The sequence below is a fragment of the Pinus tabuliformis genome, chromosome 7, assembly GCF_031772625.1.
Source record: "Pinus tabuliformis cultivar Carrire ecotype Pingquan chromosome 7, CPIR1, whole genome shotgun sequence".
Classification (NCBI taxonomy): Eukaryota; Viridiplantae; Streptophyta; class Pinopsida; order Pinales; family Pinaceae; genus Pinus; species Pinus tabuliformis.
In genome coordinates this window covers 1,408,357,374-1,408,429,462 of record NC_142293.1, presented here as the reverse complement: position 1 = coordinate 1,408,429,462, position 72,089 = coordinate 1,408,357,374, and the positions used below count along the sequence as shown (strand labels likewise).

The window sequence follows — 72,089 nt, the reverse complement described above, 5'->3', positions numbered from 1 at the left end:
AATAGAAAAAATACATGTCCATCAAAGCTATCATCATCATGATATCAATAGAGATCATACATATCCTTTACTACCATCATCATCATAAATTCAATAGAGACCAAACATAACCATTTATGCTACAATCATCATAATATCAATAGAGAACATGCATAACCATTAATGATACAATCATCATAATACCAATAGATAACATACATAACCATTAATGTTATCTTCATCATAATATCAATGGAGAACATACATAAACATCACAAACACTAATATCAAAACCACTAATAATAGAGTCACATGTCTAGATCCTCAACCTGAGGCCCTCAAAGAATAGAGTGTGGGCCTTAGGGCTAAATAAATGTTAAAGTCATATCATTGTAAGTCAACTAGAGCGGGGAACTACATCTAATATTAGCATATATAGGGAAAGGCGCATATAATGCAGGTGGAACAACAATCCACTTTGAATTGTTAATTCCTTTTAACAAGTCTCAATTCTTTCCACTCAACAAACAAGTATTAGACAACTTATCAAAGTTTTATCAAGAAATGTGGTTAGATTTTATAGATGAAGCCTCAATTATCGGTAGTCGGTTCTTATATTCTATTGAAAATAGACTTGGAAACATAAAACATGTACAAACCAAATACTTTGGAAACATTGACATGATATTTTGTGTTGATTTATACCAAGTGCAACCTATTCAATACTCTCTAATTTTTGAACAACCAAGAAACAACAATCAAACAATAATACATGATTCTTGGAAAGATAATGCAAAGTGCTTCCATTACATATGACTATGTGACAAACAGGCAACAAATTCATATCAATTTTAAACAGAATGAGAACAAATAGTTAAACATTTGATGATATAACATATATTAATACAACTTGCATGCGCCCTGTACCAAATAATCCAACATTTATCTATTTATTTTACAAATAAAATGATGTTTCAATGCATAACAAGAAAATGTTAGTGCTCATCCATGGAAATAAAATTTTAATCTATGTAATTTACGAAGATGAAGAGAATAATGGAAATCTTCCAAGGCATCAACATACAACTAATTTTCCTTCACCAATTGTGATAAAGTTGAACATGTTAGTTGAAGTGTATGCTTTCAATTATGATGCATGGACTAGTAAACAATGCAGATGGAATAGTTAAATCATATACCCATACATATAAGGTTGATGTTCTATGGGTTAAGTTCCATGACCCTCATATGGGTCATCGACCATCTAGAAAACTAGCTCATTTGTATACTTCAGACATAGCATATGATTGGACACCAATACTATGAATATCAAGAGAAATGCTTATGATGCCAAATATGGATCATCTGAAGATATGGAAACAATTCCCAAGTAAACTTGCATGTGTGCACATGATACATAGGTCACATGGTTTACCCTTGGATCGACTTGCATTTAACCCTACTAGAATATAAGTGCATGACTTAGTATACACAACTATATCATGTCTGAGAAATGTAGTCATTGTATTTGTTGAATGCTCTCATAAACAATAATTTAAAGGTTAAGCAAAAATTAAATTTTGAAATGCAATGTTTGCAAAGCACTTCAAAATGGAAATTAGAATATGAATACTCATCAATACAATAATTGTAATCTGTCTCCGTTCCTTCTCCAAACACTTGTAAATTGTGCACATATTAGTGACATATTAGCGATTGTGACACAATGTGATATGACATTATGCTTATAGGAAACATATATTTCATTGTGTATGAAAAATGAGTACTTCACAAATTTCAACTGCATCTCAAGTTGCATTAATCATGGACTGATGATACTCATTAAAAAACATATAACAATGCTTGAACACATCCATTTTTAAGAGAAACTTGTAGAAGCATTGTTGGCAAAAATAATTGTTCATGGACCACAAGTTGAAATACTCAATATATATGCATCACCAAATGCAAAAGAACATATAACTATGCTTGAACACATGCATTTTGAAGAGCGACTTATAGAAGCATTGTTGGCAAAAATAATAGTTCACGGATCACAAATTGAAATACTCAATATATAGGCATCACGACATGCAAATTTAAACAATATTTTATATGTCATTGCAAAACATTTTTTCCATCTAGATTTAAAAGATATCCTAATTATATTGGGATACTTCAATATTGATATGTTACAAAGAAATCATAAAACAAAAGAACTAGAAAGCTACGTGAACAACTACAATCTCCATTTTCTCATCAACAAAAATAGTAGCTTGTATAAATCATTTATTGACCATGTGTGGTCAAATGTAACTAATGTACAATACAAAATATTGTTATTAGACACATATTGGTTTGATCATGACACAATATCTCTTGCCCTTTGGCTATGATATACATATGAAACACATTATGTAATTACAAATTTTGATACCATTTGAAATATGTAGAGTTTGTTTTTTCCATTTTTAGTTAACTAAAGCATGCTAGCATATTCCTATTTGTAATAAACCAAATAATGCGACCATATATATTATGCATCTTAGTATACAGTTACATATATGACTTCATATATCCTTGAATGTAGATTCTACCAATAAAACCATTTTCAATTAAATGAAAATAGAAAATAAAAAAGAACGGCGACATGGAATACGAAACAAGAAGGTATCTAATTTTTCCTTTTCTTGTATATGTTTTTTATATTCTGGTTTCCCATTATTCTTTACATCTATAAAGTAGTTATAATAAAAGGATTCTAGATAGGTATTTAGAATGTGTGTTTTACCAAATATTTTGAATAGGCATAATATATATACATACATTTTTTAAATTGAACTAAATATTTGATGCTATTCTACAACTACAATAGGGTATCCACTGAAGAAGAAAAAGAACAAATAGGTCAAACAACTGAAGAAAAAGAAAAAGTGATTGGCCACACCAAAGAACATGCTCAACAACAAGCTACCAAACAATGTGCCCATAATCATCTCCATCGTTTCTTTTACTTCAATTTTTCTTGTCAAAAATTACTTACATTCATGCAGTTAAAATATTTTGTATAACTAATTAGAATACAATGTGACAAATAATTTTTAAACATGACATGTATTTTCACATTTAGAAAATCAAACTAAAAATATGTTACTATTGTGTAATTACAACATAGTAACAACTAATGAAAAAGTAGAATAGACGATGCAAGCCAACCATAAGCTCTAAAAAGTTATGTTTATGAAAACTATACATATATGCTCATTTGTATTTACAATATTAATTTCCACTATATATGAATTCTCTTTCTACAATCAATTCATACAGACCAAAAAATGTTGGAGAAGTGAGAAAAGCACTAGTAGTTAGTCCTCCTAGACAACACAACTACAATATATGTATAGTTTAGTTATTATAAAATCTTCATTCATTGCTTATGAAAATACATGTGATAATATCCAAATCATATTGAAATATGAAATTATTATTTTTAGTGCAAATGAAATAGAAGAAGAAAGAAACGAATCAAGCATTTTACGGAGTGATGCATTAAAAAGGTATGCATATGCAATGCGACAATGTAATTTATTTATACTTCTACATTTATGGAAAAAAACATATCATTATAGAAATGTTCATAGAAATATATAAATAAGCAATTTATACAGGAAGAAATGATGCATTAGAAAGGTATGCTTATGCAATGCGAAAATGTAATTTATTTATACATCTACATTTTTTTGAAAAAACATAGCATTATAGAAATATTTATAGAAGTATATAAATAAGCAATTTATGAAGGAAAAAACAAATACCCCCTCTAAAAGTATCAATAGAAGACTTGAACAATCACAGAATTGGAAAATTGTTTGTTGGAGACATAATGGTTGTTTATAGCACATAAATCGACAAATAAAACAAAGCATGTCAAATATTACATGCTGATTTGACAAATGATAAAGGAATGATGACTATGACATTAACTATACTGCACACTTAATTGAGCAACATGATTTTTTTTTTTCACAAAGGAGCACTATATCAATTAGAAATTTCATAATACTGCCTAAACTTGTTTATGATCATGGTGAATGTGATAAAATAATTTCCCTCGATGAATCAAGCATCATAGAAACCGTGCATGAAGTTTGAAAAGTATATTGTTTCATTACAGATACAACCATTAAGCATTTTATAGACAAGAACATAATTATCCAACTGGTACAATCGGTGCAATTGTTACACTGGCCAAAAGGGCTAGATGGCAATACATATTCCATATCAAGGATGGAGATTCTAAGTATGTATATGAAATAGTATGTATTTACATACCACTTATTCTTAATTTTTAATAGATAATGTGCATTAATTCACTATATAAATATCGTAATTTGTCTCTGCGGTTGCAATTGTTTAATGCATATGAAAAATACTTTATTTCAAAGGAGCAACAATTGTAGAAATGAGAGTTTCCCCTTATTGTTTTCAAGAATATAACAAAAATGAAAGATGTCAAAGAAAAAATATTTCGAACAAAAAAAAAACCTTCATAAATGATATTAACAAAAATGTAGTAAAGAATCTCAGGAAACTAACTATATCTACTAATGTTGTAAGTATAACAATAATGTTCTTCTTGTTGATTTTGTATTTTATATATAATATTGTACATTAACATTTGAATATCTTATAAACAGGTTGAAGGTATGATGATGGCATCAAATTCATATTGAACTCCATTTGAACCTATTTGTGCTATTTGTACTTCACTATTAGTTCATCCACACTGATCAACAATGGAACAATTCATTGTCCAAAATGCAACAACACTTTCCCTTTCATATACAAACATTGTATACATGCTACAACACAATCTATTACAAACAACATTGTGCATTGCACCATCAGGGAGCCTTTACTACATGATTTACATCTTGATTTAAAGTGCATGCCATATGAAGCATATCTGCAACAAAAAGCTACCACTATTTACATTTTACGTGATATCAAAATTCATAGCAGGTGTTATGCTCCTATACCAATAGGTGTCATATTTCATGATTGACTAGTGAAATCGCAAATATGTTCATCCTTTCCATGCTGCAAAGGTTCCATATTTTGAAAAAATAAAAAAAAATAAAAAATGAAAAGAGGGTATGCCCTAAAAGAAAGATCAAAGGGCAAAAAGAATGAAATGGTCAAAAAGAAAAGAAATGAACCCCAATAAAGGAGACCAGGAAAGAGTGCTAGTCCAAAATGCCACTACTGTGCTATTTTTGCAAAGAATCTCATGCTGCACAGATAGTTGACTCTTGCCATAGTTGATGGATGGCCAAACAGCCTAATCTTGGCCAGTTCATGTTTAAATTTCTTGTTTTAGAGATAGAGAACAAAATCTATCCAAACAATTCAAGCTTGGCAGATAAATAGTTAGATAGAGAAGTAAAGGAGCTCAACAGCTAAACTTGAGCCCCTAGAAGAAATAAGGGCAGACTTATAGGATGGCAGTTAAAAGAAAAGAAGAGAGTAAGGGTTTGCTAGTTTAAATGCACCCAAGGAAAAAGGAAGAAAAAATGTTAGGTATAATAGGCTGGTTAGGAAGTTTTGATGTTGCAAAAGCAGGCTTATGAGTAATTTTGTCTTTCAAAGGTGATTCATCTTATTACTATCATAAGTACCATGGCAACTATGTGGTGACAGATCAAATGAAGCATGTCTAACTTCCCTTCACACTTTTTCCTAAAAACACTTACTAACCTCCCCCTAAAGATATTGGGATCTGCTCAATACTCTTAAATCACTCCATTTCATGAAGAAGCCTAAGTAAAACTCTACCTTGCTAAGGCAAAAAAGCCACATTTCTTGTGTAAAAATCCATGTTTTCTCCTAAGCCTAATTGGTTAAAACATTATAACTTAGCGCTTATCCTTTTACATATATCAATTTTCATATTAACCTTAACTTTATTATATAAATCCTATATAATTTGTCTCCCCCCCCCCTGTACTATGTAAAGATATCAAAAAACCCCAAAAACGTTTAATAATCCCGCCCCCGGTCGATTACGGCCATACTTTTATTTTACAAAGGGAATTAATGGTTCATCCGGAACCATATAAAAACCCTCCCCGCGCTCAAAAAATTTACGGTTAATTAACACCTGGTTAGTTAACAAGTCAAACCCGCCCCGATGTATTAAAGTCCATGTTTATGTATGTGGGTCGTCCCCCTTGCAACCCTCCGCCATATTCCATCAACTGCCAACCGTTGGATCCGGGCCTGTTGATCAGATGGCTTGCAATCATATCGCTGCACCCTCTGCGTATGAAGATTAACGCCCGGGGAATGGTGGTATTCCCGCCATACGTGGGACATGCGGTGCCCTCCCGATATGCTCGTGGCCCTCCCACCTGATACAACCTTGGCCCATAAGTGGTGCGGGCTGATACCAATTACTGCCCCTGCTGACCCCCCCGCTGACATCATCACCACATCATCCGCTGATGTCACCTTCGCGTCATCGCCACGTTAGCCTCCGTACCCTGCTATGCAACAAAACATCACGTCATGCTGACGTCATCTGAAAAAAGCGCCAAAAGCCTGCGAAGTCGAAATTTTGTTAAAAAAACCCGTGAAAGTGTCATTTTCGCTCATTTCTATTTGTTGTTTTTACAAAACTGTTGCATACAAACTACGCCCAAGCAGCTGCGCGAACTACAGTCTGCCACCCCGACCAGCAAAGACCAGTCTCCTACTGCTGTTCGTCAAGTTAACCTGCAAATTACTCTTGTACGCATCCAAAAACATAGGTATTTACCCATTTCACCTCCCGAACCTGTGTTTTTAGTTTTCCTCTGTAAAATTATACCTGTGAGACCCAAATTCAAGAACATAACAGTTTGTTAGCCCACCGTAATTCACCAAAACTCCCATTTGGCCTGTTTCTCCCACATAAACTTGACCCCCAGCTTAAAAAACACAGAGAATTGAATAATGGAAGCTCCCGTGGCCCTTAATGTTGCGCCTCTCAATGCTCCTCATACTGACCAGCATCATTTGCCCTTAGCTGACAGAGATTTCCAGATAGAGGACCCAATTAGCTGCCAAAATCGTCTTCGTACCTTCTGCCTAGTCAGAAACAGTCATTTGAACAACTCTGATATCTATGGAATATGGGAATCCAATCTCCCCAGATATTACCTTCCCTCAGTCAATATATTCCCAGATATAATTCGCCACTACTGTGCAAATTATGACCCTGTCACTAAGGCAGTCCTCTCTCCATCACAAGATGTCCTTTTCTACATAACTGTTGATTCTATCAATGAAATGCTACAATTCCATCCAATTCAGCCTCTTGCTCCTCTGTCCATGGGATTTTTACTTGAGCAAGGCTCTCAACTATCCACTGCAGAAATAGGCCGGATTGCTAAGTTATTCATGGAACCAAATTGCCAGCCCCAGGGGCCACCTCCTTATTTACATGTCTGGTTTAATGAGACTGGGAGAATTATTCTTGACATGATCTCAACAATCTTGGGATTTAGGTCCAGTGAGTATGTGGATGAGATGGTCTTGGTTCTGTTATCCACCTTTATTCCAGGACAGTCCCCTACTATTAAGTATGATTATGCCTCCTTCATTGCTGGCAAAATCCATGCTCAATTCATGAACTTGGAAAGAGAAGGAGTGTTTAAATACACAACTTACATATACCACCTGCTGTTATATTATCATCCAGACATTTTTGTATTTCCCATCAGGAAATTGGATTCCAAAGGAGAGAGGAGGCCTATAATCTTTTGGACCTTTGTTTTCCACAGAATTGATGAGACTCCTTATACCTACTATGAGTTTATTGACATGTTTATACATCTTGCTTCCTCTCTATTAATAGGAAATTCTCCTCCTAGGCTCTCTGGTGACATGAGGAAGATTTTACAGCTCTCCAAAAGCTACAGAATAGGTGACTGGTACTTCTACCAGGATCACACTGAAATCAGGATATATGGCTGCGAGTTGTGCCCTTATAAGCTGCCCAAGTATGTGCCTATGAGACTGTTTGCATTAGAATATTTTAGGCAACTAATAAATTCAGATCTAACTCACTTCTACAATGCAAAGAAAAAGGCCCAGTTGAAAATAAAAAAATAGCTAGGCCCTTTTATCCTTAACAAAAGGGAAGCATGGGAAGATGATGATAAAATGTTGGGGGAACAACTCAAATTAAAGAAGAGCTTTTGGTGGGTACCCTATGACCCAAACGGCTTTATCAGTGAAAGAAAAGTAAAAAACGGGCTATCAGCCTATCAACATTGTAGGATCCCTGAAATAGAGCAATTTGATAATCAAGATGAGTGGGTGGAGGGCACATTGATAGAAGAGCTTACTGAGCAAGAGAAAATGGAACAAGCTATGAAAAATCTAGAAAAGACTCTTGACCTGGACTCTTTTGGACAGTTATTTTTCAAGCTGCCTCAGCAAACCGGAGTCGGTACATCATCTGCTGGAACTTCACAGCAACTTGCCCAAGAAAGCACTACACCAGCTACAGGGACATCAAAGGGCAAAGAAGTGCTAGATACAGAGCAGCACATAATGACAGATCAGCCAACAACATCAAAGGGCAAAGAAGTGCTAGATACAGAGCAGCACATAATGATAGATCAGCCAACAACATCAAAGGAACGGGGCCAAAGACAAACTCCTCCTGTCCAAACCAAAGCACCAAAGATACCATCATTACAGACTCCTCTAAATGAGGAAAGGGGCAGGAAAAGAGACAGAGAAGAGGCCACACCTGTAAGTGAACCAGCAGAGAAACCCGGAGCAAAAAGGAAAAGAATAAATCCTCTATCTGAAGAGGAAATTATTGAGGAAACCATAGAAAGCCTAAGAGGTGAGAGGGAAACCAGCCCACAGATCTCCCCGGTAATAGAAACATCCACCAGCTCTCATAGGCAGGACCCAGAAAGGCAGCACAGTGTGGAAGTTTCATCCACAAGACCACAAAGCAAGCAGGGCTCTGAGATAAAAAAGACATTCACAGAGATAAAAGCTCGGAATGACCCACTGAGGCTGCAACTTTATAATCAGCTTCTCAAGATGACCCCCGCCAACCAGCAAAGGTTGATGTCTGCATATGATATTAAAGAATGAAAAATGATCTTGAGCCACTTTAAGCCTAAAGTGCAGTAGCCACAGTCAGCAGCTGACTACATTAGAACAAATCCGGAGGTCCTTGCCAAAGACATTCATCCTATGTACCAAATTGAGCTACATAAGAAAATTGGAGAGATGGTCTACTCTACATTGGCAGATAAGGCAATGTTGGCTTATAAATTGCAGAACTCATTGAACAACACATATGTCCAACTAGATTTGGAGAAGGCATCTTCTTTAGCCAAAGACAACAGAATAAGGTCCTTGGAAGATATTATCATCGAGCTGGGACATGATCCCAAGGATGCCAAAGGAATAAAAGAATTGATAAAAAAGGACATTGCTGCCCTCAGGAAACAATTAAAGCTGCCTACTACTATGCATCCACAAACTACAAAGGTTGTGCAGCAAAAAGAAGAGGAGGACATGATGGACCTGCTTATGAAAATGAATGAGAGACTAAGTGAGACAGAGCAGGCATTGGAGAAAGCAATAAGAGAGAAGCAGGGAGAGTCGACCTCCCAGCCACCTGAAGTAGCTCCAACAGTCACAACTGCCCCTCCAACATCAGCAACAGCAGCAGGTACTTCAGCAACAACAACAACAGAAGGTACTTCAACAACAACAACAGCAACAGGCAGCAGCACTACCATGACCACAAAGGAGTTAATAAAATCCATGGAGGAATTAAAACTCCAAGTATCAGAATTGAAAAAAGCCAAAGAGAAATTGGAAAAATTAGAAGTGAGTTATGACAAATCCAAAATGACTGTGGCAAAAAAGACAAGAGAGGTGAAAGCATTAGAGAACAGGGTAAAAGCATTGGAAAAGGACCTCTCTTTAGATAAGCCTCTGGGAGAAATCAAAGGCATTTTGTGGGCTAACATCAATCAATCAATTAGTAATGCATGGAAATCTATTCAAACTATTTATGAGCAGATTGACTTGATAGCAGTAACCCAAGTGGAAATTCAAAAGGCCAGAACTCTATTGGGACATAAGCTCGAACAGGCCAATAGGCTAATCCATTTTTTGAACACTAAGACCAGTGAAGAACTAGCAGCACTGGACATCAGAGATAGAATGGGCACCATCTTAACAATCAAAAGAGTTCTGACCAAGAGAACCCTGATACAGAATCTGGAATGGAGGTGCCAGGATATGCAAGTGGAGATAGATTCTTTTATATAAAGATTTGCAGTTTTGCATGAAAGGGGCTTGCCAAGTCTGTTGGGAAGCAATGAACGTCTGTTGAGACAAGTTGAGTACACACACAAGTTGGAAAAACATGCAGCTGATCAAGTAAATGCATCATCAAGTACTCCAGCAGAGAAGGCCCTTCCATCTGGCCAAACTCTCTACAACAACTTGGAAAATCTATTTTATATTGAGCATGAAGTGAAACATATTTTTATAGTCCAGCCCAACTTCTTCAGGTACACAGACACTGATGAGACTTTGAGAAAGCTACAAAGACATAATTTACCAGAAGAGAAGTGGTGGCAAAGCATGTTGGAAATCCTATAGGCATGTTTCAACTTTTTTTTTACCCAGGATATAACAGATACCATAAAGCGGAGGATAGGAACGCATAAGAGTCATGTGGGGCAAAAATCTATCAAATCAAAATTAAATACACCCAAGAAAGCTGAGGCAATAGCGCAGAATACCAGTGGAAACAACCACCAACCGACTCACCAAGCTTACAGTCAACACATCTCACCAACTGAGTAGCCAACACATCAACATTTACTTCTTCATTTATTTCTCCCTGTTTTCAAGATCATTTACTTCTCCTGTAAAGTAGGTAGAATGAGTTATTACTAGATATTATCTCTTTGAGATATTTTGTAAACACTTTTGTATAAATACCTCCCCAAGCGAAGTATTTGGGGTTGGTGATACATTTCTTAGACTGCACTGTAACTCTGAAAACCTTCTAAATACAAAAGCTGCTGGAATCCATTGTTGCTAGACTCTTTGGATGTGGAATTGATAGCGGAGGACCATGTTACAGAATTCTTGAATCATCTTATGGATCAATAAGTCTCTTTTACTTGTGTTTTCAGTTTCTGTGTTTACTATGTCATATATGTTTCATGATCTGAATAATAGAGAAAAAGAATAACTCAGAATTTGTTTGTTTGCACTCTGTGTTCAATCTTTGTTATTATTAATGTTTTCTTCAGAATTAGCATAAGCAGGAATTCTTAACTGCTCCTGTTTCCCCTGGTTCTTACATCTTGAATATTAGCTAAGGAATTCTTAACTGCTCCCTAGCAATAATCATCCACTTTCCCTCTGTCTGCATGATGAAGGATTCTTAATTTCCCTTCACCCACTGACTCCATCCCATCTGATTCCAGCTTATAAATTGTTCCATGATTGATTACCTTGCTCTGTAGTACCACCCTCTGTCAAAGAAACCATATCCAGCAGTTCATCCTCATGGACTCCATTAGCCCAATGGACTGAACTTCTCAGATTTACACCCCTGTTCTATTGAATATCACCATCCAAAAATCAAACAAACCCTTGTACTTCACAACTAGCCTAACATACCTTAAAACAAAGCTAAATTATAAAGAGAGAGCCCTCTCTGGATGCAGATTGGCTAGAACCTGCATCTAAAAGATTGGTCTGTGGTTACCTCGGCCGTATTCCCTTTCTTACAAATTTTGGGAACAACCTAAGTGATAACAGCAGGTTCATACAAAATGAAGATAATGTATGGTTACATATCGGATGACAAATGAAAGGTGCATTAACATATAACATCTTTCCTTTCGAAGATTTCCCCTGTTTAATTGATAATGTTATGATTTTTTTAAAATAATTCTTTGTTAGACAGATAAAAAAAACCAACGACATGGAAACTAGTGGAATCCAATAGCTTGTTGTTCAATGTGATTGATTTCCTTCACTTAGACATCCAACAAATGAAAAAGTCATATAAATATGTTTATTTATATTATGGTTATATTCTAATAGAATTGTTTAACTTGCAATTTCCACACATTTACCAAGCAAGTGTACTTATGATACAATACTCTTGTATAATATTTTCTTATTGTTGTAATCATGCATAATATTTTTTATCATAATCGTCCATAATCTATGTTCATTATCATTATGCTCGATGAAGTGGATTAAGGAAAAAATTTCTATTTTCTTGTCTAAACTCAATTCATGTTTCCTCCTTTTCTTTAATATTTGAAAGTTGGATTTAATCATGAACTTATACTTTATCACCAGTATTCCTGAATTACTTGCAGATGAGTTTGATCTCTAACAGTACTCTGAAATGACAATTTTTCCCATATGTTAATAGAATTGTTATATTTGTATACGAATTTTACCCATGTAGTTTATAAATTTAATGCTTTTTAATATTTTGGCAAAAGAAAAAAAATTGACTAGAACTTTTTATACATCTATAGTTTTAACTTTTTTATTAAAATTCCATAGTTGAGTTGTTTTAGACCTATTTTGATTTCCAATGTCATATAATTGTTTTGGCTTGAAATCCAATTACTATTTATGTAATTTTTACAATTGCTTCTCTAAAATTATGAAATTTATTAGTCTAGTTTTGAGCATTCCCTCCTCCTTTTAAGAGATAGTAAAAAATGCTCACCTTAAAGAATTGAGAGTGAGAGAGCTTGGTTTTGGCAACTTTGTTACAGTGTATCATGGAATATAAAAATATGCAGGATGCTACTTTTTATGCTTCCCAGTATGCAATAAGTGGATATCATATAGGCTATGAATACTTCTCTTTTATTTCCAAGGATGGTAGGGTACCTCACTCATGGTGCAATGCCAATGTATTTTGATAATACTATGATTGCAAGCATGAATGCACGGGGAGATGCTATAACATAGCATGGTGGAACCCTTATTTGCAATGGTCAAATGTGTAGGCTTTAGCCATAGTAAGTTCCATGGACATGAATTTGTCTACTTACTGTGTTAAATTTCATTTTTGAATATTTTCAATCATGAATAATCATGATGCTCTAACGAAAGTTGCAATTGATTTTTCCATAGAATATCTTGTTTTAAATTCCAATAGTTTATATGTTACACATGCCTCATTATATCATAACTATCAGATGTATTTAGTACTTACTCTCCCATTTGGTTTTCCAATTATTAATTGCCTGAATTCTCATTTAGTGACCTTGCATACAAAGTGTTACATTGGTACATGTGCAGAATGGAATGTTGGTTTGTCACAGACATTCATAGCATATATGCAAGATGTTTAACTAAGGTGAGAGGCCACTTTGTAATGCAATTTTCCATGTTATATTATTTCTTGAAAATGTATTGAGGATCTTGTCAAACTATACTGCAGAAGAGCAAGAAGACATGCTTGGTACGAGGGGAGGAGGGGGACTTATGGTGTGAGGGCACTCCCCTGTTATAGAGGTTCTTTTTGGAGGTATGGACATCCTTGTTAATCACAAGTATATTTCATTTTATGATGAAGACCTTGAATGTCATGTAGTTTTTAATCAAGGGAAAATTGGTAATTCGAAGGTTTGACAGTAGTTTCTTTTGCAAGGACGCAAAATTTATGAAGTGATATCGTGTTGTCAATGTTGTGACACATAATGGAAACATATTTTTCACTGATGTTGTCATCATTTGTCTTCCTCTTGGTGTGCTAAAAGAAAAATTCTTAAAATTCAAACCATTTTTGCAAGAGTGGAAAGTAGCAGCAATTGCAGATTTAGGGATTGGAGATACGAAAATGGTCACTTTATTATTTGATAATGTATATAGGATGAATGTTGAATTCTTGGGGATTTTTGGGAAATGGTTTTACCAATTGATACCAAAACTGGTGTTGTAAATCCACGATATTATGGGAGCCATTCTAGTATGGCCCTTGTGATGCAATATCCTAGTTCACCACTCACTAATCTAGTAATACTAGGGTCTCCAATAATGGAAACAAGTCTTCCTCGAAGACCAAATGAGAAAAATTCCCACTTTCCATTAGGGTCGAACAGTATAATATCAATGGATGCTTATTACGGTTGGTTATCACACGGAAGAAATGAAAAGGCCGATGATATGAGATGCCCTTCTTTCCTCCAGGAACTAAAGTATAATAAAACTAGAAAATTTGAATTATCTTAGATTGTGAGACATGTGGCTAAGTTGAGGTAAACATTTTCAATTTATTTAAATAATTTTGTTTCTAAATTTGATGTGACTTTTTGACCTGTGAAATAATTTTTCTTCAAATTAATTAATCATATCATATATTTTTTTTCTGGTTTTGTATCACTACTAATCAACATGAAAACATGTTCATGCTATAGAAGTTGGAAACAACTAGAAATGAAGAGAAACCATTGGTTTTCCAAAAAGTTTTATCCCAACTCTCAACATTTATGGCGAACATGTTTGCTAACTATTTTATACAAAAGGTGATAATAGAGCTGAGAAAACGTTTTGCGGTTTATAGTCTCCATGGTACTGCTTGATCTACATAAAGTTTATAATGCTTGAATCTTCTATTGAATTTTTTATATTTTTAACTTCCAACAGTAGAGGGTAGTTCTGCATATTTCAATCTTTTGGCTATTAGATGCATTGTTGGTTGGATTTCAACTGTAATTAAAAAAAAAATCAGTGTTTGACCTTATAACTATTCATATGGTGAAGTTTGTGTCACTACTTATGTGAGTGCTTGAGGAAGGATGAAATTCCTGAAATACGTGACTACTCGCTAATGAGCTTTGTGCTAAGGGTTGATGAGATTTGAAGATATTTGCAACAAGGTGAGCTAGCATGAATACTCAGTGAGTACTCAACAATTTTGAGTTAAGCCCCTCTATTTGTGCTTCCTTATTGTTTTAGTATCCTTTTTTAATTATTTACTTCCTTATTTTGAAGTATTGAAACTTGAAATAGACATTTGAAATTATTCATGTAGGCTAGTAGATGAAACTGATTTCATCTCAATACACCCCCATGGTTGTTGTGTCAGGTATGAGGTTCAATTAAGACTATATTTTGTATTTTTCTGAAGTATCTAATTTACTTTTGAAATGTTGTATGAGTGTTGAGCTAAATTCTACAATCAACTTACAATATTTCTCAAGATCAATAGGCATTTCCATTTCAATGGTCTATTAATTATTTTAATAGTCTCACTCATATTGATGTCTTTATAAAATCACAGGGTTTGCAGTTCATACTTGTTATCGTATTAAATTTTTTATAGGAGTGCCATAAGAATTGACAATGCATTTTCTACGTACAAACTCAACTCATTCCCTATACTCATTCTGAGCATGTACCTTTTATTTTGAAAACCCCATGTGCCTCTTTTTTCAATCACTAGGACAGGTTTTATGCAAGGAACCCATCATTCCATTCTTTATACCGTTTCCTACCACGTACCTTGTATTTTACAACCCTGTAGTTACTCTTTTTTAGTTCCAAGTTTACATCAAAACAAACTTTATCAAATAAATTCCATACTTGGCTATATGAAGATATAATTTATTAAATTCCTGAAAGATATGTTATTTCATGAACATTCATTATATTGGTCATGAATCTAACCCAAATCAGATTGAAAATTCAACTTTTAAATTAGTGGATAAGTGATATCAAAATTGAAAAATCACCAATATCCTCCAAAGAATCTTAAAAAAAGAAATAATGAGAATAAGTAATCTGTAAAGGTGACTGAGCAAAGGGGATGAAATGACCTTTGAACCTTCTTAGTCTTGAGAAATCAATTCCTATCAAAGATCACAAGAAACATATCATCTAGACCTTGATTAGATGTTTACGCGACTTTCTTCTTTGGAGCAAGGGAGACATTGTGGCAGCATGTTACTTATTTATAGGATGCCTTACACTAAAATAGGTATGTTGGAAAACAGGGAAAAAAGCTACAACCTTACACTTGAATCTCGCTTTATCCAATTAACCTTGTTAAACTAGATAGACACTCAGAACCTTACCCCCTTGAGCTTGGCTTCCCTACCTAACTACTATATTCTTTCGCTTGAAGTGCTTGCTTGGCAAAAGAAAGCTTCCCTCCCATTATTAGTTGTGCATTAGGAAGGTCTTTCTCTATTTCTTTTCTATTTATCTATAGCTCATCATGCCTTTCTCCAGCTAAACCGTTTTACATTAGTTGGCTATTTATAGCCCGACTATTTTCAACTAATTTTTTCTTGGTTATAGCCAATTATTCCCTAAAACCCTTGTTTTACATTGCAATAGAAGTGTAATTAACATACCATGGGAACATTGAAGACATCGATCGGTACATATATTGGTAAGCCATCGATACGTACATCGATCAGAAGGACCGTTTGTGGGATGGTCATATGCACGATTGGAGAGAGAAGACATAACTCCATTTAGGAAAATGAATTCATTCTTTAGAATTTTCATAGAATCTTCATAGTAATGCACAAAATAGGATACAACTAAAGTAATTTGAAGGTAATGTATATCCAAACCAATGTTGACAAGATTTACTTGGAAGTGAGAATTGGGTTGGATTCTACATTTGAATTCCATAAAAGATATATAGAGGCAACATAAGCAAGATACTTCAATACCATTCAAATTATTAAGAGGAAACCTAACCATGATATGTATATTTAGTTTAGCACATGAATGTTTCTCCGACTAGCATAGTTTAGTCATTATTATCACCAATCCAACTTTCTTTTAAGAATAACAACACATCATATTGCATGTTTTATTTCTGCAGTGCAACGATAGGACGCATAAGTAGATAGTAGACTAACCTAAAATTTAGTATTTACTTACATAGGTGATGCCTATAGGAATTACATCATGATTGTGCCATCACTAATAAACCCCACAACAACATAACCCATCCTTAAAATGATGGAAGTGAATTGTTGATAAGCCAAAAAGAAATAACCAGCTTCTCACTGTCTTGAAAGAGAAACTCTTCCTTCTGCACCTCTTCCACATTATGGAAAACAAAGCTTATATTTAGAAAATACCCTTCCTCTTTTATTTTACTAGTAAATTCCTCTAGTTTTGAGTATATCTCCTCAGTTTATGAGTGTGATCTATCTCCAACAACAAATGTATGGACCCTGTTCGAAGTTGGGACTTCCTAGTATGAATTAAAAGTTGCAAATTCTCTAATCCATATCAGTTTATGAATAGATCCTTCTGATTGATATAAGCATAGTGTCAAACTGAATATCACTTCTGATCAATAGAGTGACAAGCTATATTCCTTAAATGCTTGTTGCGGATGTATTTTAAATTTCAACATTAGCCACATCATTATTTAGTGACATGGAATCCATTAACATGACCGAACTTACTCAACTGGCGAGGTTGATTGTTGTATCACTCGTTCTCATGACTCTTATTATTATGGACATCCTAAAAGCAGAAGCACATAGGAAATCGAGAAGCAGCCACCAACAATAGGGTCTCGAGTGGATTTATTAGGACGAAAGGAAGGGACACAAAGGAATAGAATTTAGTGGATCTCTTCACCCATTCCAGGTAATAGAAATCCTTAAAAATAAAGGAGGTAGATTAGTTATGATGCATTGCACATGGGGGTCAAACTTCCATAAAATCATGTAGAATTAGCTAAGGAATGTTTTGGTTGGGGTGTTATTAGTGTTGGATTTGGTGTAGTTTATGCTCGTGAAATTTTTTCATTACTATAATGAATGTTGCCTTGAAGGTTGTTAAGCAATATAGTGGATATCCAACTCTTTATCATCCCATGTTGTTGAATGCAACTACTGATTGATCATATGTCACAGGTGAATTAACAATTGGAATGTCGAAAGAATCCCAGAGGTGGTTGTTGCATCTTACATTCTTCAATAGCTTGTGCATGATGTTGTTTACTAGGACCCAACCAAGAAGTTTGAGCTTATTGGGCTCGACCCTTAGAACTCATAGGTGATGTCCCTCATTGGAGGTGGCACATCATGAGAATTCAATTTTTCCCAAAGAGTTAATTGGGTGGGTGGGAGTTGGTGGAGGTGGCTGTAACTTTGAAGGAACATCTCATCTAGTGATTTATGATTGGTAGCCAATGGAGCTGGGAATATAAATGGAGGATTTTATTCAGGATTTGCTTGTGGTGTCATATAGATCATCCCTGTAGCGATCACGATCAGTTTACATCCCAGGTCCTATTTATGGTTATATCCTGACATTTCCATCTGTCGATTTCTAAGACAGAAGGACACCTTATCGAGGACCCCATATTTGACAACTGTTCCAGTTGGTGCATGTATCTAGGTATTTTCCAGGACGACTATAGAGATGCCCTCATTGTTGGGGTCTGAGGTGCCTCAAAACATTTCTCAAGATCAATATGGAAACAATGTGGCACATGTATTTATAAATATGGTTTGTTAGGTCAGAAGTTGCAACTGTTGTGGTTCCTTATTGTTTAAGTATAATTTATTTACTATTTACTTCCTTATTCTGAAATATTGAAACTTGAATCAGACACGAAGTTGTTGATGTAGAACAACATATGTTGATCACTTCAAAACTTGCAGGAAAGTCAATGTAATTTATCTTTATTGACTTTTAGTACACTTAGAATCTATTCAGAACTTTATATGAGCTTCTAATGCAATGAAAACTCCATGCATTCCTTGTCAAATAATATATGGTTGTATCTCATTCTTTTGTGGTACTATACTTGTTCCTCACATTGAATTTCACATGTTTAGATGCTTGAAATCATAACTCCCTTTCTTCAGGATTATCGCAATCTTACCATAGCACAATTTCATTAAACGTAGACTTATACTCTATCTTCTAAGTTAACGATGTTTTTGGATGTATACATTTTCTTAGGATTTTCTTAATTGAAACTAAAACGTTCCATTTTTGATGTGTTTTGGTTGTTGGGAAAGCACTGAAAGAAATTGAAAGGGGACCCTTCAATTAGCTGCATCCATTGGGAGTTTGCATGCCCCAGTTAATACTCATTTTTTTATCTAGAGAACATTGATAACCTACTTCTAGTTGAGGTCAATGAACAACTCCTGAGTAATTTGTTGTAAGCACTCCTACTTCAGTGCTTTGGGGTTACTTTGCATCCATGGCAATAGAAAAATTTCCTCGTAATCAATTTTGGGAAAGGATACTACTACTCCTAAATGGGAGCTTATGTAATGTACAATTTCAATTTTAAACATATACATTTGGTCTTTCAAACCATCTAGATCATATTTCTTTTCTCCTTTGGAGTTTCTTATTTCCAAGTAATAGGTTATTGTGCAGTACATGAAAAAACCCAACAATAGGTGGACATAATTTTTATGGTTGTTTTTACTGTGACTATCTAGACTGTGGTAAGATAAAAAAAAATAGGGTGGGAGAAAATGGGTAGCTATAGTTGTCCTATGTCACAACTACGTATATAGTCGTCTTGCTACAATATTAATTTCTGGTAAAATTTTAGTTCTACAAATGAAAATATTAACCATTCCTTTTCATATTAAACATGGATCATAATATTTTCATGATATAATAAATTTTTCATTTTGGTAGGGCACACAATTTACTTTGTTATCCATGTCACTTGTCAAGCAACACCAAAATATGAAGAGTAAGCCTATTCAAGAAAAACCCAATCAAGATATTTTGAAACAGCTTTTGCGGTTGTACTCTAGGTTGGTGTGAAAAAAATTAGATCTTGTGATCCAATATTATTTGTATCATTGATTAGAAATGATTTTGTTTATTTCCATGTTCAATAGTTCAAGAATTGTTTTTGTCTACTCCCAAACTGGATCAAGAAGTGTGGGAACTTCCAAATGTACTATTAGTGTCTCTTTTAATCACTCATAAATGAACACTACTTGGAGGCCACTTGATTCTTGAGGTCTTCTATCACTTTTAAATTTGAAAATTATAAATGTTTGCCTTTCCTTATAAATTTGAAAACTGTAGATGCTTTGTGTGTGTAGTTGAAATTTTGTAAAATGTTATTCACTGTTATGTTCACTACCACAAGTTAAATGATCATTATTGACAATTATTGGTGTTTTTAAATATTTGAATGTTGTTGTGTCAAATCATTTGATATTGTTGGGGCTGAAATATAGTAAATTGACAGTGCTCAATTTAATTTCCAACCAAATTAGTTGTATTTAGTTGAAGTGTCCTGAAATTGAAAATTGGCAGGGACTACCGTTACAGCAGTCACCCTTGTTTATTCATTATTTATTCCTGGCCTTTCTTCGCTGGTCCTATAAGATAATTTTATGCAAACAACTAGCAAGAGAGCCCATCACTCAAGTTATATTCTTATTTTCAAGAAAGGCCATCACTTATTTTATATTCAATAAAATCCATCACTCTATTATATTAACTAAAATTTATAATAGAGAACAATGAATATAAAATATTTGCAAACAACTAGCAAGAAATACCATCACTCAAGTTATATTGATTAGACCTTATTATAGATAACAATGAAACTAAAATTTTAATTTTAAAATTATTGATACATTAATTATTCACAAGTACATAAGGAAGCTCATGATTCAATATAGGTTTCTTACTTTAACCAAACTTCACAAGTACATAACAAGCTCATGACCTGATATAGGTTTCTTACTTTAACCAAAATCCTTTGTCTCCACCAATAAATAATTAAACAAGGTCAAGAATGGTGTGAATGGTGGTGTTGTAGTGTTGCGGGATCACAATCAATAATTGGAGAACTGCCCTAAAGCCTATAAACTATATACGTTGAGGACACCATGATCATTGGTACTGCTTTAGGTTGTGGTTATGTGAACTGACAAGTTTTGGCTAATTGAGCATATCATGCATAGATTTTCATCACATTGAAATCATTTATCTTTAACTAATATCTCAACTTATTCTCCCACATGAAGCCAAAAACCACTTTCATTTAAAATACATAAACGAGAGTTCTTTTAAATAAATATAATAATGTAACATGTGAAATTTAAGATATATACCATTATTTTATTGTCTTGCCTAATTAGATCATTAAACAAGGGAAGCAAAATTCTCATTCCTTCTAGTCCTTTATATGAAGGAATAATATTTGTAAAATATGTTCAAATAAATAAATAAATAAATGTGAAATTTATTTAATTAAACAAAAAATAGTAAATATAATAAAATTTTTAATATTATAGTATATTATAAGTTTTATGGAATTCAAATATTGGTATTAATAGAGAATATGTATATAGAATTGTAGTGTAAAATGTTTTCAGAATGTCTTGAACATGTGATACATGGGATGCAAAATTATACATCATTATTTGTACAAGATGGCATTTGTAAGATCTAGTGTGAAAGTGAACCTGAGATACATGGGATGCAAAAATTGTACATTATTCTTTGTAAAAGATGGCATTTTCATGATCCAATGTGAAATTGTATTTTATATGGAAGTTACATAGATTATAGATAACATCAAACATGTCTTCCAAATACTTTTCATATGTCATATTTGTTAAGGATGGAAAAAGTTGTAATAACAACTTTCCTTTTAAAATGCATTCGTTTTGAACATCTATTGTTGTTTGAATGATGCAACAGGGTTTGACGGGATAGTTGATTTTATTGCATAAGAAATCACCCAATGTATAATTACTTTTGTCAGAGTCAATAACAAGAACTCTGCCTTGGCTACGCAGATGCAAGAAGAAGCTAGAAAAATTGAAAAGGAGATATTTAATAAAAATGTAAAAGTGGAAATTATTGTTTCTCCTGACAAAGATTACATTAAAACTAAGGTGAACAAATTTGTTGAATAAATAATAAATATGCAAGACATTTAATAGAAGCACAACCACAGTGGACACTTTTGCATACTGTAAGTGTTTGCAAATTATTCAACATTCGATTTTCTGTTAACTAATATTAGATCATTTAGTTTTGTTGATTATGTTATGATGACCTTAGCTAATTACTGTATACAAATTCTTGTTTTTCGTTGTAGATGCATTTTTTCGTATTACAATAGGAACAAACACCTTTACTTTTATATTTTTTTATCAAGATTTTCAACTCTGAGTGCTACAATTCTAACTTTGTTAAACAATTTTGCTTTTTATGACTATGTTTTGAATATGATCTCGTATATATCTCAATTATGGATATGGTCATTGACATTTAAATTTGGATATAGTTGTTACTGAATCTCATCCTGTATCAATTTTATGATAATGTTTTCTATAATTTTTCAAACATATGATTTGAAATTTTGTATTATATCGAATGTTGTCTTATTGGTTAAAAATAAATTGAAGGTTTGATAATAGTTTTAGATCTTAAGCATACATATCTGAATAGTAGAATGCTAGCACTATGTATTTACAACTGAATAAATTTCGTTCTTTGGAATACAAAAGTTCAAAGAAATTTTTCATTGTAGTTCCTCTGAACACCCACATTCAACATAATGGAAACTCACTTTAGTTGTGCATATGCATATTAATTAATTAATTATGTTTCCCACACATAGTTTGTGTACAATGAAATAACTCTTGGTATTACAATTATGATTATGGCGAGCCAGTTTGTTTTTTATGCCTAATCTTTGAATGAGGTCTCATATATATTTGAATTACAGTTATGTTAATTTCCATTTGAATATGGATACAATTATCATTATTGAATCCAAGTATGTATCGATTTTATGATAACGTCTTCTATATATTTTCTAACATATGATTTGAGACTTTGTTTTATATCTAATGTTGTGTTATTTATTAAAACAAAAATGAACTTTTGACAATAGTTTTGGATCTCAAGCATAAATCTTTGAAGAATACAATTGCTAATGGTAAGTCTTTAGAATTGAATAAATTTAATTATGCAGAATATGGAAGTACAAAGAAAACTTATATTGTGTTTCATCCACACTCCCACATTCCACACAATCAAGACTAGCTACTCTATACCTAAGGCTAATTTGAAATATTGTAAAAAGTGAGAATAGAGGAAAAATAACACAACATGGTATTGAACTAGTTAACAAAGAGCGACAACCATAAGCATTATACTATTTACAATTGTTTCAAATAAAAAATCATTTCAATTAAGCCAATTATAGATAATGATAACTTTGCTAAGAGGTGTTTTTTATGTACTCTTTAATTTTCAATATTGTATATAAGAAGCGTAAAAGAAAACACTTCACAACCTAAAATAAATCCAACACAATTTATACAAATGTGACATAGGCATCAACTCTTCGAATCCATTTATTTTCACACTCATAAATAATGTTCTCCTTTCTTCTCATTCTTTGAAAATTGCTTTGAAGTTGTGATCTATATGTGTATCCTCCTCCGCAATCCCTTGTCTTTGCACATACGCTTTCACTCACAGGTCCTTCACTCTACACTACTAGTGCATCTATCTATAACTAGTGCCAAATTCTGAACCATGATACAATATGATGTCCCTCCTTTGTATATGATATATCCAACTCCTTTGCATATATGAAATGAAAGAGGCAATTGTACTAAAGATCCATATAATCTTTAAGAACTTTGTACAATGTATCAACGTTACTTGTTCTGCACCTTAATATAAGCACACGTATATAAGTCATAGTATGATCTTAAATTGTGATATAAATCATAATATAATCTCTTACAATGGTAAATTAGCTTTATGCGAAATGTTCAGTAAGAGAATATCATGATTAAGAATTCTAGTTATCGTTTACTAATTTTGCTATTAATGCATCTACATTGCCATTTCACACGAAGTTCATGGTGAAATATTTAGACTAGGGAGCAATGGGCAATTATCGTTTAACAAATTGCACTTGTAATAGTGATTCGATAGTCATGTTATCTGTTCATGGAATGAAAACCAATGATTTTTTTGTTCAAAGGCCCTCTCATGTGGGTTCTCCATTAGAGACCCTAAATAACACATTGAATGTTGAAATGGAGATAATGATGTTTGTCGATACAGGTTTAATGCTCCTTAATCCTTTAATCCTTGTTATGATCCTATAAGGAAGGATGGCTCACCTAAAGCAACTATTTACCCACCCACGCCAATCCATTTTTTATATGGATGAAGCATGATCATTGAATCATTACTGAGAAATCATTAAACAAGATGTAGAATTAGCTCTCATCATGTGAAGTTTTCTCTCCACTCTACACAACCTTTCATCAATTACTTAGCTTCATCAGCTAATTTTGTGTTGTGCGAAGATATTTTACTATACAAAGAGTTTTCACTATGCAGAGAGCTTTGTGTGGAGAGATTTTATTATGCGGTGAGTTATGTGTAAATATATTTTACTATGTGAGAAGATTTCACTATGCAAAGAGCTTTAAGTGTGTGGAGAGATTTCATTGTGAAAAAAAAATCATTAAGTGGAGTACACAACTTCTAATCAATTAATTAGTAGTAGATCTTTTTGAGAATAGATTTCATTGTGTAGAGAGTTTTGAGTGGAGAGATTTCATAAACAATAAATCAAGATTCTGCCACACTTATTGCTTTCCTCATATCCCTTTACTCAACCATAACAAAATATGCATTATTTATTATTAAAATGTTACCAATACTATAAATAACATGTGAAAATGTGGAACATGGCACCACACTATTGTGTGGAGTGCAGAACCTATGTGGAATTAAAACTATTTCACATCTACATTTCCATTTCACTGGAAGTTCGTGAAATATATATGATAAGAGCAATGGGAAATTATTGTTTAGTAAATGGTGCATATAATATTGTAGATGTACAGTGCATGATCATTGAATCATTACTGAGAAATCGTTACATAGTATGAGGAATTGGATCTCCTCCAAGCTCTAGTCTCCATTCATGGTGAAATATTTAGATTGGATATTGATGGGTAACTATCATTTCCAAAATTACATGTGGAATATTATGGATGGATGCAACTCTAGCTGAGAAAATGGAATTGATTGTTGAAAGTTTTTCTAACCAAGATATTGGAACAACATGTAAATCATGGAGTGCCACCTCGGATGAGATTTCATTGTGCTGAGTTTGTTTGCACCAAGCACAAGCTTTAATCAATTGATAAGCTTCATTGGTTAATTATATGTTGTGGGAAGAGCTTTCACTATATTGAGAGCTTTGAGTGTGCAAAGAGCTTTATGTGGAGAATTTTCATTGTGTGGAGCATTTTGTGTGAAGATATGTCACTATGTGAAGAGATTTCATTACCTTGAGAGATTTCGCTATGCAATGAGCTTTCATTATGTAGAAATTTTTGTGCAAAAAGCTTTCATTGTACAAATTGCATAATGTTTAATCAATTAATTAGTGATAGATCTTTGTATGGAGAGCTTTCATTGTACGAATAGTTCTATCTCAGAAATTTCAGTGTACTGAGAGCTTTCATTGTGTGGAGAGTTTTGTATTAAGAGCTTTCACTACGCAAGGAATTTTGTACATAGTTTTCTACTCCACACAATATTTAATCAATTAATTTGCAATAGAGGCACGGACTATGTTGCATTGCACCTATTACCCTTCTTACTAAATAAACCAAACATCTTGATTGATGGTTGAACCACTTAGGTTGTGTTTCTTAAGAATATATATAGAACTAATAGCTATGGAGCTTGTTAAAATTTGGAAAAAGATTGTTACAACATGAAATATAAAAAATATAACATTGTATAATTATTTTTTAAAGGTAAAAATTACACTAATTTAATATGAAGAGCATTGTTAGTCAACATTAATTTAAAATAAAAAGAAGAGTTTACCATTGCAATTATCACATTGATTAGAGATCAAATGTATCCCCCACATATTTTGAGATACCACTTATACATAAAGTCTTTTCTGGAGAGCTTTTCTTCTTTTTTTTTGAAATATTTAGTTTATTTTATGATTAAAAGAAACATATATTTATTTTTAAGCAATATGGTTTTCTAATAATATAGATTTGTGAATAATATTATATTTTAAATACATATTTTATTTTTCATTTACAATAAAACATAAATATGGAAAATTTCAAAAATGAATTTTTTTTGAAATATAAAAAAAAGAATTTTATAAGTCTTTAATATGTAAATTATTTTATTTTAAATATTTATTATTTATTTTGTAGTTTTTATAAATATTTGGAAAATTTTAAGGTATATTTATCATATATAAAATTTGGGTAAATGGATTTTATAAAAATTAAAATTAATAAATTCTTTTTGAAAATGATGGAAAATTAATTTCCTTAACAAATTTAATTCCCACATATTTTATTCAATATAAAACTCTAAAGTTGACTTTGATATTTAGATAATTTTGTGTCTAAGTTGATATAGATATTTATGTTACTTTTGTGTCCGGATAAAGAGAACATAAATAATAAATAAAAAGTAACCATCATAAATACCTTTATTTATTTAATTTTTTTACCTGATTTAAGCATTAGGTAATTTTGGTCCCTATCTAATTAATTTTGGTCATTATCTAGTTAATTCTACTCCAAATTCAGTAGAAATTTCTTGGAGTTACAGATTTGAGTTTATGGTTTACACAATATTTTTAAGATTTCTAATTTATCTATGCATTTAATACTATAATATAATATGTTAAAAAATATGTTCTCCTAAAAATTGCATGTAAGATTATTATGTTTAATTTAACTTAAAATCATTTGATGAGACCCTTAAATTTTACTTGATTTATAATTTATAGGAATTTGGGAAAGTTAAAAGAAATGGATAATGAAGAGAACTAGAAATATGAAATAGATATATATTGGAAAACAAATATTTTAATAGTATCCAAAAATAAATATTTATTTATATGAAATAGATATATATTGGAAAACAAATATTTTAATAGTATCCAAAAATAAATATTTATTTATATGAAATAGATATGTATTGAAAAAAAATATATTAATAATATTGAAAAATAAATATTTATTTATATGAAATAGATATGTATTGAAAAACAATTATTTTAATAATATTGAAAAATCAAAGCTAAATATTATATCTTGTATTAGTGAATATTACAATAATAGGGTTAATAGGAACATGTAGTTTTGCTATGGGTTAATAGGAACCTATAGTCTTGCTATGGTAGAGAGTAATAAATTGTTATATAGAGTGGAGAAATTAATAACCTACTAACCACATGCAAAGCATAAATTTTGGTGGATAGTAACCATTAGCAACTATGAAGTTTTACATTTTTACTATTACTTATTAAAGGGTTAGAAAATACATATCTAATGGTGGACAACTCCCACTAAGTATATATATTTACATCCTATTTTTATCCATTTGTTGTGCAAAGACTTTATACTTATTCATTTGTTATGCAAAGAGTTACTTATGGCTAACAATAATTAATGATAAATATGTTATTTACCTAAATATATAATATACTTTCAAAAAATTTAATATATCTTAAAATCATGACATGAATATTTCAAAACTTTTAAGTTGGAGCTTAATTAAATATTTAAAAATAATTTTTCTTGAAAATTAAAAATTAAAAAATATTACTTACATTGTTAAACTAATAATAATCAATTAGCCAATTGACCAAGTGGGTTTAATAGTGAAGAGCATGTGTTTCCTCCTAAGAAGTCACAGGATCAAAACTAGAGGGGGTAGAGTATGTATGCCTTCTTAGACTTAGCAGTCCGTGGGCGGAGGTGGGTCCCTTGTCCCACAAACAAGGGGGTCTCATACACAAATTTGGTGTTAGGGATTATAATCTCCCAAAAAAAAATATCCCCATATTTAAAAAAACCAAAATAAATAATACACTTTGATAAATTTTATAAACAGTTTATAAACATAGAAATAGAACCCAAAAATAGATTATATACATATCATGCTTCCACCAAGTCACAACTCAGCTGCTCCATGCAATTCGTATAATCCAATCTGTCACTTGTCCCACAAACAAAGGGGTCTCATACACAAATTTGGTGTCTAACTTGACAATGACCTTAACAATGCATATTATTATTATTAGAGTCATATCAAGTAGAGAAATTATATAGTCAGATCTAGATAAAGATTATAATCTCCCAAAAGAATATCCCCATATTCTTAAAAACCAAAATAAATAATACTTATAAACATAGAAATAAAACCCAAAAATAGATTATATACCAAAGTTTATATATCATGGTTCCACCAACTCACAACTCAGCTGCTCCATGCAATTCGTATAATCCAATCTGTATTTTGCAAGTTCCGAGCAGTGAGTACACTATCATGATGAAGTTTATGACGAACGGTTAATGTTTGCCATTAAGACGGACAATATGGTTTTCAAAGGGAAGGAAAATGATAAAAAACAAACTTATTCAACCCAAATCTTTTTGTAAAGGGTTCGCTGATAGCCAAATATTGTAACAGAGGATCTTCTTGTTATCCAAGTTAATAGACGTGTCGAATCATGTATAAAAAATTATACGTGTCATTACTGTAGAAATGTAAATTCGCATGCAAGCAATGTGTCAAACTGTTCAGCGTGCTAGCTGCGAAAACATGCAGAGGGGCTCCTGGGGTTTCAATTTAACTCTCCATTTAAATCCCACGTCATTATCTGGTGCGTTTTGGAATTTGAATTTGTGAAGGCTATAACTGTTTGCATTATTTTCTTCCGAACTCCATGGCGGTTTGAACCAGGGAATGCCGAAGTTATTAGCAGAACAAATTGGTTTTCTCCATGCTCAGAATCATTTTAGTTTCTTTACAGTGGGTAAAGGACTGGTGGGTCCTTTAGCTTTAGAATGAACTCTTTCATAAACGAGATGAACCTCAATGGAGTGAGACTTTCCAGTTTAAAAGACAAGTTGGTTTGGAGCTGGGATGTGAAATCCGGTAAGGTAACCAGTCGCCTTGCTGATGAAGTGATTTCTTTCTCAGATATCATTCAGGGGCCAGATGGTGGAACATCACATGGAAGTGGCACATCCTAAAAAATTAAGGTTTTAGCTTGGTTGATCCTAAATAATAAAATTTTAACGTGGAATAGCCTAGTAAAAAGGGGCTTCATGGGACCAAATGGCTATAGCCTTTGCAAGAAAAGCTAATGAGTAGATCTTTTTGTAAACTGTACTGTTGCTGGGAAACTCTGTCATTGGTCCTCCAAACCATGAACATCAGAAAAAACTCCATGGTGAACTCATTTGAGGATATGCTCTTTTTCTGGGTGAAGAAATTCCAATATATCCAGGCTCTCCCTATTTTTGTGGCTTGAAGTATCTGGTTGCTCAGAAATAGATCTATTTTCAGGTTTTTTTTCAAATTGTGGCTTGACGTATCTGGTTGCTCAGAAATAGATCTATTTTCAGAAATAGATCTATTTTCAGAAATGCTAGTGTCTCCACCGTTTTCCATGTCTCTCTAAAATCATCTCCTTTTAGGTACTATCTACCTCTACAAAAAACAAACTGTCTCCACCATTCTCCAAGTCTCTCTACAAAAAACAAACTGTCTCCACCATTCTCCAAGTCTCTCTAAAATCATCCCTCTTTCTAGGTACTATCAACCTCTACAAAAAACAAACTCCCCGAGACCTCCTTTCCCTCAAATATCAAAAGATCTTCCAGTAGGATTCTTTGATTGAGTTTTTCAACACAAATTCTGTGGAGTAGGATTCTTTGATGGAGTTTCTCAAGACAACTTCTGTGGAGGTGGAGGGATAATAAAGGGACAGTAAAGCAGTCCAAGCACAACTGGATGTCCTCAAATATCAAACGATCTTCCAGTAGGATTCTTTCGTTGAGTTTCTCAAGACAAATTTTATGGAGGAGTAGGATTCTTTGATGGAGTTTCTCAAGACAACTTCTGAGGCGGAGGGATAATAAAGACAACTTCTGTGGAGGTGGAGGGATAATAAAGGGACAATAAAGCAGAGTTTCTCAAGACAACTTCTGTGGAGGTGGAGGGAGGTGGAGGGATAATAAAGGGACAATAAATCAAGACAACTTCTGTGGAGGTGGAGGGAGGTGGAGGGATAATAAAGGGACAATAAAGCAGGCCAAGCACAAATGGATGTCCTAAATTTATCAACTCGGAAAAACAAAATTTTAGAATTGAGAGAGCACTTTCAGGTCATCTCTTTCAGGCAGATCTAAATTTATCAACTTGGAAAAACAAAATTTTAGAATTGAGAGAGCACTTTCAGGTCATCTCCTTCAGGCACATCTATAGGAAATTTAACAATGTGGTAAATAATTTATCAAAGAGAGCTTTATCTCTTGAACTTGGTCACATATTATTAGAGAAATGGGGGAAACTTTATTATTGAAACTCGCTCTCTTCAATTAGCACAATTTCTCTAAGCTATTGTTCTCTTACATGTATAATGCTATTCTCTCAGAGCATCAAACATATTTATGGTCAGTGCTTCAAGTCAGTTTAGTTCTTGACAAATATATCATTCTCTATAATTCCTTCAAACTTTCATATTTTTAGGTCCTTATCAGTCCTGGTTGTATAATTGTTTTAATTTTCTCCTTCTAACTTTCATATTTTCAGGTCATTATCAGTCCTGGTTGTATAATCGTTTTAATTTTCTCTGAGATGAAATTTTTGATGATTTTTCAGAGTTCTCTATAATTCCTTCTAACTAACTTTCATAGTTTTAGGTCATTGTCAGTCCAGGTTGTATAATTGTTTTAATTTTCCCTGAGATGAAATTTTTGAAGATTTTTCAGAAATCTGCTCTTAACGCAAGCAAATGTGAATTATATAAGCAAGGCAGCAAGTTGTTTTTGTATATAAGTCAGAGTCTCAGCAAAAAATAATGTTGTTATACTGTAAATAAGGTTGTTATAATCCTGTAAGTCGGTGTCATACAACAAAAATGAATGTTGTTATATTGCTACAAAATTTCAATGTTGTTACAGGGTATCTGTACTTTTTGTTATTCTATGAGAATAATAAAGAAGTACCATGTACTTTTTGTTATTCTATGAGAATAATAAAGAAGTACCATTCTGACCGGGAAAAAAAAATACTCCCATTGCATGTTACAGATTTCATTAATGTCACAGATGGCTTTGTAAGTTGGCCATATCTAGAAACGGCCTTCTTGTCTGTTGACATAATCTGTGGATTGGCCATATCTAGAAAGCCCCTTCCTCTTTGTTGATTTTGTGTGGGGGGGGGTTGTTAGGGCATTTTGTTGGTTTTGGGGGTTTAGAGCGTTTTGTTGATTTTGGCTGCTTGTTTGAGTAATTTGTCAAAGGGAGTTGTCCAAATTTTCACCGCCAAGTTGCAGTCATCTACTCAGAATATTCCCACAGCAAGGAATTGACCATAAATTCATTTCATAATATTCATAGCATTTGATCCCCAATACACTCGATTAAATCGCCCTTTGAGGGTTTTTAATGGTCATGTAGGTTTTTAATGGTCATGAATTTCTGCTGCTATGGTCTTTTTGCTAGAAGTTCAACCACACATTAAGACGGATACTTATATTCCAAATCAAGATTTCCCACAAGCCTGGAATCATACTACCAGAATCCCCCCACAAGCCTGGAATCATACTACCAGAATCGTACCTGGCTCATTTGTGGCTATTCTAGTCACAAGGTGTGCAGTTATGCTAGTTACCTAATATGTCTGTCTCTAGGTGTTATATTCAGGTTTTTAAATTAATTTTATTAAAATTATTATATGACATCTATTTAGGCTTTTAAATTTTATTAAATTTAAAATTATTTTATTAGAATTACTAAATGGAGGTTTTTAAATTAATTTTATTAAAATTATTATATGACATCTATTTAAGTTTTTAAATTTTATTAAATTTAAAATTATTTTATTAGAATTATTAAATTGATTGTAAGGATAAATCAACGCCAGTTATAACCTTTTTCAACAGCGATTCCAATGCAACTGCTGTATGCATATGCATTAAAAGAATTAATTAGCTTGATCGATTTTGGTAATAATTGGATTTGGTTTTCTTGCCCTAAACTTCATAAAATTAATCTGCCCATTGCACAGCCACAGTACAAAACACTAACGTAAGGATTGACGTTTGCTGTTCCCCTGATTCAGTGGAAGGGAAGTTATATCGATTTGCCTTCCTGTAAAGCGTTTCAGCATCTTCATACTGCTCTATATACTACCAGCTGTGCTCCCATTCATTCATCTGATTTCTGAAATATAAGTCCAAGCACCTTAATACAGTGTTTTGCAACTCTATGAATTATTCCAAAGGAGCTTGAAAAAAAGACCTTATTTTGTCATATCACATCCCAGGACTACCACTTTTACCCATATATCTTCTCTTTGTCTGTTTTGCATCAGAGTTTTATTGAATGGCACTGTGCAGGAAGAAGGAAGATGAACAGCTTATCCTGGTAAGACTTTTATTTCTGGAAAGATTGTGACTTAATAATAGGATTAAATTATGAATCTGTGAGTAGTAAGTTGAAGTTCTTTTGATTTCAATTTTAAGAATATTTTGAAATTTGATTTCAATTTTAAGAATATTTAGAAATTTGATGAATAGAAATGAAGAAATTTCACATATTCCCAAATTCCGGGTTCAATTAAGCTTACCCGGCAATATAGAAGTATGCAGATAGGATTGTGAGTTATTAATAATAGGATTAAATTATGAATCTGTTGGTAAGTCGAAATCATTTTAAAAATATTTTGAAATTTGATTTCTATTTCAAGAATATTTTGAAATTTAATAAATAGAAGTGAAATTTTTCCACATATTCCCATATTCCCAATCGAATTATTCCAAAATTCCTATTCGAATAAGTTCAGCAGGCAATCTAGAAGTATGCAGATAGGTCCATTGTCAATTTGACATTTGGCTGGAGCTTTCATCTACCTTAAATTATATTGTTATTAATAATAAAGTCACGAGGTTCACAATTTCTATCCTGCTGTAGACTTCTCAGGAGGAGGACAAACACGTCTCACAAGGAGGTAGGCTAAGCGTTTAAGTTTTTTTCAATTAATTAAATTAAGGCATTCTGAGTATCTTTTTAAAAACTAGAAGACTGTGCTGCAGTGCATAATATGGATGATCAGGGCCCGATGCTAGAAGAAAATAGTAAAGCCCTTTTGGAGTCACCTCCTGACAATGAAGACCCTCTTGTTCCAAAGAATGTTTCTAACAGTGAGAATCAGTCTAATGTGGATGACCAGGGGCCGTTGCGAGAAGAAAATAGTGAAGCCCTTTTGAACTCACCTCCTGATAATGAAGTCCCTGTTGATCCAAAGAACGTTTCTAAAAGTGAGAATCAGCCTGTTGGTGTTAATTACTGTAATAATTGTGGCAAGGATCTCCATCCAATAGCTAAGTGTCTCCCAGTGAAGCAAGGTCAAGGGTTCAGGAGCTCTCATTCTGTTGCAGAAGCAGAAAATGTTAATGAGCAAGCTGGTGCAGAGAACGACAAAGAGGTTGGGGGAAACCCTCAGGTATCTTTCCGAACCTATATATTTGATAGTGGAGAGACCCTAGCTTCTTAAAGTGCAGTGACTGAGTATTTTTTTTTTTGTTAATCCAGGAGGATTTAGATAATTTGGAATTGATCAAAGAAATTGGCAGAATGGCCATTGAAGAAAGATTATCAAAAAATGAGCAGAGCGGTAGTGGTGCAGATCAAACTAAACCCGGGAAAGTAGAAATTGAGATATCCTGTCCCTCCGAAACCAATGTAATATATATCTGTATATGCTTCCTACTATTTAGAGTCAAATTAATTCTAAAATTGTTTAGAGTCAAATTAATCCTAAAATTGAATATCTTAGTTTGTTTCTGCAAGCCTGGTTCATTGTAATATGTATGTGTTTGATTGAATTTTCCTTAGGGTTTGATATAACAATTTAAAATCAAATCCTCCTAAAATCTTAATATTTCAGGCTGTAGAAAGAATTAAACCTAATTGGATCAGTGCCAATGAACATTTCAGGCTTTAGAAAGAATTAAACCTAATTGGATCAGTGCCAATGAACAGGACGCGAGTTTCCATACCCAGCAGATGCCCATAGGGACTGATGAATGCTTCCCCGATACACTACTCGAGTACGTGGAAGATATTTTGGATAATTATCTAAAACTTGAATGCAAGGTGTGTTAAGAATATAAAACCCCCATCCTTCCATTATTGTTGTGCTTAAGAGTTTTTTCTGTGTTCTTTTGAATCCATGGTTACAAATTTTCTGCAGATCCCAATGTACATACAACCATCTTACTTAACTACTGTACAACTTGATCTGATATCTACCGAAATGAGACAAGATGCTGTGGACTGGATAATAATGGTATGTGCCTAGAAATGAGGGTTTTTATGGTTTTTGTTTATTGCGAGGAACTAAACTCAATTTTGTTTTCAGATACATCAATATTATGTGTTAACGCAAGAGACTCTCTATCTCTCTGTTAACGCCATGGATATATATCTTACACATGAACGGATCGAGAGACACAATTTAAAGCTAGTGGCTCTGTGTGCACTCGTCATGGCTGGAAAGTATGAGGAAATGTTCTTTCCATCAGTAAGTACATCCAGATATAAGTTTATAACATTATAGTATCAAATAGTTTTGCTAATAACATTAGCTAACATAAGTAACTGGCCTCCAGCAGATTGACGAAGTTGCCACTCTCACTAGGGAGAAATATAAAGCAAATCAGATAATATCCATGGTATGAATTACTTTACTTTTCTTAGGTTATGGAATGTTATATTTGAATTTCAGTTTTATTGAGCTGATGGTTGTACAATTGCAGGAAGCTACAATGTCAGATGTTGTGCAACATACTTTTGGGTTGCCAACTCAATTTAAGTTTTTAAATTTGTTTCTAAAGGTGTCTGGTGCAGAAACATTGGTAATAATATGCACACTTAATGTTCTGATCTGCTATTCAATTTGATTAAACTTTGAGATTCTTGTTCTCATTTCTTATCAGACAGCACTTTTCTTGTGAAAAACTGAGAGGAAATAACTAAATTAAAACTTTGTGAAGAACTGTGAGAAAATAACTAAATTAAAACTTTTTGGTTGATTAGATAAGACATATGGCATACTTCTTAAGCCAATTATGCCTGACTCAATACGAAATGCTCAAGTATCCACCATCTAAGTTGGCTTCTGCTGCGATCTACTGCTCTCAATGTGCAATCTATAAAAATCCACAATGGAACAAAGATCTTCAGTTTCATACAGGTTACAATGAAGAGCAACTCAAGTAAGTAATTTCATTCATATGATGATGCATTTCTTTGAAAATAGGGCAATCTGTGTTTATCACTTACCTATGTTTTCAATTTTCAGGGAATGTGCCAATTTGATGGCCAAATTTCACAAAAATTCACGAAGCACATTACCAAGTCTTTATGCTAAATTTTCAAGCAGAAGATTTAGTTGTGTAGCGATTAAGCCACCTGCCACCATACCTGAGTGATTACAGATTAGCGCTTTTAATTACAGGAGTCGTCTGAGTACGGTTAAAGAAGCTTTTTGTTCATAAACTCAATAATTCGTTGTATTGGAGATTTCCCTAGCGTTATTCGCGGGAAAATATAATACTTTAAATGTTCCGAGGAATTTTTATTTAATGTTTTTTATTATTATTAAAAATATTTCCATGTTTTTTGTTATTATTAAAAGTATTTCCAAACATGTTCAGTGGAGATGATATTGATTAGTTTGTAAATTTTATTATTGTAATTAAAAATAATTTGATTTTAACTTTTATATTTTTTTTTAGATTATCAATATAAATTTTGAAGCCTAAATATAGATTTTGAATACTGCGAAATAATATAGTATTATTATTAATTTGATGTTTTTTTTGGGCAGAGGTATTATAATTTAATTATGAATTTATATTTTGAATATTGGAAATAATATAGTATTATTGGGTTTATAATTTAATTATGAATTTTTTTTATGGTTAGATTTTAGGTTTTTGTGATGCATAATAGAGTAAGCATGTTTTTCAGATTCGTCATATTTTTTTTTTTAATTTCTAATTAAAAAAATAAATATGGAATATTTTTAAAATAATAAATTTAATTTTAAAATTTTCCATAGAAAAAGACCATTTAATATCTTCACATATGAATGTACATTAGAATGAAATTATTTTTATAAATCTAAACATAGTTTGCATCTACTTCATTCAAATATCCTTCATTGAATCTTTCATTTTATTTATCTCATTGGTTTTGTTTTGATGATTAATTATCATTTTAATTGAAGAATTTCTTACATTTTAAAACTAAATTTAACTCATAGCTAACTCATATACTAATTTGGTATATAACATCCAATTTAACTCATAGCTAACTCATATGAGTTATACTAATTTGGTATATAAGATCCCTAATTTGGTATATGAGATCCCTTCTTTTGCGGAGGGACTCAGCCTCCGCAAAAATTTAACTATTGAAATCATTCAAGTATAAAATATTTAGAAAATTATAACAATGATATATCTCCCCTCCTAAGATTTCTACTTTTTAACCTTAAAGTGATTTCTACTTTAAGGGAGGTATATGAGATCCCTAATTTGGTATATGAGATCCCTTCTTTTATGAGGCAGAGGGACTCAGCCTCCGCAAAAATTTAACTATTGAAATCGTTCAAGTATAAAATATTTAGAAAATTATAACAATGATATATCTCCCCTCCTAAGATTTCTACTTTTTTACCTTAAAGTGATTTCTACTTTAACGGAGGTATATGAGATCCCTTCTTTTATGAGGCAGAGGGACTCAGCCTCCGCAAAAATTTAACTGCAAAAATTTAACTATTGAAATCATTCAAGTATGAAATATTAAGAACCCTCCTAAGATTTCTACTTTTTTATCTTAAAGTGATTTCTACTTTTTTACCTTAAAGTGATTGACATATTATGCCCACTTTCTTATTATGGAATATTATTCCCATTTATAATTATTTAAAATTGCATATTGCTTAGTACTAATGTGGTTGTGGTTGTAAGTACAATATTATGGAATATTATTCCCATTTATACATATATTAATATGCTTAGTATTAATGTGGTTGTAAGTGCAATGTGTGAATGTGGTTATAAGTACAATGTGTGAGAACCAAAGAACTTAGGGATCATGATTCCCACCTTAATATATGAGATATTTACTTTCTCCTTAGGTTTAAAATTTGGAGAATTAAAATTATTATTTGTCCCCGCTCCTAATGATTTATAAAACTAATAAGAGCTTAACATATTAATTCGATATGTTCACCTTAGGGTGGCGACATGTGGGGACCACTTTCTCAAAAAGGGATTTTAATTCTCCCTCGTAATTATAAAAAAAAAATAGATATTCTCAAAAAGGGATTTTAATTCTCCTTCATAATTAAAAAAAAAATAGATATATCAATATCTTTAATATTGATGAAGTTGCAAAAGTATTCTCAAAAAGGGGTTTTAATTCTCTTTCATAATTATCAAAAAAATAGATATATCAATATGAAGTTATATGGATGAAGTTGCAAAAGTATTTTTAGAATGTTTTTGGGGCATATGCATAATTACATGGGAAGATGAGTCACTAATATCAAGTACAGTGTAATTTGTAATGTTATTAATAACATGAAAATTGTTTTGCAATTTGTGTCATTGAAACTCTCATTTATGGATAATCCTTTGCTCATGCATGGCTCATACTTCAAGGGGGATCACTATTGTACCTCGCCCCTCCCCTCCCCACCTCACCTTAAATGTTGAAGGTTTCAACCATTTGGTCTTAGCATTAATGTAACCAACCAAAACCATTATTTCTTGATTCATAAAGAAGAGAGAAGAAATCCCTCATTTAAGGAATGGTTTATTTCTTGATTCATAAAGAAGAGAGAAGAAATCCCTCATTTATGGATCATTGCTTTGCCCCTTCTACTTTAGGGGGTTGCTAGCCTACCTCCCCCCAAAGTGAAATGTTGAAGCTTTCAACAATTTGGTCTTAGCTTTGTTTTGACCAACCAAAACCATTCTTACTTGATTCATAAAGAAGATAGTATAAATCCCCAAATTTCTACTACATGCAACTCAATTTAGAGCAATGACTCTCATATTAGTATATGGAGGCTCATTTCCTAGTTCACTAGGATCTAGTCATCTCCAATGACTCTAAGCTCCTTGATTGACAAGAATTGGTTCTAAATCCCAAATCATAGTGAATTGCCCATTAACCAAAGGAAATCTCTCTCTCATTATGCGGCGAGGGTTTCTCTACATTCATATTCAACGACAAGGTAGATTGAGATTTTATTTTTCTAAGTGGCCCTTATTTCTTTGGAGCACAAGGTTTGTATCTCCACTGATGGAACCCTCACTTCTACCTTAAAAATGACATTTTTTTGTAGTTCCTACATGGGTTAAATTTCCCTACCTTCCTATGCAGTATAGGAATTAAGACACCCTTAGGAACATTGGAAATTCCTTAGGTAAATATACTGTTTGAGAAAAGCCCTACAACAACATGTTTTCTTGCATGAGAATCCACATGTAGGTGGATCTAGAGACAAGACTCCCTAACAAAATATAATTGTCTCGAGATAACTTGAATTTTATCTAATCATTTGATTATGGTTAGTTTCTCTTCAATCACAAACGCTACTATGAGTATGGACACTTCCTATAAAACTACCTGTTGATAGTGCTGGACCCACCAACATGTGAAGGGGATATCCCCGGTAAGAATTTCCAATTAGACCTCAGACTGTTTGGTGTAGGAGTCCCAGTGGGTAGTGAGGTAATGCCTTGACTGCAATGTCGCACAGAGAGTAAGATAATTGTGTGAGTAGCAAGGATGTGACTCATGCAATGAGTCAAGGAAGGTGTATGAGAGGTTCTAACACTTCGAAGGGAGATGAAGGTGAACGTGAGTTTCAGGTTGAAAGGGATCAATCCCAACTCAGCTAGAACACACAACACAAAAGGAAATGCACAACTTCTGGCGGAGCAGTTGACTCGGATGCGGCAATCACATCATACAAGGTAAGATAACACATACAACACTCATGGATCAGTCTGAGATGAGTGCGATGGTTGTTATAACAAGGTCATGTGAAAGGTCTATTTGATGTCCGGCAGAGTAGTCGACACAGACGGTGATAGCATTAACAACATATACAACACATTAACAACATATACAACACAATAACAACAAGATTCATATAATTTCATACAAATCAGTTCATACACAAGTACGTAAGTTAAACAATATATATCATTAAGAAAATTGGAGCAGTCCAACTACAATAACAACATATGCATGAAAATGTGTTGGCTCTTATTATATAAAGAAGTGTAATTCACAATCATACAATACATCCATGTAAACCTGCTAGCCCCAATAGTGGAACGTTACAACCACATCTCCCTACTCCTCCTAAGAGATGAACTAGCTCCCTACAGTGGAGAAGCCAAGGCGCCTTACAATACTATCCAAGCTCTTTCCAAGATAGTCTTATTAGAAGCTTGGCTGACCAAAAGCCTTTAAAACGAGTTATGAGGGACTATTTATAGCAAAGGGTGGGGTGACCCTTGACATTCCCCTTTGTGACAGTTCAACTACCCTCATGACTCTTTGCCTACTCTAAGACTGTTACATCCAATTATTGACACTTGACATGACTCAACATTACAATGAACATGTACTCATTTGAGACAACATGGCTTGAGCAAGCCTTGCAAGACATCACTGACACTTGGTCCACTATGATGAGACCAACTCTTTGACATGCTTTTGATGGTGAAGGTGGTGAGCTGATGCCAAGCTTGGTCATTCGTGTGGTGTGCATGCACCTCATGGTGACATCTTGCTAAAGCGAAATATTGCCTCCATTGCAACCGATGCGTTGGTTCAGCTCCTTCATCCAACTCATTTACTAACATGCGCATGGTCTTCTTAAGTGCAGCTGAACCGAAAACACACTGATGCATAGTGTCTGTGCTGATCTTCAAGTGTGTGCTAGTGGTCACGCGGATCAACTTGCTGAAGTACATGTTCAACTCTAGTTGGACTTGCTTTTTGTCTTCGCCTTGGTGAGTGTGTTGAATGGGTTGGATTGCATGTGCGGCTCAATGGCATGCATGGTGCTAAATCACTTGCATGTGATCAAAAACACTGCTCACCATGTCTGCTCCGTGTCAGCTGCTGGGATGGATCTTTAACGTGTACAGGCACAGTTTCATCCGTGAGTGCATGTTGAACTCACTACTATTTTTGTTCCTGCTGCAACTCATTCGTCTATCTGTGCAACATCATGTTCTTCCTAAGTTGTTGCTTCAACACATGAAACTCCTTCTTTGTTCCATTCTCTGTTTTCGCATGATCTTCATGTCACGCCGTCACCTCATAGCTGGAGTCTCCAAAGTTGCTTTCATCTTCAATGGATCTGCTGGATCTTGCAACCTTGTTCTGCCTCCATGTTGTCAGCAACCCTCTTCTTGCATTTGTTGCATTTGGTGTGTTATCTTCAGCTGCTATTCATGATGCTTCTCGCAGTGATGTTGTTGCCGTCATATCTTGATGCCCTTGTCTATGAACAACTTGATGTCTTCGTGATCCAGATTTAAACAGGAACGCAACAAATTATAGAGATAACTATAAACACAGAGATGCAGCATAAATAATACTTCATTTCATTAATGTAAAACACTGAAATATGCTTACAAATAGCAATGGAAATAAACTAGCTAGGGTGATGGTAGCTTATCTCTGAGAAGAGATGTGGCAGTTACATGCCTCTAAAATCTATGTTACAATGAGACTCGAAGGCCTATTTATTGTTGAGAAACAAGGAAAAACCATAAACAACCAAAAACATAACCCTAGAAGATGAAATGCCAAAATGTGGGCCCCGTTTGGGTAAATTGGTACATCAACTTCCCGGGGTCATAACTTTGGCATATGATCTCTGTTTGATGCGTACAATATCTCATAGAAAGATCTATCTGAGAACTACAACTTTTGGAAGAGTAACATCGGTTTCTAGAAAACGTCATTTAGGGCCTCAAAACAGTTCCGAAAGTTAAGGACCCGAAAAACTGCTAAAAATAGTAAATTGTGCTACAATTAAGGAAACTGAAAAGCTGAAAGAAACAATGGTGGGGGTCCAAGTGGACTTGGTGGGTGGCCACCAATATCCACCTGGATCATTCCTCCCCCCCTTAGAAAGCAATAGTCCCCATTGCGTTGAGTTCCTCCATGAGATGAGGAAACTTTTGCTGAACTTGGTCCCTGGTGAGCCACTTGCCTTGGTGAAGGAGTTGGCCTACTTTGACAACTCGATACAGTTGGATATTCTATTGGCGAGTGTGCTTGATCTGTGTGTCCATGATCCGATCAGTTGTATCTTGTTCCATGCAACCTGGATTTAAATATGTGGGTGTGAGCTATTCTACAATGTCGGATGCGTCTAGTAATGGCCGAAGGCAGTCCACATTGAACACTGGGTGCAGGCTAAGGAATGGGGGAATGCTGAGCTCAAATGCATTGTCTCCCGTAGCCTTGGTAATGGTGTAAGTACCATATCGGAGTGGTCTGTGTTTCCGATAGGCTCTGGTAAGGAATTCCTTTTACAAATGCAACCAGAATTTGTTGCCCACCAGAAACTTGTGTGGCACCCGATGTTGATCATGTTCCTGCTTGTACTTGGCATTTGATTTTTCCATAATGTCATGGACCTGTTGGCGAATATGTTGGATGTGCTCAATGAAGCTATTTGCCTTATCTGTTTCGGACTGGACATGAGCTGAATCTGCATGAGTAGCTGCAAATGCCATGGCCACATCAATGGGACATAGTGGCTGGAATCCCAAGCCCACCTAAAAAGGGTTGTGGCTAGTCGAGCTGTGGAGAACCCAGTTGTAGCTGTGGTGAACATAGGGGAGGCTCTCATCCCATGTGCGTGGATGCTTTGAGTTGTACATGTGCAGAATGTGTACAATAATCCTATTGACAACCTCTATCTGGACATCAGTTTGAGGACGGAAGGCTGTGGACATAGTGAGTTTGGTGTCCAGCATCGACCGAAGACTAGACCAAAATGTACTGAGGAACCTGCTGTCCCGATATGAGATGATAGACTGTGGGATCCAAAAGTGTACCCACACTCGTTCAAAGAAGAGTTTAACAGTGGCTTCTGCTATGATATTCTTCTTACAGGCCGCCATAATGGCCATCTTCGAGAACCCGTTGACGACCACAAAAACACAGTCATTTCCATGCTTAGTGGAAGGAAGGCCTGACATGTAATCCATGGAGATGGATTCCCAAAGTCGACTAGGGGTAGGCAGCGGGGTATAGAGGCCTTGCTTCTTGATGGTTGGTTTCGTAATGGCATGGGCAGTGCATGATTTGATGTACTTCCCGACATCCTGTTGAAGATTCAGCCAATAGAAATACTTCTGCAGTACTGCCACTGTTTTATCGACCCCGAAATGCCCAGTAGCCTAAATGTAGTGTGCTTCCCAAATCATCTTGGCATGCTCACTTGAAGGAGCAAAAAGGTGACAGAGGTGGCATAACCGGGCATCCTAGAGGTGAAAATCTGGAACATGTTGACCCTCCAAGAGTGTCTGGTATGTGTGGCCGAATTCTGGGTCGCTTTTGTAGAGAAGTGGCCAATCAGAAGTCTCATGCCCACAAGAGTTGAGCACGGTGGTTAATGCCATGATCAGTGGTCGACGGAGGCAATCTGCAACATTATTGGTGCTTCCCTTCTTATACTTGATATTCAAATGGAACTGTTGCAAGTATGTGGACCACTTCTGATGATGATCATTCTGCAATTTCCCTTAGGTCTGTATGAACTGGAGGGGTCGGTTGTCTGTGTGGATGACTGTTTCCTTCCCCAAAATGTAATGTTTCCATTGTTGGCAGGCCTGCATAATGGAATACATATCTTTGTCAATAGTGGGATACTTCCAGACTGTGTCTGAAAGTGTCTCACTGTGATATGCCACTGGATGCCCGTGTTGATTAAGGACTGCCCCAATAGCATAGTCAGAGGCATTTGTCTCGACCTCAAATGGTTGTTGCAAGTCTGGCAATGCGAGCACTGGTGCTGAGCAGAGGTGATCTTTCAACTCTGTGAATGCCTTCTGTTGAGATTTAGACCAAAAGAATTTTTCTTTCACTCCTCCCTTGGTGACTTGACTCAAGGGCCAAGTGATATGAGAAAATCCCAACACGAACCTGCGGTAGAAGTTGGAAAGATCTAGAAAGCTGCAGAGCTCTGTTAGAGTGGTTGGAGAGGTCCAATCACGAATGAATTGGATCTTGGATGGATCCACATGCACCCCCTTTTCATCAATAATGTATCCCAGATACTGAACCTGGGTCATGAAAAACGTGCATTTCTCCAAATTGGCACATAACTTGTGTTGCCACAGTGTTTGGATAACCTCTCGAATGTGGTGGAGGTGCTCTTCTGAGCTCTGTCTGAAGATCAGGATGTCATCCAAGTATACCACTACAAATGAGTTGGTGAATGGCCGCAAGATGTCATCCATTAGCCTCATGAAGGTTTTAAGTGCATTCATGAATCCCAAAGGCATAACCAACCATTTGAAAAGGCCCTTCTTGGCTTTGAAGGCAGTCTTCCACACATTGGAGGGTTCGATTGGTACCTGGTGATATCCTGACTTCAAATCGATCTTGTTGAAATATTTTGCCCCCTTTAGTTGGTCCAAGAGGTCATCAATTTGTGGGATTAAGTACCTATTATGGATAGTGATATTGTTCAGCACCTGATAGTCAATACAGAGTCTCCAAGTCCCATCCTTCTTCTGTACCAACATGATCGGGCTCCCATAGGGTGATGAACTTAGTCGGATGTGACCTTTCTGTAGCAGCTCCTGAATCTTCCTCTTGATTTCATCGTTCTCCAGAATGGAGGGCTGATAGATTGGTCCATTGGGCAGTGGAACACTTGGGGTTAGATCGATGGAGTGCTTAACCTAACAGTGCAAAGGAACCCCTGCGGGGGAGGTGAAGATGTCCTCATACTCCTCCACGACCTTGTCCATCTGTAGTTGTCGTGCAGAGGAGCCTTGTATGGAGGTCATGGCCATTGTCTTCTTCTTTCCTCGAGGGTGTATCATTAGGAAAAAAAATTTCCTACTTTTGGAAATGAGCTTATTACATTGTTTTGCAGTAACCAAAGAGATGGCAGTAGGCAGTGCTACTTCCGGTATCCTGTACAACATATTTCCCAAAGTAATAATAACAACACAGGGCCTTGATTCATACACAACATGTCGCTTCCACAGGTATGGTTGTCCTAATAGTACATCACAAACTTCAAGGGGAGCAATGTCATACAATACCTCATCCATGAAGGGCTTGATGTTGTATGGAAGATGACACCACTGGCTCATGCGAAGATCCTGTCCTTGGTGAAGCCACTTGATGGTGTATGGTTGTGGATGTTCTGTGGTCAGTAAGCCCAGCTGCTTCACGAACTCTATCGAAATGGGGTTCTTTTGGCTTCCGCTGTCAAAAATGAACTATAGCGGGGATCCCTTTACCCACATCTAGGAGTGGAAGAGACGCTCCTCCTCCTCTGGATCTTCGGGTTTCTCCTTCTAGATCTTCGTGGTGGAAACGGTGGCATTGGGCTTCGCATCAATAATCTACTTCCCTTTTTCATTCCCCTTGTCAGGTTCTGACTCAGAGTCGGAACATGCATTTGATTCTGAAACATTTAGCTCAGCCACCAGTGACTGCTTAGGCCGACACTCACTTGTGTTGTGAGTGGATCTCTTATGCAACTACAACATTTTCCCATGTCCTTTTTCAGCTTCACGACACTGTTCTTTGTTTGCAGCTTTGGTAGGTTGTCTTGGGCCACCCCGCCTTGGCTTTGTCTTTTGTTCTGCAGTTTGGGGGTACCTTTCAATTGCTTCGGATTCGCAGATCCAAAGTCTTGCTTATTCTGTTTAAACTTTTGCTCGACCTTGACGGCATATCGGTATGCCATGCCGAGAGAGGAGAGTTCAGGGATTCTATTTCTTCATGGATGTACTTGTGTAGGCAGCCGCAGTATTTGAGTATCAAATGCCACTCTGAATCCTTGATACCCAACTTTGTGTGAAGGGTATGGAAAATATTGGTAAACTCCAGCACGTCGTGGTCCCTTCCCTGCTGTAGCGTGGTCCACTTTATGTATTGATCCTCATAGCTTCCGACAGGGTAGTACTGCTCCTTGATAGCATCCCGGAATGAATTCCAGGTGGGTATGGCTGAAAATAATGAGCCCGTACTTTCATCCTTCTTCTCGTAGTAGGTTTCCCACCAGTCCTTGACGTGGGGGGCTGCTTTGAGAAGAGCAAAAACAATCTTTTCCCAACTCGGAAATTCATGAACAAAAAAATAACCCTTTGGCAGATTTAACCATTTATCTATGACATCTGCATTTATCTCACCCTCGAATATGGGGATTTCAAATTAACTTGTACCTTAAAGGGCGTGGCATTTCCAAAGTAGCTGCTGGAAGCTGATGCATCGCCTCTGGGTAGCCACTGAAGGATCAGGGCAAAGCTGTCCATCATTACGTTCCTTTGTTTCTCAAGGGCTTCTTCGAGCAATATTTTGATAGGATCTCCTACCCCCTCGTCTTTCTTCTCATCCACCATGGGAGTTTATCGAGATTTACAAGGCTGGTCTTGCAAAGGTTAAACTAGTTCAAGCCCTAACTCCTTATATCCTGACCTCGTTGGGGACATTCAAAGAAAAATAGAGAAAAGCAGACCGCTCTGATACCACTGATCTGGATTTAAACAAGAACACAACAAATTACAGAGATAACTATAAACACAGAGATGCAATAGAAATAATACTTCATTTCATTAATGTAAAATACTGAAATATGCTTACAAACAACAATGGAAATAAACCAGCTAGGGCGATGGCAGCTTATCTCTGAGAAGAGATGTGGCAGCTTCATGCCTCTGAACTCTGTGTTACAATGAGGCTCGAAGGCCTATTTATTGTTGAGAAACAAGGGAAAACCCTAAACATCCAAAAACCTAACCCTAGAAGATGAAACGCCAAACTGGGCCCCCCGTTTGGGTAAATTGTTACATCAACTTGTGAGGGTTGTAACTTTGGCATACGACCTCCGTTTGACGTGTACAATATCTCATTGGAAATATCTATCCGAGAACTACAACTTTGGGAAGGGAAACATTGGTCCATGGACCCATGTTGCTCCCAGTTTTCCCAAAAAACATTGTTTCGAGCCTCAAAATGGCTCCGAAAGCTCAGGACCCGAAAAACTGTTAAAAATAGTAAATTGTGCTACAATTAAGGAAACTGAAAAGCTGAAAGAAACAATGGTGGGGGTCCAAGTGGATTTGGTGAGTGGCCACCAATATCCACCTGGATCACATCGTGGGTAGGCAAGTCCATAAACACTTGATCGACTACATCCTCAAGTGTGCTTTAAACAGTGTCTTCGTCTCTGCCTTCCTCGAAACCATTATACTTGTATTGTTGAGAGGCAGATGAACACATGCGATACTTGGAGACATGGAAACACTCATGGAAAGCAATATGTCAGTGGAAAACCAAAATGAACATGAGAATTGACTTGCGACATACCTGGGTGAATGTTCATGAATTTTGTGCAATTTTGGCTAGGAGGTCGGGAGACCGACTTCCAATAATTCACAAGGCACAGTCTGGGCTAATAGGAGACTAATTGACTGTTGGAACTGTGCAATGCACAGTCCAGTTTGGCTTCTGAATGTTGGGATTGCACAATGCATAATTCTAGCTCGGAAGGATTCTTGGCCCAGGGACAAATTTCTGCAATTTCTTGGGCCAAGCAGCCATTGTCCTCCAGAAATGCACAAAGTAGTCCAGAAGGCCAGTGTTGGGCTGGAATGCACAAATATGGAGAAGGTGTGCATTCCTTTCCCATATTGTGCAATGCAGCCTTGGTGAAGGCAGAGCTTGGGCCAAGGTTGGCCAGACTCGTTGACGGGCAACTGAAAGCAAGTAAGAAAGTGAATGCATGGCAACACTAAGTGATAGCAGAAATGATTGATAGTGCATGCAAAACATGAATGGAAGATTCATCAAATATATCAACATGCATGTGGGTGAGACAGTTCGTCGAATGGGCGAACTTCTGTGCAAAATAGTTTCATGCATGCGACAACAATGAGATAGCAACAAAAACTGAAACATAGCTAGGACAAGCAAGAATACATGTAAATGACAACAGACATTCAAATAAATCAAGCAAACAATACTCACATAAGTGAAAACACAAAAAGCGACAAAAATGTAGCACAAGGCATGGGAAGCGGGCTTACCCCAAAACAGTTGAGCTGAATGTGCCGATTGCTCCTAGATGTCATGTGGGATGTCAGAGCTTCAAGGTTAATGTGAGGAATGAGCTCTGCAGTGTCCAGTTCATGAGTGATGATAACATTAAGGTTGTGACGTGAATGCCACAAATCTAGGGGAAGTGACACTTGGCGGGAGGTTTCTGAATTGCTCCTTGCATGTAACCTCGAACTTCTAAACATAGATCCATCAGACAAGGGATGCCTTTGCATGCTACTTTAGGAGAAGTAGCCTATGCATTCAAGTTTGTTTTGCTTGGTCCAGGAGGGAATCAGCCAACTCCACTGAACATGCAAGAGGTTGTTTGACTGCTTGAAGGAAATGCACATTTATGGCTAGGAGCTGGGCTAACTATCTAGGATATTTGCGTAATTTATAGGCAGAGTAGCTGATTGCTGCCCAAATTTGCACAAATTCTGGGCTGAGTAGCCCTGTAGGGGAAATTTGTGCAAATCCTACTAGGAGTGTTGACTAGCAGGATTGCGCAATCCTGGAGCACAACAGACTGCCAGGAAAGATTGTACAATTTATGGAGGGAAGGATAGTTTCCCTTTAGAAATGCGCAATTTTCAAGGGGAAGTTGCTCAGCCTATAGCTGGACCAAGTCCAGGTGAGCAGCCTGTGAAGGGAAAGGATCAAACTGTGATCGACAGGCTGTCTTTGTGCAAGAAAGACATTGAAGCTTGTGAACTTGATGAAACAAGGCAAGCTACTGTAAAGGTTGGAAGGGAGGCTCCAAAACAAGGCTAAGGAAACATTTTGGAGGGTGGTTGTAGCTGCTACAACAATTGGCGACACAATGGTAGAACTCCAGCTCTCTAAATGAACCTTGTTCGTGAAAAGCAAGTCTAACACCTTCGGAAGTATTGTTCAGTTTTCATCTCATCTTGGTTTCACACTAAGTTGATCAAAATATGTAGCATCTGCCAAACCCTTGGTCTATTTAAACAAATTCCAAGCCAAGGTGATGCAGTTGTTTCAATTGGGGTTAAGGGGTATATAGGTGCACAAGCAGTATAGTCATCAGAGTCTTAGTTTCATCTCTAGTGTCGCTCCAATGCCAGCAGGCCTAGACAGTACTTTGATGGAGTCATGTAGGAACACAAGAATGGTTCTGCTGCTAGTGAGCCTGGTCAGTACCCCAGCAGAGTTACTTGCATCACCTCCATACGCAGGAAGCCTTTCTCTTCTTTCACCTGATTCATTTTTCATTTTGAATTTTTTGACTTTTCATTATTTTTTATTTTTTTATTTTCATTGTGCATAACACTTATTCATTTCAGAGGTGGAAGAGGGATCCCAAATTATTGAGAGAAAAAGAGGTTGTTCCACCAGAGAAGTGGTTTATTGTATCTCTGACATGCCTATTAAGGTTTTACCCCCCCAACTTACTCTACTTGACTGAGCTGACAAGGATTAACCCAAAAACAATTGACTAGAGAAGGTGCTAGTAGTGAGTGCACAAGCGTTGTGTTTTCACCAAGGTTCCCTTTGAATAGTATGTATTTTCCTTTAATGTATCATGGACTAAATGTAACAAGCTCGTCATACAGAGGCAAAATGAAAAATAACCAAGTAGTGATAGCTGTAAAATCCCTCTTGTACTTTACCACTGTAACCCAATAAACCAACATTTCCTTTCGATGCCCCATCAAAATTCAATTTCATGAAAGACGTCAAAGGGAGAAACCATGTCAAAGGGATGGATCAAGGTGGGATAGGGGTGTAGAAATTCCCACTGTAGATCAACAAATTATGCAATATACTAAAACACAATACAAGATCTACTTCTACAACACTTTGCGGAAGCTTAATCGAATTGAGCAAGATCAAGAGAACACATATAACTGAGAATGATAAATCAATCACACATAACACATAAGAAATAACCCGGGGAAAAGCCTCAGCCTAAAACCCCAACTCTATATTATCATACAAGTGGAAATCTTGTTCAAGTTACAAAAAGAATAAGCTCTCAAGCTGTCCTGCTCTATCTGCAATCAAACAATACAACTCACAGACTGAATAGACACTGTATATGTCCTCCTCAAGCCCTCCAAGCCTCCTATTTCCTTGCGCAGTTTTTATTGGGGTCCAGTGAAGCCACATTTGTGAATTGGCCTCATCACACTCAAAAAACCTGAAGAAGGTAACTACGAAATCCTCAAGGAAAGAATTCCTTTTGCATGCAAGGAATATTCACGATGGAATATTCTAGAAATTGATAGTACACTGCCCCTCCATCTGCTCTCAACTGGGTCTCTATCAAAATTGACATGCATGAGTTATTTATGAGAGAATACTCAGTTATCTAAAGTGCAGTAGTTAAATGCATGCAAGAATTAACTAATTGAACTTACATTAATTCAACAAACTATTTGAATTAATCTAACTGGACTTGACTCAGTTAACTAAGTCAACTAATTACAACTCAATATTACAACTCATCCTTATCTCTTTAATTGACAGATAAATTCCTCAATTAATGGAGAAACTATTGCATGTCCCCACATAGACTTCATGTTTGATTTTCCTTAACTAATTAACTCAAGATGAATTAAGTAATTATTTTACAAACAGTTGCTAAGATCAAATTCGAATTTTACTTCACTATTTTAGTTTAGGGACTAACTAAAATAGGAAGGTATCCCGAAATTCTATTTATAGAATTTACTTTTAGCACTTCCATTTTTAATTCCTTATAGCTATGTTCAACACTGGTTGAACTGCTATTTATAGCAATTCTATTTTTAGCACTTATTGTTGCTATTTTCAACACTCCCTCTCAACAAGAAAGGGATTATCAGTAACCCCAATCCTGTTTCTGTGGAACTCGAACTTGCATTTTGACAATGCCTTTGTCAAAATATCTGGATCCTGTTCCTTGGTCAAAACATATAGCAACAACATGATCCTCTTGACCACACAGTCTCGAAGATGGTGATACCAGATATCAATGTGCTTGGACGTGTCATGAAAAATTGGATTCTCGAAGAGTTTGATATAACTCTGACTATCACAATAGATCACTGTAGGATCCATCATTTGACCAAACAATCCCACTAGAATCTTCCGCATCCAAATGGACTCACATGCAGCCTAACTAGCAGCCATGTATTCAGCCTCTGCTGAGCTAAGTGCAACTGATCTCTGTTTCCTACTGTACCAGGAAACTACAACTGAACCAAGGTTGAAGATTCCTCTAGAAGTGTTCTTCTGGTCTAATGGACTCCCTGCCCAATCCACATCTATGAATCCCTAAAGCTTGACTCCCTCTGTTCATCTATACCACAATCCAAATTGAGATGTGCCTTTGAGGTATCTAAGAACATGCTTCACTTCCTTCAAAAACGGCTTGGTAGGTTGAACCATAGCTTGACTCAGCCGGTTCACCACAAAGCATAGGTCAGGTCGTGTGTTCACCAGATACATAAGTGAACCCACCAGCCGCCGATAAACAGTAGCAACTACTACCTCACCTGAAGTAGCATCCTCCTTCCTCCAGTTCCCAGCTACAGGAATCTGTATGGCCTTGCACTTATCCATGTGAAAGTGCCTGAGTATCTCATTGGCATACTTGCCTTGAGACACAAACACTTCCCCATCTTTCTGCCACACCTCCATGCTTAGAAAGTAGTGCATAAGGACCATGTCCTTCATCTATAACTCTCTTGCAAGGTTCTCCTTACAATACTGTATCACCTAATCAACACCTATCAAAATCAGATCATCGACATAAAGAACAATGATTAATGGTTTACCTTCTACCATGATGTGGTAAAGGTTCGCATCTGCTTCAGTCTTGGTGAAGCCCAAATCAGTGAAATAGCTATCGATCCTGGTGTACTAAGCATGGGGTGCTTGCTTCATCCAATACAAATCCCTCTTGAGTCCGCACACATGCAACTCATGATTGAAGGTCTCGAAACCCTTTGGCTGCTCAATGTACACCTCCTCCTCAATCTTCCCATTGAGGAATGATGTCTTCACATCCATCTCGTGTATCTTCCACCCCATCTGAGCTGATAATTCCAAAATAGATATAATTGATGAGTACCTTGCTAAGGGAGCAAAAATCTCATTGTAGTCAATCCCCTCAACCTGTGAGAAACGCTAGGCAACAAACCTTGCCTTATGCTTCTCAACACTACCATCAGCTGCCTACTTTACCCTGTAAAGTCATCTAGAACTCACCGCTGACTTACCCTGAGGCCTTGGGACAACATCCCACACACTGTTCTAAATAATAGAGTCATACTTCTCTACCATTGCTTCAACCCAGACTGGTTGATGCACTGCCTTCTCGAATGAAGAAGGTTTGATATCTACACACTCCCCAACTAGGGCCATGTACCCAGTGTACTAATTGGATGACCTCCTCTGTCTGTGCTAAGAAGATGGTTGTCCCACATTCTCTCGTACATTCAACATCAACCTGTCAACTTCCCTTGAGCGTTTATGCCCATCTCTAGAAGTATCAACATGAGTAGATGTATCCACTCCCAGATCCTCTGCATGCGGCTGCTCTGCATCAATCTGAGGCTCCTCCTCCTTAGGAACTGAAAGTTCCTCCTCTACATGCAACTTGAGCTCCCTCTCAAGTGACACTTGCATGGCTTTTTTCTCACCGAACTTTAGATCCCTGCGTACCACAGTCCTTTGAGTGGAAGGCAGGTACACCTGATAGTTGTGGGGTGTATCCATGTACTCCACAAGTATTTCGAACTCAGCTGTTGGGTCTAGCTTCTTCCTGGAATCTTTGGTCACATGACAATAAACTGATGATCCAAATATTCAAAAGTGACTTACATCAGGTCACTTCCCAGAATAGGCCTCCATAGGTGTCTTCATGTCGAGTATACGGTGCGGGCTTCTGTTATGCAAATATACTGTTGTATTGCATGCCTCAGCCGAAAAATGCAGTGGTAGGCTTTGGTCATGCAACATCGCTCGAGCTACTCCCACAATCGATCTATTCTTCCTTTCAGCCACCCTATTCTGTTGTGGGTTATGGGGTGTCGTCAATCCTATTTAATACGTTCTGCAGCGTAGAAGTCTTTAAACTGTTGGGAGACATACTCCCCACCATTTTCACTACGCAAGGCTTTTATTTTCTTTCCATATTCTTTCTCTACCAAGGCTTTAAACTCACAAAACCTCAAGAATTCCTGATCCTTCTTTTGCATAAAGTAGATCCAGCATCTACGAGAAAAATCATCACTAAAAATAACATAGTACCTTTGTTTAGTGGTAGAGGCTATAGAGAAGGGTCCACAAACATCTAAGTGAAATTGCTCCAGGATTGATCCTGCTCTACTGTCTCAATCTGGAAAGGAAGATTTTTCATACTTACCCAAGGTACAACCTTTGCATGTAGTCGTCTGCTCAAGTTTTCCCTTGGGTAATCTAGTAGAAATCTACTACATGATCTTCAGGGCTCCATGGTGCAAGTGGCCCAGTATTCTATGCCATAGTTCGCCAACATTTGGGCTCTGCACCATCTCAACTTTGGAACTCAAAGCAGCATAGTCGTCTACCTCCAGCTTGTAGAGATTCTTGACTCAAATCCCTATTTGCTTTGTCTGTCTAGTACTGATATGCATCAAGAATACCTTTCCTTTACTAAAGACTAAATCATAGCCTTTATCTTCTAGCATAGCGACAGACACAAGATTCTTCTTCAGACCTGGTACATACTTTACATCAGTCAGGGTGAGGGGAGCTCCATGCTCCCTCTGAAACACAACCGTACCTTCACCTGAAACACGGTACTTTCCATCATTGCCCATCTCGATCCATATCTGGAGATCCTTCTTCTTCAAGGTACTAAAAATATTCTTGTCACTTGACATGTTGAATGAATCTCCACTATCCAGGTACCACACACATCCCACCATGGATGAAACCATGCATGCGATAAGTGAGAAATCCAAATCAAACTATAAGGCTTGTGCCTCACCATCAGATCCCTTCAAGGAACCCTTCTTGGATTTCTTCTGTGGACAATTCGTAGCATAATGGCCCACTTCATGACAATGAAAGCGTCGCACTTTTGATTTGTCAATCTTCTTCCCACCATGGGATGAACCAGATTTGGGATGGGACGCCTTCCCTTTCCCTTTCCTCGCGTTACTCACTAAGGATAGATTTTCCTCATCATCTTGCTTTGATGAGGATCCATCTCTGGTGCTTCTTCTTATTTCCTCCTGCATCAGATCCAACCAAAGTCATTCCCAATCTGGCATTTTTTCTCTTCCATTAACTGAGTCTTGGTAGTTATGCCAGCTCTTAGGAAGACCAAGGAGTGCAAGGCTCACCATGTCATCATCAGCGGTCGTGATCCCTACACTTCCAAGCTCATCCCTTCTGGTGGTGAGCTTGTTCAGATATGTAGAGATCGTGTCGCCCTTTTCACACTTGATCTTACGAAGCTTGTCTTTCAGTGCCAGCTTCCTCTTATCGTTGTTATTCTGATATAAATCTTTCAATGTTTTCCACCTCGAAAATGGTGTCTCCTTCCCATGGGGGCTCGAGACAATGTGGTCTCGAACTCCGTCTAGGAGGATTCTCCTTACTCTAGCCACACATTTTTTCCATTCTGCTAATTGAGTAGCATGAGTTGGCTTGGGGACTTCTTGATCAATGAAGTTCTTTAGACTGTTATCCTCTAATACTGCCTCCATGTGATCCTTCTAGGCTATATAATTTGAGCTGCCATCAAGGGCATACACGAGTCTTAAACCGCTGAACGCCATTGGTGAAATTGAGATGTGATAAGAACTTGATTTCTATATTGAGGAACCACAACCTTCGATCTTCTCCTTATTGTATATTGTTTTTTTCCTTGATCACCTTTGCTCCAATACCATGTAGAAATTCCCATTGTAGATCAACAGATTATGCAATATACTAAAACACAATACAAGATGTACTTCTACAACACTTTGCATAAGCTTAATCGAATTGAGCAAGATCAAGAGAACACATATAACTGAGAATGAGAAATCAATCACACATAACACAGAAGAAATAACCCAAGGAAATCCTCAGCCTAAAACCCCAACTCTGTATTATCATACAAGTGGAAATCTTGTTCAAGTTACAAAAATAATCAACTCTCAAGCTATCCTTCTCTCTCTATAATCAAACAATACAGCTCATAGACTGAATAGAGACTGTATATGTCCTCCTCAAGCCCTCCAAGCCTCCTATTTCCTTGCACAGTTTTTCTTGGGGTCCAGTGAAGCCACATGTGTGAATTGGCCTCATCACACTCACAAAACCTGAAGTAGTAACTGCGCAATCCTCAAGGAAAGAATTCCTTCTGCATGCAAGGAATATTCAAAATGGAATATTCTAGCAACTGATAATACACTGCCCCTCCATCTGATCTCAATTAGGTCTCTGTCTGAACTGACATGCATGAGTTATTTATGAGAGAATACTCAGTTATCTAAAGTGTAGTAGTTACATGCATGCAAGCATTAACTAACTGAACTTACATTAATTCAACAAACTGTTTGAATTAATCTAACCGGATTTGACTCATTTAACTAAGTCAACTAATTACAACTCAATATTACAACTCATCCTTATCTCTTTAACTGATGGATAAATTCCTCAATTAATGGAGAAATTGTTGCATGTCCCCACATAGACTTCATGTTTGATTTTCCTTAACTAATTAACTCAAGATGAATTAATTAATTATTTTACAAACAACTGCTAAGATCAAATTCGAATTTTCCTTCACTATTTTACTTTAGGGACTCACTAAAATAGGAAGGTATCCCGAAATGCTATTTATAGAATGCTATTTTTAGCACTTCCATTTTGCATTCCTTATAGCTATGTTCAAAATTGGTTGAACTGCTATTCATAGTAGTGCTGTTTTTAGCAATTCTATTTTTAGCATTTCTTGTTGCTATTTTCAACAAGTGGGCTAAACAATTTTTCGAGGAATGTGGGGCTAAAAAAATGCCTAGGGTGTGGGGAAAGGAACAAAGCTTGAAGGAGACTAGCTTCATGTACAAAATATTACCGAAATTGTGAGGATCAAGCGAGAGAAAGAATCGATTATTTGATATGGATAAAAATAGAGTTCAATATGGAGGATGAGGGGAGGGATGACCCCTTAAAAATTCTTTTGTTTCATTCTTTTATAACTCCTAAAGGATGAACCCATGCAAGAGGTTTCAAATGTGTTTTATAATGGGATTAGAAAACACCCAAGAGCACTATCAAAAAATCGTATTGGAAATATTTGTAGGGTCCATGTGAGTACATGTAAAACATTCTTCTAGTTTGTTCCATAAGCCCTATGAATAGGCACAAGTATTCAATAAATGTTCCAGATTTTTTGCATGCAGTAGACATAGTGGACACCAATAATATCCTTAATATTTCCACTTTTGGATGTTTTCCCATGTTCATGGCTTGAGTCTTGTCGAGGCCTCGAAAATCACTTCTTCAACACAAGGGGAAAACAACCCAGTTCAGACCTTAAGAGAACTCCTTTTCCGTATAGGTAGTGGCTCCGATTGGGGATAATGAGACCAGTTTTCCAATAAAAGGTTATTGAATGGATGTGTAATGCTTATAGTGAAGTGAAATATATGTATTTGCAGTAATGAATTAAATGGGAATACATATGCATTAATCTACTCTATAACCCATGATTGTTTAACATGTATTTGGATGTGATCTATAATTATTTTCCTTAGTAAATAAAAATATGGGTTGTTCAAACACTAATGGAAATGAACATATTTCAAGATGATTACTTTGATTAAGTAATTAATCAAAATAATGTGTATAACTCATATTGCACTCTGAATATCAAAGCAAATTAATGAACATATTTTTGAAAATATCTATGGCAGCATGATAGAAAATGAATACATGTAATAATGTTCTTTAAATAACATGTGATAAGAAATCTGAAAAAAGATAAATTCACTTTTTATTCATGGACAAAATATAGGCACAAAGATAGAAATACCAGTTATACGTTACTCAACTCATAAAAGAAATAGAAACAGTTTATTGCTTCCCAAAAAGATGATTCTAGGAGTACAATATGCAACTTCTCAAAATTCTTTATGAAAATTCATAAGCAATGTTCGAGGCATTCTATTGAGAAAAGGATGAAATTACAGTAGTGTGAGATTTTGTAATTTTTTTCTTCATAGAATTTTGGACCTTTATTTGATACACCAAGTAATCTTAAATAGCAGAAAACAATTGAATCTATTGTGTAGAGCGTTGAGGGAATTTAAACAGATCCCTTCAACAACACTTAAATAAAATTAGTTTTTTGGTGGAAATTTTTGAATGTGATTTGTTGTATTTATTAGCTTTGTTTGTTCCATTAGATTATCTAGATGTGTGTCTGCCTATTTGAGTTTAACTGCTGGTTGTTAGCACAACTGTCATCTTCTATTATGAACATGAACAAGAAAAACAGGAATCGATAAGCTGGAAATAAATGGAACTGATAAGCAAGTTTTAATTGAAAGAAATCAGATTTTGCACGAAAATAGGAAAAACGTAGAGTGCAATAAATTCCGACACAGACATCATGGAGATGAATGCAGATTAAGGACGTGGAATTTATGGCTTATTGCAATCAGAAATCAGAGTTTGGGGAAGATCATAAAACAATTACAATCGGATTAGATCGGGAGTATTCCATACAAGATCCCTGTTGGAAATAATACTGAGAGGGGGGGGTGAATCAGTATTATCAAGTCAATTATTTTTCAATTCAACCATAGATATATATACGCTACTTTAGTTATTGAAACCAACGTATATACGCAACTTCAGATAAGGAAAAAAGCATATAACTCACAGACATGTAATTTAGTTATTCTTTAGATGTTAATCTTAAATTTGTGTGTCAGAACCATATAGACATCAACCAAGAACAGAAAAATAGTGCAGACAGTCACACACAAGAACACAAGATATAAGGTGGAAACCCAATGTGGGTGAAAACCACCTGCTGCAATTCGTCTCTATCTTCTTTCAATTAGAAACTTCTTTTTACAATGTTTCTGTACTGGTGCAGTCTTATACCAGTACGCAGGCTACTACCTGTAGAAGGCTCCAACCTTCTCTCGTTCTCCAGCTTCACCTTGAAGGGAGCTACAACCCCCTTAGCTCTTGTACTAGCTAAGGTACTAGTACGTAGGCTACTACCTGCAGAAGGCTACAACCTTCTCTTTTCTTCCAGGGACCATGTTTCATAAATTTTCAGACTGGATCCATGAATAACATCAATCAAACATCAAGAATTTCTGCATCAAACAATCTCCTTTTCACCAATCAAAACTGAATCAAATAGATACTTCTCTGACAGCTGTACCCAGAACACAGTAACAGTAACCATACACCAATTCTGAACCCAGATCACTGCAGTAATCAACAGAAGCAGCTAGAACATAATTTAAGAGACGTATGCTACTTCAATATTCAGAAACTTGCATGCATACGCTTCTACGTTAAGACCAACCTGCATATACTCACTTTTGACTTACAGAAACAGTGTGTATACGCGCCTTCGATTCACTGAACCTGCATACAGATCTATAAAGGTAATTCACTCCTTCAAATATTCAGACATTAGTTAACCCAGATTATCAGATTTATAGATCAAGCGTGCGCCACATATAACAGATCAAAATCATACAAAGATACTATTATTCAAGCCTTAATATTTTGACCCATTAATAGAACTTATCCTTTTCCTTGCGCTTAGGTTCTTCCTTTGTTCAGATCCAGCTCTGCACCATAACCCAATCACTAGTATTCCCGATCTAGCACTTTATCAGATATTCAATAATTCAGATCGTGACCTTGCCTAATGATCTCCTTCCTCTTTTATAGTCTTAGGCCTTTCACAATACCATGGTAAAAAACCATAACAAATCAATACCATGGACCCAATACTTGGGATCAACACTTTGGACGAGATACCGTGGTCCAAAACCATAGGTTCAAATACCAAGGACTAAATACTACAGACCAAACATAAGTTCTCCCACATGTACGTGCTTTTCCTTGCGTGAAAGTGCATGTATATGCATACACGTCTTTGGAACGTCTAACCCGCGTGTACACGCAACTTGGTCACGATGAACATGCGTATATATATTTTTCCTTCATTCTAAGAGCCTGAACTGAGATCTGTCACCAGAATGAGTTGCCTTCAAGGACAACACCTGTGCCATAGTGCCAAACCTGTGTCATAATTCTAACAATCTCCTCCTTTGGACTTGATGGCAACCCCAAGATCCTCAAAGTCATTCTCCCCCTTTGTCATCAAGGGCAAAGGGTTATGCTCCCCCTAAGTACATGCTGAAATCTTTGCTCTGCTGTGCTGGCCATGCTCCCCCTGACTGTAGGCAAGATCTGCAAAAAGATGTTCTTCAAGAAGAACCATGACTCATACATCATAACTGACCTTCCTATCATCAAAGACTCTATACATACATCTATCACCCAACCAAGTGGGGATCATCCACCCAACCAAGTGGGGATACATCAGAAATTTACATATGATAACCAAGTACATTACATCATTCATCCCAGGCATAGTGGGGAAACCAAAATAGGCCATTACATGACCTTGATAATAATAAAAGATATACATGACATAGAGACAAAATATCTAGAGCAAGACTATGAAAGTCACCAATAACTAATATCAGCAACACTATTCAGATCAGAAACCATGTTCTCCTTCTGTTCTCCTTCTGCAGCTGATCCACCTGAACCCAAAATAGCTTGTGTACTCAAACCAAGAGCTTCTAATGTAATGCCAACAATGCATTATTAGAAGTTTATCTACTCCCCCTGAACCTATGCCAGATGGTCTTTGTCAGAACCATATCAGACTCTCTTCAAACCAGAGTCTGTCCCCATTAATTTCCTTTAAACTACCATATACGCGATTGTATCTGCATAAATAGGTGTATGTATGCGTATCCTCCTCATGCAACTCGCGTACAAGCACATTTCTCTGAAACAGACAGGTTTCAACAGCAAAATGATGCATCAACTACTACCATCTTCTGTCTGAGGTATTCAAATGTTTCCCTGGGCAGAGGTTTGGTGAGTATGTCAACAACTTGTTCCTTGGAGGGAACATACTCCAATTTGACCTTTTTTTCCAGCACTTGTTCCCGGAGAAAATGATACTTTATTGGTATGTGCTTAGTCTTTGAATGCATGACGGGATTCTTTGAAATGCTGATTGCACTTGTATTGTCACAAAAAATGGAAATGGGTGGAGTACAAGTGATTTGAAGATCTTGCAATGTTTGCATCATCAAAAGGAGTTGTGTGGAGCAAGATGCAACAACTACATGTTCTGCTTCAACTGTAGACAATTAAATGGAACTTTGTTTCTTGTTGAACCAAGATACTAATCTAGGACCCATGAAGAATGCACCACCACTATTGCTTTTCCTGTCATCCACACTACCTGCCCAATATGCATTTGTATATGCATGAAGTGTGATATCTGTATCTCTAGGATACCATAAACCATAGTTTTGAGTCCCTTGAAGGTACTTGAAAATTCTCTTGACTGCCTGAAGATGAGTTTCCTTTGGATTTTCCTGAAACCTTCCAACTATCCCTACTACATGCATAATGTCTGGTCGGGTACCTGTTAGATAGACTAGACTACCAACCATGGATCTATAGGTAGGTTGATGTACAACTGCTGATTCATCATTTGTGCTGAGACTGTATCCTGTTACCATAGGAGTACATACTAGTTTCGAGTCCTCCATCCCATATTTCTTCAAGATCTGCTTGAGATATTTGGTTTGTGATAGAAAGATACAGTCTTTGTTTTGTTGAACTTTTAAACCAATAAAATATGTGAGCTTACCAAGCAGGGACATTTCAAATTCTTTCTGCATCACCAAAGCAAAGTTTTGACTCATGGCTTCTTCATTGCTGCCAAAGATGATATCATCAACATATATAACAAGTATTAGTAACTTATCATTGTCAATTTTTATATATAGATTACTGTCTGTTGATCCTTTTGCAAAACCTTGTTGATGAAGGTACTCATCCAACCGAAAATACCAAGCCCTTGGAGCCTATTTAAGGCCATAGAGAGCCTTTTTGAGTCTGCATACAAGATTTGGATCATTTCCAAGGATGAAACCATATTGTTGATCAATGTACACTTCTTCATTCAAGTCTCCATTCAGAAAGGCAGATTTTATGTCCATCTGAAATACTTTGAACTTCTGAAAGCTAGAGAGAGCAAGGAACATTCTTATAGCCTCAAGTCTAGCAACTGGTGCAAAGGTTTCTTCAAAGTCTATGCCTTCTTGTTGCGCATATCCTTTACAAACAAGTCTTGCCTTGTTTCTAACCACATCTCCATTTTCATTCAGTTTATTTTTGAAAATCCACTTTGTCCCTATGACATTCTTATCTTTTGGTCTAGGAACCAACTCCCAAGTGTTATTCCTTTCAATCTGTTCAAGTTCTTCCTCCATGGCCTTGACCCAACATTCATCTTTGCATGCCTCTTTTACATTTTGTGGTTCGGTGGAGGAGAGAAATGCTAGATAGCTTGAGGCCTCTGAAATGGTTCTCCTTGTTTGTACGCCTGCCTCTTTCTGCCCCAAAATTTGAGATTCTAGATGATTCTTCTGAACGTATCTGGATGGAGTCTTTTCTTCTATTCTTATTTTTTCTTCTGGTGCCTCATGGGTTTCTTCTTCATCATGAATCTGATTTGATGTTGGGGGATAGTCCTCATCATCTTCGAAGACTTCAGATCTTTCCTGCCTAGGGGTATTTCCTTCTTCATCAATCACTACATCAATACTTTCAATAATTTTTCCAAGTCTTTTATTGTAACACTTATATGCTTTGCTGTGGGGAGAGTAACCAAGGAGAATGCCTTCATCTGCTCTAGGTTCAAACTTGCCAAGATTTTCATCAGTCCTTTTAATGTAGCATTTGCTGCCAAAAATTTTGAAGTATTTTACCGTGGGAGTCTTACCATACCAAAGTTCATGAGGAGTCTGAGTGTTGTTTACCCGAACATTTGTCTTGTTAAGAATAGTTACTGCAACAAATGCGGCTTCACCCCAAAAGGTTGTGGGAGTTCCAGATTCATCGAGCATAGCACGAGCCATTTGTTGAACCATTATTTTCATCCTTTCCACTACTCCATTTTGTTGAGGTGCCCTTGCTGCAAAAAATTCCCTTCTTATGCCATGTTCTTCACAAAAATCAAAAAATTCATCTGAGGTAAATTCTCCTCCTCAATCAGATCTGAGGCATTTGATTCAGCGATCTGATTTGTTTTCAACCAAGGCTTTGAATGATTTGAACTTTTCGAAAGCTTCATCTTTATACTTCATGAGTCCTATCCAACACATCCTTGAAAAGTCGTCAATGAACAATATGAAGTACTCTTCACCTCGAGGTGACCTCTTCCTAGTTGGACCACATATATCAGTATGGACAAGTTCAAGTGGCCTACTAGCTGATCCTTCCTTCTCAGGGAAATTAGTTCTAGTTTTCTTACCAAACTGACATGATTTGCATATTGTATTGTCTGGAATTCTGATGTCAGGAAGATCACGAACCACCTGATATTTGCATGCTTTCCTTATCTGAGAGAAGCTAAGATGCCCCAATCTTCTGTGCCATAGTCAATGTTCATCATTCTTGCTTAGATAACATTGATGTTGTCCTTCTTTGAATATGTATAAATTATTTGGAGTTCTTATGCCTTTGATCACTATTTTTCCTGTATCAAGATCACGAACACTACATCCATTTGAACAAAATATTACCTCAGTTCCTTGATCGCACATCTAACTGACACTCAATAGATTATGCTTTAAGCCATCAACATACATAACATTTCCAGATTTGACCTTTTCTTTTAACTGAACAGAACCTTTACCTTTTATGAACGTAGGGGTGTCATTTCCAAATGAGACCTTCTTTTCCTTTTCTAAGGCACTATATGATTGAATTTTTCTTTATCACCTGTCATATGTTTCGAACATCCACTGTCGATGTACCATTGATTTTCCTGTCCTTCTACATATAAGTCTATCCCACAAATTTCTGGTTGTGGTTCTTTCTTTCTCCATGTTTTGGGGTTCAATGAAGCTTGCTCGTTCTGAGTTGTTTGCCGGAACCTGCTCCTACATTCAGACTCTACATGACCGAAGTTGTTGCAAATAGAACATTCTATTTCATTTTCAAGAGAAGTAAAGTTATTGTAGGTCCTTTTCATGTTCCCAGTCATACTCCTTTGTTTTTGAGCTTCACTAGTCATGATGGTCTTGTAGGCAACACATTGAGCGACTTTATAACCAAAGTTATGACAAGAAAAACATTGGCCATTAAAGAAATTCCTGTAATTATCAAACCTACCAACCAATTGATTGTAGTTTCTATTGACATCCATTCTTGAGCCAAATTGAGAATGATTTACCTGTGGTTGATTGAAGCTTATGTTCATCCTTGAAGTAGATTGCCCCTGACTTACTTGGTAATCTTTGTTCATTCATGAAGCCAATGGTCCCTGATTTACCTGGTAGTCTACATTATGCTTTTGTTGTTGATTGTCAACCTATTCACTTCTCCTTGCTGCATCAAGATAACTTTTGGAGGTGGATGGCTTCTATGCTTGCTTCTGTGCGTGAGCCGTTTCTTCAAAATATCTGAGACCTGTCTTGATTATAGGAGAACGTTGTACTTTGATAATCTCATCTAAAGTTTCAGATCCTTTAGCAAATCTAAGATTAAGAGATTTTGTTTTCTCAATTTCTTTTCTAAGTCCCACAATTTCACATTCTAACTCTTCATTGTGTTTATCTCTTTCAGAAAGTTGGAATTTCAAAGTGTCTATAATCATGTTCTTTTCTTCTAAACAAATTTTGAGTTTAGAAATTTATTCACAAAGATCTTTTTTATTAATAGCATCCAAGAAGTCATCATCTTCAAAAGCCATCAAAAGTCTATTATCATTACCTTGTTCATCTCCTTCATAGATCATAACGATCTTGTCCCATATTTCTTTTGCGGTTTTAAGCTACATAACCTTGACGAATTCTGATTGAGATAGACTCCCTAATAGAGTATTAACAGCCTTTGCATTTGTTTCATATTGCTTCTTACCAGCTAGATCTGTAGGAGTTGCTAATGGAAATTCATATCTTGTTTCCACAATATCCCAAACTTCTGTACCAAGAGACTGAAGATAGGCTGTGATTCTTACCTTCCAATAGACAAAGTTGCTCCCATCAAAAATTGGTGGCCTGATGTATGCCTCTCTCTCGTAGTTGCTCATGATGATAGATCTTCCTTCAAGTGGTCAAGCTTCTTCTGAAGGACCTGCTCTAATACCAATTGTTGGAAATAATACTGAGAGGGGGGTGAATCAGTATTATCAAGTCAATTATTTTTCAATTCAACCACAGATCTGTATACGTTACTTTAGTTAGAGAAACCAGCGTATATACACAACTTCAGATAAGGAAAACAACGCATAACTCACAGACTTGTAATTTAGTTATTCTTCAGATGTTAATCTTAAATTTTTGTGTTAGAATCATATAGACATCAACCAGGAACAAAAAAATAGCGCAGACAGTCACACACAAGAACAAAAGATATAAGGTGGAAACCCAATGTGGGTGAAAACCACCTGCTACAATTCGTCTCTATCTTCTTTCAATTAGAAACTTCTTTTTACAATGTTTCTGTACTGGTGCAGTCTTATACCAGTACGTAGGCTGCTACCTGCAGAAGGCTCCAACCTTCTCTCATTCTCCAGCTTCACTTGGAAGGGAGCTACAACCCCCTTAGCTCTTGTACTAGCTGAGGTACTAGTATGCATGCTACTACCTGCAGAAGCCTACAACCTTCTCTTTTCTCCCAGGGACCACATTTCATAAATTTTCAGACTGGATCCATGAATAACATCAATCAAACATCAAGAATTTCTGCATCAAACAATCTCCTTTTCACCAATCAAAACTGAATCAAATAGATACTTCTTTGACAGCTATACCCAGAACATAGTAACAGTAACCATACACCAATTCTGAACCCAGATCACTGCAGTAATCAATAGAAGCAACTAGAACATAATTTAAGAGACGTACGCTACTTCAATATCCAGAAACCTGCGTGCATATGCTTCTGTGTTAAGACCAACCTGCGTATACGCACTTTTGACTTACAGAAACAACGTGTATACGCGCCTTTGCTTCACTGAACCTACGTACAGATCTATAAAGATAATTCGCTCCTTCAAATATTCAGACATTAGTTAACCGAAATTATCAGATTTATAGATCAAGCGTGCGCCACATATAACAGATCAAAATCATACAAAGATACTATTATTCAAGCCTTAAGATTTTGACCCATCAATAGAACTTATCCTTTTCCTTGTGCTTAGGTTCTTCCTTCATTCAGATCCAGCTCTGCACCATAACCCAATCATGAGTATTCCAGATCTAGCACTTTATCAGATATTCAATAATTCGGATCGTGACCTTGCCTAATGATGTCCTTCCTCTTTTATAGTCTTAGGCCTTTCACAATACCACGGTCCGAAACCATAACAAATCAATACCATGGACCCAATACTTGGGATCAACACTTCGGACGAGATACCATGGTCCAAAACCATAGGTTTAAATACCAAGGACTAAATACCACAGACCAAACATAAGTTCTCCCACATGTACGCGCTTTTCCTTGCATGAAAGTGTGTGTATATGCATACACATCTTTGAAACGTCTAACCCGCGTGTATACGCGGCTTGATCACGATGAACCTGCGTATATATATTTTTCCTTCATTCTGAGAGCCTGAACTGAGATCTGTCACCAAAGTGAGTTGCCATCAAGGACAACACCTGTGCCATAATGCCAAACCTGTGTCATAATGCCAACAATCCCAAAGGGGCCTTTTCAAATAAAATTGAAATCACAATCGGAATGGGTAGGAAACAATGAAATGGTGATTTTTTTGTTATTTACGATAGCAATGGATGCAGGGTTTTATAAATTATAGTTTATAATCCTATGGGGTCCGGGATTTATTGCATATCGAAGTGCACATGATTTATCGCAATCGCAAATCGGTTGGGGTGAAAAATTGTTATAAGCCATGTCCCTTCGAAACTTGCGATTGCGGAGTCCCAGGGTGATGTGGTAGTGATGTCACGAATGACATCATGATGTGACATGGTGGGTGACATGGAGTATGATATGGAGAATGATGTCATGGATGACGACAGGGATGATGTGGTAGGTGGCTTGGGCTAGATTGCATATCGCAATCACATTTGGCAGGAGTCTTTGGTAACTAGTTGTATGGCTAAAAGAACTATGATAACCACGGATATGATATTTTTATGAATTGAAATATAATTTTTATTGGGTTTGGGGCTTATCACAAATTGTAATCGGCATGAGAAAATTTTAATACTCTGATTCTTGCGATTGCGTGGATATGGGGGATTTATGAATTGGAGTGAATAATCCCATCGGGTCCGAGGTTTTATCATAATAAAAATCGGCATGAGGTAGGACCCTTTGGTAACTGTAATAGCTTCGGATGCAGAGAATTTATGGAATGGATTTTATAATCCTCTCGGGTTTAGGATTAATCACATATCACAATTGGCGTTTGACAAGAGTATGGACTTAAGCTTTTAAACTTTTGTGATATCTTGTGGGTGCAAGATTTTATGGATTAGATTTTATAATCTTGCCGGGTCCAGGCTTTATCGCATATTACAATTCTTTAAGGTATGAGACTTAAATTATGTGGTTTATTGCGATAGTTGCAGATGCAAGATTGGTTATGAATTCCGGTGTTAAATCCCTTCGGGTCCGAGCTTAATCACAATCGCAATTAGTTAAGGCTTAAAACTTAAGTTCTTTGTAAATTTTTGCATTATGTTGATTTATTATAGGATATGCGATGCAGGGTATGGCAGAGTGTTGAAGTTTGTAAAGCCTTAAACCTTTGGGAATCCTAAAAAATCCATTTTATTTTATTTTTTAATCAAATAACCCATAATGTTTAATACTTAAGCCTAAGTATAGTTTGTGTCTCGAGGATTATTTAATTTTTTTTTGGGATAATCAATACTTTTATAAAATTGAAGGGTCCCTATTTTAATATAATAAATTTCATAGGAAATTTATAATATATTAAAATGGGGTTGTTGAACAGTACAACAATTGGTGATTCACTGGAAGAACCAGTTATCTCTGATAAATGAAATTTACTTGTATCAATCGTGAATTAGTTTGTAAAAATAAAGCACAGGGTATTTTTTCGACTCAGTTTGTGATGTACTCGTTTGTCATAGAAAGAGCCACTGCTGCTAGTAGGTGTTCATAGCCTCTACAAGGTTACATTTTAACCAACAAGAATCCAGTGTCCCATCCATTTAATAGTGTAATAATTATAGGTAAATTTTATTTTTCTTTTCTTTTCTAATTTGGTGGCTAGATAATGACAATGCCATTCACCGGTAACAATAAAATTGAACAAGCTAGCTTTTGATGAGACCCATTGTCTTACAATTAAGAATCACAAGCCATTACCTTGATTTGGTGTTCAGTGTGGTAATGTTAGTTTAATTGGTTCCCTATGAACATGGTAAGAAGGCTCATGATGAAACCTCTTATCTTTTTATATTTTGTATATTTTAGAATTACACTCTAAAAATTTCCTTTTTAATGGATGGGGAGGATTGTTGACTACTTAATAGTTTTCGATGGCAATTTCGAGTTGAAAGTGTTTTAGTCGTAAGCCGGTATTTAATTTTTAAGGATAACTTTTATTTTTAAAGTTCAAGCTTCTGTGATCCATATCAAGATTGTGAAAGATTTTTCAGCGAAAATCACATGGAGTACCATTTGTCGACGCGTTTCGAACCAACTAGTGTGGTTCATCGTCAGGACAAGTTGAAGAAACAGATCCAGATTAATATGATAAATAGCCTGAGCAGAGTCTCCAACGGCTAGATTGATTAACGGCTAATTTTGACCTTAGAAGCCAGGTCAAATTATAATTTATTAATTTAATATTATTATTATTTTTCTATGGAAATAAGTTAAATTAGGTAAAATGGTTGGTTTTGAAAAGGAAGTTATATATATATATATATATATATCTATATATATATATATATATATATATATATATATATATATATAAAATTATAATATTAGGTTATTAAAAGTTAGGATTAATCATTTCAATGGTTGATTTGAAAAGAAAATTTATTTATTTATTTAAATTATTTAATAATTAATATTGGTATTATACATATATATAAATATTTTTTTATACTTAAAATCATAATAATAGGTTGACGAGTATTTTTATTCAATCATAATTTAATGGTTAGTTTATTTTTATGGAAATTAATAAAGACTATCAAAAGATGTTACGTTAGTTAGAAAATTAGTTAAAAATAATTAGATTAGAATTTAAATGGAAAATTAGTTATATAAAGGACCTTAGGGTAATATATAAAATACATATAAAATTAATTGAAATGCGAGCTGATTTCTAAGTATTATCAAAGTTAAAAGCTAATTGGAAAAAAGTAATATTAAAATTAATAAATAAACAAAATTAAAATAAAAATAAAAGGGAAAATTAATTAAATAAAATAAAATAAATAATATTAAATAAATAAAAATCAGTTAAAAATAACATAACCAATCTTTTGTCGATGCGTTTCGAACCAACCAGTGTGGTTCATCGTCAGGACAAGTTGAAGAACCAATCCGTCTTAGCTTGATTAAATAGAGTGTGCAGAGACTCCAACGGCTATATTGCCAACGTCCAATTTTGACCTAATGATCATAGTCAAACCACTAATATTCTAGATATATTTAATTATTATTATTCTTAGAAAATAGCTAAATCAGGTATTTAATTATTATTATTTACCTGATTTAGCTATTTTCTAAGAATAATAATAATTAAATATATCTAGAATATTAGTGGTTTGACTAGGATCATTAGGTCAAAATTAGACGTTGGCAATATAGACGTTGGAGTCTCTGCACACTCTATTTAATCAAGCTAAGCCGGATTGGTTCTTCAACTTGTCCTGATGATGAACCACACTGGTTGGTTCGAAACATGTCGACAAAAGATTGGTTATGTGATTTTGCCGAAGATTATCTAAACAATGTTATGGATCACAGAAGTCTAAATTCCTTAGTTAAAAATAATGTCAGTTAAAAAAAATGAAATGAAATAAAATAAAATAAAATAATAATAATAAATAAATAAATAAATAATAATAAAAATAAAAATAAAATAACATAAAATAATAAAAATAAAGAAATATAAATAATAAATAAATAAGTAAAAATGAAATAAAATAATAATAAATAAAAATAAAGATAAAAGAAAAACCTAAAGAGGAGGGCGGAAAAATGACTAGGACGAGAGTGCAGGGACCCAACACCTACTGACTTTCCAGCCATCCTCTCTATTGAGATTGCTTGGTCTCTTTTCAATCTCAAGCGCTTCCCTAAATTTTCGATGATGGAAATGTGAGACCTTAGCAATAACACTAGCCTCCTCAATACAAACATGATGATTGGTTTTCTCAACATGTTCAGCTAAAGCGGAAGACTTAGCTCTCCTATGCCTAAGATCCGCTGCTGTCACTGAAACTAAAGTAAAAGGATATATATTTTTGTGTCTTTTTAAAAGATTTTACAACTTAATGGAAAAGATTTTCAGAGTTCTATAATTTTTATCTAATTTTCAATTTTGGTAACCACTTGTTAAAAATTACTTCCTTCAAAATGAAAAAATAAAAATAACTTCAAAAGATGTTTGAAAAGTCAATAGAGTACTATTTGATATTTTATTAACAAAATCTGTAAAAAGAAAAATAAATTGCAGCGGGATGTACAATGGGAGTGATTGTTTACAGATTTTATTCTTTATTATATGTATGTATGTATGTATGTATATGTATATGAAAAGAAATTAAGAAAATAATTTCTTTAAGATGAGCCCATTTACAGGAAGAGAGTCTCTCTTTCCTGATAAATATTGAAGTATAAATTTAGATGGGCTTATCTGTTCAACAATCTGAAATGGACGAAGTCATAATTTCTTAAATTTGGTATATTTCCCTTTTTCTTCATGTGTTTTTTCCCACTTGAGAACTAGATCTCCAACTTGGAAGGATACTTGTGTGACTGAACTTGCATCAAAAGAAGCTTTCACCATCTGTTGATGCTTGGTGTGTGTGAGTTTGGCTTTTTCACTTTCTTCTTCTAGTTTTAGGATTTGTGAATTTCTTAACTGCAATGAAGAAGAAGGTGTTTCTTCAATAAATTGAACTAGGGCTAATGAAGGAAGAGACATATGTGATGGAATAATGTCTTCCTTCCCATATACTAGGTTAAATGGAGAAATTCCCATAGAGGCCTTCTGAATTATCCTATCAAGTCATAGAGAAAATATTAAAGCTTTATGCCAGTTTCTTTGATTTTTATCTATAGTTCTTTTGATTATTCTAAGGGGATTTTTATTAGTGGATTCTGCCAAACTGTTTCCCTAGGGATAGTAATTATTAGAATATTTGACATTAAAATCTCTCCTAACTTCAAATTCAATCATACTAGTACCCGAAAAATAAGATGCATTATCAAATATAAGTCCAGAAGGCAAACCAAATCTTGTAATGATAAATTGATCACTAAATTCAATAACAAATTCAGATTTGACTACCTTTAGTGGAATTGCTTCCACCCACTTAGTGAAGTAATCTGTAGCAGTGAGAATATATCTATGTTGTTTAGAAGAATGCGGAATGATCTCACCTATGATAGTCAATCCCCATTGTTCGAAAGGTTGTTGAACATTGATTGCGTGCAGAGGAAAAGCTCATTTCCTTTGTCTTCTAGAAGTAATTTGGCATGTTTTACATTTCTTCACATAATCGTGGCAATCTTTGAAGAGAGTGGGCTAGTAGTATCCATCATGTAAGATTTTGTGTGCTATAGTATCTCCTCCAAAGTGTCCACCTACTGGTCCATCGTGAAGTTCCTACAAAATTGTTTGTGCTTCGGACGTTTCTAAGCATCTTAGAAATATGGAATCATAGTTTCTCCTAAATAACACGTTATCAACAATATCATAATTTTTTTCTTTTAATCGTAAAGCTCTTTTCATTTTATAATTGAGTTTAGGAGGAGCATATCCATTTTCTAAATAAAAAATTAAATCCGCGTATTGGGAATCAACATCAATTACACTTACCTAATAAGTGTGTTTGTTATTACTTGTGTCCCATTCGGCTGATATGTTGGATTCTCCTATAAGCAGCTTGCAGAAACCTTGCCCTCTGACAATTTTGGTTAGTTTTATTTTGATGTCGTATTCCTGTAGAGCTGTTACCCAATTTTCTCTCTTTTCTCTTAATTCTTTATGAATTAGTAATTGCCTCACTGCTGGGAATGGGACTATTACTTTCGTGTGTTTTTTTAAAAGAAAGGGTCTAAAATGCTTTTCAGATTTATATACAGCAAATGCTTGTTTTTCTACGTTTGGATAATTCAATTCAACACCCTGAAAATTTGAACTGAAAAATGAGATGGGTGCTTCAATTTTTTGATTATTAATTTGTGTCAAAACAATGACATAGGACGTTGAAGAAGCAAAAGTGCATAAGATGAAATTATTGGAGAAATTTGGATTATTTAAAGAAGGAGTATCAATAATTTCCTTATTGATTAAATCGAATGCTTGCATTTCATGATGACCACATTTAAAAACCGCGTCTTTCTTAATCACTTGTTGTAACGGAGAAATAATTTATGAGAAATCAAGGACAAACCTTTTGACAAAATTTATCAGTCCAAAAAATGATTGCATGTCTTTTTTGTTTTATGGTGGAGAAATTTCTGAATTTTTTTATTCTATCAGGGTCAATGTAAATTCCCTTTTTTGACACAATGAATCTAAAAGTTTCCCCTCACTAAGAGTGAAAAAAGACTTTTTTAGATTTAATGAAATCCCATATTTTCTACAACATTAAAAAGTTTTTTTAAGTCCTGTAAATGACTAATTATGTTCTTTGAATAAACAATAATGTCATCGAGATAAACAACAACCATTTTGTTTAACAGACCTTTGAAAGCTATATCCATGGCTCGTTGGAAAATGGCCCTGCATTTATTAAACCAAATGGCTTTTTTTTGGTAGGCATAAGTTCCCCATTTGGTTTTGAAAGTAGACTTTCGCCTATCATCTGGGTGGGCTATGATTTGGTTATATCTAGAGAAACCATCAAGGAAAGACATAAGTTCATAACCAACAAATGATCGTAAAATCTGTTCCATAGTGGGTAGAGGGAAATTATCCTTTTGACTAGCCTTATTAAGAATCCTAAAATCTATAGAAATTCGAAAATCACAATTTTTCTTCCTAGCATGTACCAAGTTGGAAACCCATCTTGAATGCCTAAGAGGAAAAATGATTTTAGCCTTAAG

General features: G+C 35.4%; 1 protein-coding gene across 4 annotated transcripts; it reads left to right on the top strand.

Moving 5' to 3' along the window:
- Positions 1–28,735: 28,735 nt before the first annotated feature.
- On the top strand, positions 28,736–35,724 carry LOC149252930 (G2/mitotic-specific cyclin-2-like). 4 transcript variants are annotated; one of them, XM_089459836.1, is made up of 12 exons: positions 28,736–29,019; positions 32,467–32,519; positions 33,066–33,102; positions 33,188–33,597; positions 33,687–33,836; positions 34,137–34,250; positions 34,348–34,443; positions 34,516–34,677; positions 34,769–34,828; positions 34,913–35,011; positions 35,193–35,371; positions 35,458–35,724. In XM_089459836.1, the coding sequence occupies exons 2-12, from the start codon at positions 32,478–32,480 to the stop codon at positions 35,585–35,587; spliced, it is 1,479 nt and encodes a 492-aa protein (XP_089315962.1). In that variant the 5' UTR covers positions 28,736–29,019; positions 32,467–32,477; the 3' UTR covers positions 35,588–35,724. The 4 variants fall into 4 exon arrangements, with proteins under 4 accessions (XP_089315962.1, XP_089315960.1, XP_089315961.1 ...); XM_089459834.1 differs by having other exon boundaries at positions 34,766–34,828; XM_089459835.1 differs by having other exon boundaries at positions 28,736–29,024; positions 34,766–34,828.
- Positions 35,725–72,089: the final 36,365 nt, after the last annotated feature.

Excerpts from the sequence above, each read along its gene's own strand:
- LOC149252930 (XM_089459834.1), top strand. The coding sequence starts at position 32,478 with ATGGCACTGTGCAGGAAGAAGGAAGATGAACAGCTTATCCTG. Across the intron at positions 34,251-34,347 it reads ATCTAAAACTTGAATGCAAG|ATCCCAATGTACATACAACC; the intron begins GTGTGTTAAGAA and ends AATTTTCTGCAG. Across the intron at positions 34,444-34,515 it reads CTGTGGACTGGATAATAATG|ATACATCAATATTATGTGTT; the intron begins GTATGTGCCTAG and ends TTTTGTTTTCAG.